At 37.7% G+C, this 60948-nt stretch overlaps 4 protein-coding genes across 5 annotated transcripts; 2 read left to right on the top strand and 2 right to left on the bottom strand.

Annotated features, from left to right (window-relative positions):
- The first annotated feature begins 304 nt into the window (after positions 1-304).
- LOC133857324 (ubiquitin carboxyl-terminal hydrolase 4) lies at positions 305-9092 on the top strand. Its single transcript, XM_062292544.1, has 6 exons — positions 305-655; positions 2813-2929; positions 3382-3480; positions 5899-6087; positions 6412-6593; positions 8380-9092. The coding sequence occupies exons 1-6, from the start codon at positions 539-541 to the stop codon at positions 8783-8785; spliced, it is 1110 nt and encodes a 369-aa protein (XP_062148528.1). The 5' UTR covers positions 305-538; the 3' UTR covers positions 8786-9092.
- A 1580-nt stretch (positions 9093-10672) lies between these two features.
- On the bottom strand, positions 10673-23541 carry LOC133856643 (calmodulin-binding transcription activator 3). Of its 2 annotated transcripts, XM_062291704.1 has the most exons (14): positions 23374-23541; positions 23114-23265; positions 22106-22225; positions 20672-20787; positions 20414-20502; positions 18626-18668; positions 17790-17997; positions 17507-17620; positions 17073-17383; positions 15626-16180; positions 14767-15464; positions 13795-14374; positions 13323-13646; positions 10673-10950 (listed from the first exon to the last, which is right to left on the bottom strand). In XM_062291704.1, the coding sequence occupies exons 2-14, from the start codon at positions 23151-23153 to the stop codon at positions 10840-10842; spliced, it is 3309 nt and encodes a 1102-aa protein (XP_062147688.1). In that variant the 5' UTR covers positions 23154-23265; positions 23374-23541; the 3' UTR covers positions 10673-10839. The 2 variants fall into 2 exon arrangements, with proteins under 2 accessions (XP_062147688.1, XP_062147687.1); XM_062291703.1 differs by having other exon boundaries at positions 23114-23541.
- A 13840-nt stretch (positions 23542-37381) lies between these two features.
- Positions 37382-50356, top strand: LOC133857002 (cyclin-dependent kinase C-1-like). The gene is made up of 12 exons (XM_062292090.1): positions 37382-37636; positions 42456-42537; positions 42688-42778; positions 42885-42914; positions 43064-43173; positions 43273-43345; positions 43447-43567; positions 43706-43823; positions 47786-47925; positions 48038-48095; positions 49087-49157; positions 49460-50356. The coding sequence occupies exons 1-12, from the start codon at positions 37527-37529 to the stop codon at positions 50001-50003; spliced, it is 1548 nt and encodes a 515-aa protein (XP_062148074.1). The 5' UTR covers positions 37382-37526; the 3' UTR covers positions 50004-50356.
- A 3013-nt stretch (positions 50357-53369) lies between these two features.
- LOC133857367 (probable mitochondrial adenine nucleotide transporter BTL3) lies at positions 53370-58590 on the bottom strand. The gene is made up of 4 exons (XM_062292613.1): positions 57797-58590; positions 56818-57121; positions 54768-55232; positions 53370-53841 (listed from the first exon to the last, which is right to left on the bottom strand). Exons 1-4 carry the CDS (start codon positions 58246-58248, stop codon positions 53767-53769), a joined length of 1296 nt encoding a protein of 431 aa, XP_062148597.1. The 5' UTR covers positions 58249-58590; the 3' UTR covers positions 53370-53766.
- Between the last annotated feature and the right edge of the window lie 2358 nt (positions 58591-60948).

Below are 60948 nucleotides of genomic sequence, written 5' to 3'. Positions count from 1 at the left end.
TCTTTTGATATTTTTTTATTGCTTTATTATTCACATGGTTTAATCTTGACCTAAATCCATGAAATTGCAAGCCCAATGCAGTTGACCTGCACTAAACACTAGTTAGAGTTAGGTTTGACACTAGAAAGAACATCCGTCTTAAGTTTTTGCTAGGCCTGAAAATTTATTACAACTAACCTCGGCCAGTTTTTACAGATCGGCGCGCCACGTGAATTGTGATGTGGAGCGCCAGCAGCTTATTTTATCCTAAGTATTTTTTTTTTTTTTTAATAATCTTGTATTTATTAAATTTTCCTTCTTCATTTTCTTCGTCTTTCTCTCTTCCCCTCTCGAACGAAACCCTCATTTCCCATTCCACTCCCAAAGAAACAAAATATCCCCCCTAAACCGTCCGAACGAACTTCTCAAACAAACCCTAAAGATTCCAACACATAACAAACTCAGAGCGAGTCTTGGATGGAGCGCAAATCGAATCGCTGAGTTGAACCGGGTTGAAGATCTGAGTCTCCAAAGTCCAAGCGGTGTTTGACGCGCGCTAATGGGTGCCGCGGGCTCCAAGCTGGAGAAGGCTCTCGGCGACCAGTTCCCGGAAGGCGAGCGCTACTTCGGCCTCGAGAATTTCGGCAACACTTGCTATTGTAACAGCGTCTTGCAGGTTCGCTTCCATTGAATCCAATTTCTTAATTTGTGTGTTAATTTTGGCATTAGGGTTTAATTTCCGATGGAATATATAGCTGTTTATTTTTGAATTTTTGTTTGGTAGGTGTTGATTGTGGTAAAGAGAGCGTGATTGTTTAGACTTGTGGGGGTTGGTAGAATATGATAACCATATTTTTAGAATTGATTTAGTTTGTTTTGGAAATTTTAAGCTGTATGGTTGCTCTTGGTTGCTTATTCGTGCAGATTGTGAGTGTAAAATTTGGTTGTGGCTGTGTAGCTGTAAGTGGTTAGCTAGTCTAGCAAGTGCTCGGTTTGTTGAACTGGTCATGATAGGCACTAGTACCATTTGTAATATTGAGGGTCTGGGTCTGAATATGCGAGGTCACTCCGGCAAGTTATAAAGAACGGAGAGAAAAGGAACTCTGAAGTTGTTTCAATTTGCACGACTTTCGTATCAAAATTTTTAAATAAGTTTTTTCTTCTTATGCATTGCTATATTGTTCATATGTGATGCTGAGCATTGGCTTGAAATGTGCTTTAGGCACCCGTGCACATTGTCAGGTTGCTTGAGGAAATACAGATGAAAGTCATTTGGGCCTCTGCCCTGCACCTTTGGCACCTATGTGGAATCTTCAATAGTGGACTTGCGCGTGCACGCTCTTGTTAGCCATATCTAGTGGCACTTTATAGTTTGATAATCACATCATAAATATTGTTACTAATGTAATGTTCTATAAAACAAACACAGCTCTGTTTCTTAATTAATTTTTGGATACAGCATGTATTACATGAATAACGAAGGTTTGTTAAATATGGTTATAGGTAGTTACTGTTTTATCATATAATCCAAAAATGAAAATCAACCAACTTTTGCACTGGCCAGAAACCTACCTCAACCCTACTTTCTCCAGGCTTGGGTTTGGTTGTGTACTAAATTTAGGACACAAAGCAGTGACAAGAGAGTTGAATTGAGTAGACTATTTTATTATATGATATATTCTAAATCATATCTAAATTGGTGTAGTATGGTATATGTATTTGGCATGTATTCATTTTCATTTTTTCGATAATCTAAACTATTTTCTCAAGTTAAACTAATTTATGCCAGGCACAATTTTAAATTTCATGATAGCTCTGCAGTTGCTAGATGGAGACTACACTTTTACCCCTTAAAACTTGCACCCAAATTGCAATTACTCCCTTTTTTTTTTTATAAGTAAAATATATTGAAAAGGCGCAAAGGGGCGCAACCCAAAGTACACAGGACGTATACAAGAAGCCCCTAATTTAAAGAAAAGTTGCAATTGATCCCCCAAACTACCTAGCCCTTTCACTTAGCCCGTTCTGTTAGGATTTTCTGTTAAAGTCAAAATAAATTTTAAAAAATGACAATAGTACCCCTGCATCACGTAAAAAAATTAGAACAAAAAACCACCCTGAGAGGAGACCCATGACCTACCCATGGGTCTACAAGACCGGAGAAGGGTTTTTTTTTTTTTTTAATCTAAGGGCATAATTGTATTTTTCATGTAAATGATACATGTATAATGGACATGTTACCCATTTTTCGTCGGATTTAACAAAGAATTCTAATGGAGGGGGCTAAGTGAAAGGGTTAGGTAGTTTGGGTGGTCAATTGCAACTTTTAAAAGTTTGGGGGGATTGAGTGTTTGCCGGGGGTAAATGTAGTTTCTCCCTTTAATTTTTTATACTCTATGTTTTCTACACCCCACATATTTGTCATGTATGCATGTTCTTTACAATAACTTGACTCCATATACTCGACTATTGTCTCCATTTGAGATTTGCATAGTTTTGTACTTTTGTTTTCTAAGTTATCAAAAATTTCTATCAGTTTTCCAAATCAATATCCCCAGTAATATTTCTATCAATGTGTCTGTCTACATATTCCCGTTTTGGGACTCTCTTTTTATGCTCTGCAAGGATTAGAGCCCATCAGCTTTCACGTAGATATGCCTTATGTAATTGTAGTTATCCAGGAGGGCCAACAGAGAACATGAATTGTGTCATATAGACTTGGTGAAGAGTATCTATTGACACATTATTAATGATGGGTAGACAGAATTGTGATTATGTTTGATAGTCATTTTCCGAAGTCATCTTCTTTTTCTGTTTTCTTTTTTTCATGCAGGCTCTTTATTTTTGTGTCCCATTTCGTGAACAACTTCTAGAGTATTATGCAAACAACAAAAATATTGGGGACGCCGAAGAGAATCTGTTAACATGCTTGGCAGACCTATTTACACAGGTAAATATCTATCCCTCATTATATATACATACACAACACACACATACATATAGTAAGGTACAGTTTTTGGGATTGTTTAAGGTACACACACAAACACATGCGCACGTATATATTTATATTTCTTAAGCAATAAATATTTGTTTCTTGAGAATGGTGCAAGAAAAGTCTGCAATATGTATTGTTTGAAAAAGTTGGTAGCAGAACAAGTACTAGCTAGCTTCTTTATGACATGATATGATTGAAATCTTTAGTGGCCTGGCTCAGTCAAAATAGTAATCATACTTAAAAATGCTAGCTACAAATCAATTATCAAAAAAAATAAAAATAAATTATGTTAGCTACAAATCTTGCAATTCTCCCTTCCATTGTTCTATTTATTGTGGAAAATATATATGCTTTTTTACTTTTCAGCGATGATAGTGCAGCCAACCATTCATTGTTCCTTTGTGTAGATAAGTTCGCAGAAGAAGAAAACAGGTGTCATTGCTCCAAAGCGCTTCGTACAAAGATTGAAGAAACAAAATGAGCTTTTCCGTAGCTATATGCACCAGGTATGTATCTAATACTATAACTGTAAAGCAAAATGATCTTAACTGGGGAAAGTGACATTTATAATTTTTTTTTTCAAAATATAAGAAATCCAACTTACAGAAAACATAATAATAATAATAACACAGGAAATTGATATTATTTTGCAACTAACCAACAATGAAAGAAATAATCATAGACAAATTCAAAGAGCTCTGTCCCCATGCATTGTTAAAATTGGTACTGTTAGTCTAGTTGCTCCGGGGGACTGTTTTTGATAGGTTTTTGGTAATTTTAATTGCATTGCTTGATTTAACAAGGTTTTTCGTTGAAAGAAATGGAAGGATGACAGAGAATTAGACCCATTTACACATGTTTGCCCATACTCATGCACATGCACACACTACACAGTTTACTAGATCTAAGTGTTTGAGTATTTAGCAATGCCAAATTTTAGAAGTTGCTGGAGATAGTTTTTTTTTTTTTTTTTTTTTAAATGTAATCAAAATATTATTAAAAAGCACAAGAGGCGCAACCCAGGTATGCAGGAAGTGTACAAGAGATACACATAGCTAGAAAAGGAAAAAGGTGAAGAAAATCATGAAAACTAAGCAAATTAAGATAGTTTAAAGTAGTTGTTCAGTTGTAAAGAGTTTTGAAAAAAAATTTCTTTAGTTCCTCCATTGTCTTCTCGCAGTCTTCAAAACTTCTATAATTTCATTCACTCCAAAGACACTACAAAAAGCAGGTTAAAACCATCTTCCACACTACTACACTTTTAAGTTGCACAACCCTCTCCAACAAAGCAAAAATGTCTACTACTCTTTTAGGCATAACCCAAGCTAACTTAACATGATTGAAAATAGTACTCCATAAGGTACTAGCAATCTCACAATGGAGTAAAAGATGATCCACACACTCCTTACTCCTCTTACACATACATCGTCAATCAATCACAATGACATGTCACTTACTTAGGTTATCGATGGTGAGAATCTTCCGTAGGGCGGCTGACCAAGAAAAAAACGCTGCTCTCATGGGAACCTTATTCTACCAAATACTCTTCCAAAGGAAGGGGGTGCTATCATGAGGAACAATGATGTTATAGAAAAATCTAACGTCAAACATCCATCTCTTGGAAGGGGTCTAGTGAAACTTGTCTTCACCTCCCCGTCTTAATTTAAAGGAGTACATCAAATTGAAAAAAGAAGCAAACACCCTTTGCTCCCACTGTCGCTTAGTTTTGTCGATTTCTTTGTTCGTTTTTCTTTTTCTAGTTAGGTGTTTCCTTTTGTATACATCCGGTGTACTTAAGGGCGCCGTATGCTTTCAATAAGATTAGATTTACTTATCATAGAAAAAGAAAAAAGAAGCAAACACATCCGTCTTCCAATCATGAGCCTCTTTGATAAAGCTTATATTCCACTAATGGGAATCATTAGATAACTCCCAAGTAATATGCCACAGAAGCATCCTTAATGCAAGTAAACTGTACAAATTTGGGAAAGCTTTCTTAAAGGCCTCATCCCCAAAAATCATACTAGATCCCCACACATGTGATGCCAAAACATAATCTTGGAGCCGCCTCTCACCTCAAATTTGGTATGACTAGAAAACTCCCCCAGTCCCTCCTGATATTTTTCCATAACCTCATCCCATACGACCCATGTGCCTTATTAGCACACCAACCACTCCATGAGTTGCCATATTTAGAATCCACTACGACTCTCCACAAGGCTTCTCTCTCATGCAAATAGCGCCATGGCCACTTCCCCATAAGAGCCCAATTGAACAAAAGCAATCTATTTATGAGAAGATGGAATACCATAACGGACAAGATCCATACCTTGACCTTTGGAAGGAGGAATACCATTTGGCTACAAAGGCTGGTATATGCTACGTACTTTAAGCTTTGGAAACCGAGAGACTAGTTGAAGTGGTTATGAATGATTGTGTAAATCCAAACCATCTCATAACCTTAATAATGGTGGAAACTTTTTGTCAAACATTACAATTGGCAGCCAATGTGCAGAAGCATGATTGTAGTAGGTGTTGCATGTTGGCGCATACTTTTATTGTAATGCAACTTTCTGTTTTCCAGATACTCAAACTCTGTGGTTATATATTGGCATTGGGGCTTCCATACATGTTTATCTTATGTAAAGGATTGAGAATGTGATTATGCATAGACATCTTCGGATAATGCCTTACTAAATGGGGCAATAGGTAGTATTCTAGATTGTGAATGTTCCTTTTCTCTTTTGATATCAGTGTCTCATTTCTTCGTTTTGCTAATTTCTCTCCAAGACTTCAACGGTTCAAATATGATGTTAATTGTACCTTGGTTGTATTTTTTCTATTTTCTCTGGTTTAATATAATGATAATAAGATTAATTATTTATCTTCTATATATACAATATAAACATATTTCCTTTTTGTAGGATGCCCATGAATTTTTGAATTTTTTGCTGAATGAACTTGTTGACATACTGGAGAAAGAGGGCCAAGCTGCAAAAAGTGACCCTGAAACTTCATCGCCTTCTGATAAAGCTGCAAATGGGCCAAAGAATACTCTTGCCAATGGTCATCTAAAAGACCCTTTAGTAACCTGGGTGCACAAAAATTTTCAGGTGACTTTGCTCTGCCATTTCCTATGTTGCTCGCATTTCCTTTGTATCAAGTCATATGATTGATTGCTGGCCATGATTCATGGTGGTTTGGGAATTGGTCTAATTGTTGATATCCATTCACTCTTTCCCTATGACATTCTTATCATAACGAACTCCCCCCTCCCACAAAAAGAAAATGGAGGTCATCCTTGTGTTTCTGCTGATGTGTCGAGTAGCAGCATATTAGTTCCCCTTAATAAGATGTTGAGCAATGATGGTATAGATAATTTTTTATATGCTGCCCTTTGTAAGGATTCTCATAATTTTTATGGCTATTCGAGTCAGGGAATACTCACCAATGAAACGAAGTGCCTGCGATGTGAGACAGTGACAGCAAGGGATGAAACATTTTTAGACTTGAGCCTTGATATTGAACAGAATAGTTCAATTACAAGCTGTTTGAAAAACTTCAGCTCCACCGAGACATTGAATGCGGAGGACAAATTTTTCTGTGACAAATGCTGTAGGTAGGTAGCCTCTATTCACTTTAATATGGCATTGTCTGTCTTGGTTTTTCTCTCATTACTTGCCTTCTTATTAGTTGTATGATGTTAGATTTGAGTGCATGTTTCTCAGAGTAATTTGGATGAAGCAGTTTTATCAGAGACTATTGTCTGCTTTGGCTTCTATTTTGCTCAGCTTGACACCAAGTGCTTGCCTTAGGTTTTTGCTTGGTGATGATAGTTAAAGTGATAATATGTGCATCCCTTGCTGAAGCACTCGAAAATTGAATAGCCATCAACACTGACAAGTTCTATTTTTTTTTTTGCATTCTATGTTATGAGCAAATTAATAGATTTGTATTGACTGGTTATTTAGCATAAAATTTATGTTTGTTTCTTTGCCTGTAAAAGGATCATGTTGAATCCTCTTCGGATCCATTCAACCCTGTCTCGCTCTCTCTCTCACAGAAAAAACCCTTAGGTCTCCCTCCCAGTGTAAACCGTCTTGAGGGAGGGAGGGAGGACCCTCCCTCCCTCCTCCTCTTCTGGTCCCTTCCTCCTTGTGCTTTTCTTTTTTAGTCTTTTAGTTTGGGGTTTCTCTTCTTCTTGGGTGTAGTTCGACGGTGGTTGGGTTTTTCCGGTGCTCTCGCGTCCCGCCAGAGGACTGCCGGCCTACTCCAGTCTTTTTCGTTGTTTTGTTGATGGCCGTCGCGCCGTTGTGTATGGTTGATGGGTTCTTTTGCTCCTTGGGTAGTAGATCTACATTGCTTGGGTCCTCACCCACGTGCTCGTGCTTCTCTGGAGGGTTCTCCGTCGTGGTCCGGCTTTTCCCCGCCGCCGTTGCAGCTGCGGGTGACTGCCACACGCCGGAGCCGGAGTGCGTGGCCGTGGGCGTTTTCTGAAGCTTGGGTGTTAGATCTGCGGAGTTTGGGTCCTCTTCACCGCGCACGCGCACCTCCGGCGGCTTCACCGGCGCTTTCCGCGTCTTTTGTGGGTTTTCCGGCGGTTTCTCTTCGGCGCTGGCGCGCGTGGGTCCACGCGCCACCGTGTCTGTGGGTTTTTTTTTTTTTTTTTCTGGGTTGGGTTTTTTTGGGGGCTTTTTCTGTAGCTGGGTTTTGGGTTTCATTAGGGTTTTGTTGTTATTTGGGTGTTTAATGGGGGCTTTTACTGTTTTGGGTTTTGGGGGCTCTCGAGGGTTTTGGGGTTTATGAGGGTCTTGTTGGGTTCTGCTTTATGGGCTAACTGGGCTCTTCCTTTGTATACTCCCTGTGTACTAAGGGGCGCCTTACGCTTTTTTAATGAAGTTCCGATTACTTATCAAAAAAAAGGATCATGTTGAAGTAATTCATTTAGTGACGCAATAATCTGTTGATAACAACTTTCAATCAGATTGAGAGGTTCAAGATCTTTTACGAGTCTCTCCCCACTATCACTACAAAGCTTTTTCTCTCTTCTAATTATGAAACCCATCGTCCACTTGCTTCTTAAAGTGCATGAAAGTTTTTATGTATAGGAAGATTGTTGACATGATATGGTGTGATGGCACTCTCTGATGACTTCATTCTTTATTGTTTTGTGCATTCAAATTTCATGTCTATGAGTGCAGCCACCCCCCAGTTCCTCTTGGCTTAATTATTTACTGTATTGAGTAATACTTGAGAGACATTTTATACCGTATGGGCTTTTATAAATGCTGTAGGAAAAACGAGATCAGCCAAAAGAGCTAAGTGTAACAATTTACTTTGATTTAATAAAGTTTATTTTCTCTTTTGTATGATAACTGAAAGCTGACCTCATTCTCGCATGCCAGTTTGCAAGAAGCACAGAAGAGGATGAAGATAAAGAAGCCACCTCACATTTTAGTCATCCATCTAAAGCGTTTCAAATATATTGAGCAGCTGGGTCGCTACAAGAAGCTATCATACCGGGTTGTCTTCCCGCTTGAGCTGAAGCTGAGCAACACAATGGAAGATGCAGATTCTGAGTATTCCCTGTTTGCAGTAGTTGTCCATGTTGGAAGTGGGCCCAACCATGGCCACTATGTCTGCCTTGTGAAAAGCCATAACCATTGGTTATTTTTTGATGACGAAAATGTTGAGATGATTGATGAGTCTTTTGTGCAGACATTCTTTGGGTCAGCGCAGGAATATTCAAGTAATACGGATCATGGGTACATTTTATTCTATGAGAGCCTGGGCTGCAGTAACAAGAGCTGAGAAGAGGGGCTTTTGCATTTACTTGGTTAGATATTTTAATTACTTGGACTCATTTTTCTTCTGTTTCTTATGTCTTTTTTTTTTCTTTCTTATTTCTTCTTTTTCCCTTTCTCAACCTATGGAAAGGAGATGTCAAATGTCAATGAGATGTTATGGGTTGTGAAAAATGTATACTTAGGGTGCTTGCCATGTACAGTGGAAGTTGGAAGCACACTCTCCTTTTGGTTTTTCACAATAAGAAGAAAAAGAGCAGTGTATATGGATGGTGTGTGTGACAGAATTTCACAGAGAAAGAATGTATTCTTCATGATTGAGAATGTTTAGTTAAACATCAGAAATGCAATGCATATGGTAGGAACTGCTCATGACGGTTCTTGAACAGTGTAAACTTCATTTGCCTTTTCTAAGCTGGCAATTATTAGTAGTAACATTTGATCATGACAATAATTACCTTCCAAAAAACAGAAGAAAAGAAAAAACTAGAATGATATATGGTTTTGTGCCTTTGATTTTGCTTATCTTCTGTACGGTCGTTTCCCAGTTCTTTGCCAGAGTAGGTAGTGGCATTCCCATTTAAAATGGTGCGGCTTACCGGAACAAGTTCTAGAGAAGTTGCACTCTGTTAATCTGCTGCTATCAGGATTAGTAAATCGGGTTTTTAGGATTTTGTTGCTTGGCTGTAGTTGTAATTGACGGATAGGGATCCTCGATGGGGCCCTCCTACAAGAGCAGGGGCTCGGGCAATCTAACCACCTGTTTGGGCAAGTAGGTCCCATGGGCATGGAGGGCTTCTCTTTCTCTTGCGCACATTGGCGATCCGTAATTGACATCTAAGCTGAGGTTGTTCTAATGGGCTACGTCAGTTTGTGTATGTACTATGAATAATAATTTCTTTACAACTCTTACGTAACCCATTTTTACGTTGTGTGGGTCCTATAGTACATAATAATGATTTCTTTACAACTCTCACATAACTCCCTTTCACATTGTGTGGGTTTTACATGTAAGACCCATATGCGTGAGACCTATACAATGTGAGAGGGGTTGTGTGGAAATCACTCCCCATGTACTATAATGGCCATAACATTTTTTTATTTTTATTTTTTTCAACGGCAGACTCGGAAAGTGAAATAAATAAATAAATCACCAACGACAAAAGAAATTGCAAGACATTTCTCCAAAATAACCGGTTCGTTAAGATGAAAACTCAAGGTAAAAAGAATAAGTTTTAAACATGTGGTCGAATACATGCTTTATGGCGAGATGAAGAACTTCCCAAGTGGGGAACGGGAAGAATGGCAATCTGTTAGATCTGACAGTTTTAGTTGAGATTCAAGCTGTCGTTTGTAATATGAAATCGCCCAGCACTAATCATAGGATCCCTTTTTGAAACAGGTGAATACTGCTGCAAAAATTTGGGAGGCCATAACGGGCAATTTCGAAATGGTTTGTCATTTAGTATGGTTTTCGAAAGAGAGACTCGTTCACCTGTACTGTGTTTTTTGTAGAGCTACGCAGCACAAACGGCGGTGATTGCTTTCGGCAGCTCATAACGTGATACAAGCTTCAAGTAGAACTCAACTTTACAAACCGACTTATTACAAGGGAAAGCTGCCAGTTGAGATTTATCTGTTCTTCTACTTCTACACTGTTGGGGTTTGAGTACTGCTCTGCAATTGTTGTCTCCTTCAAGGATGTTTTTGTTTTCGTTTCCCATTGCACTTTGCTTTCTGGTTTTGGATAATATTTCTATTCAACCCAAAACAAAGGAAAAATCTTTTCAAAAATCAAAAAGTGAAAAATCAAACCAAAAATATGTTGATTATTCTAATCAATTTATAATGTTTATCTGTTGTGGTGCCTTCATGTTAACAGTGACAAGGGCAATAAGTCAAAGATAGCAAATCTGATTTATATGAATAAGGTTGGTTAGATGATTGGTAGGGTTTTTCATTTACAGAGAATTTTTAGCAAATCCTAGCAATGCATTGACAACAATATCAGTCCTACAATAGATTTTTTACAAGCGAAGAGAATGAACCAGAGGCTCACTTCTATTTTGCTGAAGGCATGTCCGTGTCTTCATCCAACAATGCTTCAAGATTTCTCAGGTCATTATCGAAATCACCTGTTTCCTCTGAACCGTTTACAATCCTATCATCAACCTGCAGGATCAACAGAAGTGAGACAGAAAGACTTTCAACATATCAACCCAATGAGATGAAGTGTATTGCAGAATGCTAACAAACTCCATCCTAATTAGAGATCTGTTGAAGATGAGATCCCAAGTTGACAGCATTTCTACCACTACGTGCAAAGGGAAAGATTGCTTTCGTGCCCCGCCCCCAAGATAAAGTGTTGATGCACATAATATTTGGAGATTCTAGGTTATCCGTTCCAGGCAAGGGTTCAAACTAGCCCATCCATCCTAGGTTGTTTTGTTCAATAAATGAGAACTAATCAAACCAAAAGATCATGAACAGGAGGCATTGTAAATCTGCAGCGCTGAAAGCCCCCATGGGCTGCTAAAATGAGTTGGTCCAGAGTTATTTACACTGAAAGGAGCATAAATTATATTCCCAAAGGAACCATAAATTACCATCTGCAAAAGATACTGTTACATGAAAGCGAGAGAAAAAAGATGGAAAAAAGAAAGAAAGGGGGAAATTAAAAGCAAAATTGCCATCGTCTATAAGTAAGTTCATGCCTATCTCTTGCTGCAATGTTATATATAAATGCATAACCAAAATTCTAGCAAACAGACTGCTTCCTTTTTTGGATGAGATCATAAGTCCTAACCAAACTGCATTAATTCCAAATAGAAGTATTGCAAAGAATGTTTTGTTGGCTCAATAAGTGGTGAAAGATTATCACAAAAAGGAGGGTAAATAAAGATGTACCATCAAGGCAGATTTAACGAAGGCATGACTCAGTGGGTTGGGAGTTTATACTGCAATGTCTATCAAGTGTAGGAGCTCCTATGAAATATGTCAGATGGATTCGTGAATGTATAACTTATCCAAGATTCTCTATTGCTTTGAATGGTACTCTTATTGGATACTTTGAAGGGAAAAGGGGTTTAAGACAAAAAGGGTCCTGATATCACCATATCTCTGTGATAGCAATAGAAAGACTGTCGAGGTTGATAGAAAAGGCGACAGAATGCATTGCCAACTGAAAATTGTTAGATCAATAGAACAAAAGTTCAATCGATTCTTATGGAATGGCAATGAAGATTGTTCAGCTAAAGCAACGTTTCTTGGGATTTGATGTGTTCCCAAAAAATGGAGTATTGGGGTTGAAAAGAATAGAAGAATGGAATGGGCAGCAATTATGAAGCATATTTGGAACCTGTTCACAAATGCAGGTTCTCTTTGGGTAGCATGGGTTAAGGTGAACTTACTTGAAGGGAGATGTTTTTGGCAACTAAAAAATGCCACAGAATTGTACATGGAGTTGGAAAAAGATACTTAAGCTGAGGGATATAGCTAAGAGGATCTTCAAATGCTCGGTGGGAAATGGAAAAAACATTCATTTATGGCTGGATTGGTGGCACCCTGATGGTATCCTTTATGAACAATATGGATATAGGGTAGTATATGATGCTCGAAGTAAGATTGAAGCAAAATTATCAAGTGTAATAAAGGGAAAGGAGTGGGAGTGGCAAGCAGCCAAATCAGAAGATTTAGTTAGTATACAAAGCAAGTTGCCAATGGTGAAAATAGGAAAAAGGTGATAAGCCTATATGGGTGATTTCGAAAAAAAGTTGTTATACCAGTGTAGAAACATGGGATTCAATTCGGTCTAAGAAGCCAAAAGTGGATTGGTAGAAACTGATTTGGTTTCCACTTGCAATTCCCAAACAAGCATTTGTATTGTGGCTGGCTATTAGAAATTGTTAACCACAAGAGATAGAATGATGAATTGAGGCTATAAAGGAGAGGTCAAATGTGTGTTCTGCAGAAGCATTATTGAGTGCAAAGATCATTTATTCTTTGAATGTGGATTCAGTAAAGGAATTTGGAGAGAAACAATGAAGAAATGTTTAGTACTTGATCCTCCTATATAATGGGAGGAAATTATGAGTCAAGGAATAAGAAAATGGAGGAACAAAAGCTTAAGAGCTAATGCTTGTAAGCTGGCTTGGAGTGCAGCAGTATACAACATATGGTGGCAGAGAAATGATTTAATGAGAATCAACCTGGAGCAGAGGAGAAAGTGCTTCAGATTGAAAAGAGTTACATTTGTTGATATAAAATTGATACTCATTCATTTAAAAAAAAAAAAACGCTTCAAAATGTTGTATGGGAAGTGATGAATAGAATCATGGGGAAGGGGAAATTTAAAAAGAATGATGAGAATGTAGAGATTTGTAGCAACTGGGGTATAACTCAAAGTATACTGTATTAATAGGTAGGTAGTTTGTTTTGTTATAGCATTTGTTGTTCCAGCCTGTTTGCTGGAGAGTGTGGTAAAACTTTGTTTCATTTTTAATAGTAATTCATTCATCCAAAAAATGAAAAGCGAAATCTGGTACCTTGGTTTCCTGTATCTCAGCCACAACATTCAGCAGCCTACGATATTGATCTCTCGCCTCTGGATACTGAACCATAGACTTCACCCTAGCAAGGGCTTTTTGCAACCTCTCCTCTGTTTGCTTTCTGCCCTCTTTCAGGAAATCATAGTCATCCTCCTTTGAAGACGTATCTTCCATTCTACGGCTCTCAGAAAGTGCTTCTGATTTAAACCCCCGCAAACCACTTCCTTTTCGTCTCCAACGCAAAATAACTTTCTCCAAAATTCCAACTGACCAGGTTATCTTTTTATAGTTCTTCCTGACCTGGTGGCCTCTTACATGGGCCTTTTGCCATGAAAGCTAATAGTTAATATTGCGTTTGATTTCTCAATTTAGGGGAAAACCATGAACAACAAATACAATGAAGAATAGACACCAAAAGTAAAGCAGGAGCCATAAAACCAAGCAGAGAAAAGCAACAATAGCAATGCACCTGAATTTTCACAATTCGCTGCCGGATTATCAGAAAGTCTTTTCTACCCTTCCAACTGCGGAACTTATTTTGTATCCGTGTTGCAGCAGCATGCACAGGCAGATCATGTTGTACTGATTTGTGTGTCTTAACAGCAAGAAAAGAAAGAGCTTGTTCTTCTGACATTCCAAATGCATCATCACCATACTCTTTTAACTGCTTTTTTTGGAAGGACTGCATCCTGTAGACTTGATGAATACGAGCAGCAGCTTGAGTGGCATTACAGACAGCAGCTAGTGAATCCTTCAGTGATAATCCATCTGGTAAATCCCCATCGCTGATTGGAGTTGCGCTTCGTTCTGAAACTGTTTGTACTGCTTTTGCTCCAGAGATCTCTGCAGCATCACCTTCCTTGGTGTCCAACTTAAGAGATGAAAGGTGGGCACTCAAAGCAGATTCTGCAAGATAACCAGCAATTCCTTTATGTCCATTGGCAGAAGCTAGGTCAGCAGGTGTTCTGCCTGAAGGATACTTGGGACATGGATCAGTCACTACACCAGGAGCTGCACCGAGAGAGACAAGGGAAGCAACCGTGCGCTCTCTGGTAAAGCAAGTTCAAACAAGAAGTTAACTCGGAAGGAGAAGAAAAAGAAAAAGTTCATAATGAGTATTAGCGTTTGATGAAAAATTCGAAAGGACTACCACTTGCTGTTCAGGTTTATCCATGCCTGGTAAGGTATACTATAACTTAAATCATATGTTTATCAAATTCAATTTCCCTCTCTATGTACAGAGAAGGATTTCATAGCATAGGTAGTTTTCTCATTATATCTTCACATATGATACAAGATCTTTTCCCCATTTCTCTCATATGAGATTCAGACTAGAATGTCGTGTCCTGTACAGCGAAAGGTGGAGGCAGAAAGAATAGATGGGAGTACCAAAAGGCAGATATTACCACAAAGAAACAAGCAAGAAACTTTAAGTGCTCACCTGCCACAAAATGCCGCCCAATGAAGTGCAGTCCATCCATTCACATCACGGAAATTGACACTTACACCTGCAAGTTTTGTGGGTTGTAGGGCCCAATCATAGCCAAGAGCAGCTGCAAAATGCAGTACACCTTGGCCACCCTTATCCAATACAGAAGGACCTTTTCCACCTTCTGCTGCTTTCTGCAGGAGCCATATATGCAACTTCTCCTTCAGTAGCTTTTCAAGCAGCTTCTCCTGTACTTTTTCAGGAGAATAATCCTTCTCAGAAGCAAGCTTTAACATTTCATGCCATTCATCACTGTCCTCTTTTAGCAATGAACTGATTTTATTGCTTAATTGGGATTCCTCACTCAGACTGATGTAATCAGAATTTGGAGTGCAGGCAGAGCTCAGACACAAAAGTTTTCCAAATCGCATTTGAAGAATTTCACTTCTGTTGCCACTATAATTATCCATAATATTCACATCTTTAACAGGTTTGAATCGGTATTCAAATTCTCGCACTTCACTACATGCTAACCTATTGGAACGTGTCACATAAAAAGGAACCTTTGCAGCCTTATGAATGGGAGTATGACATCGTAGTACACCATCAGCAATAACCTCAGCAGGAACTTCCACTTCCCCAAACATACATGACCACTCACAATTTTCTGCTTCTTGTTGATTCTTCAAGAACCTCCCCATAATCAGGACCTGTATAAGTTGTAGGATAAACGAGAAAAAATTAAATATCACCAGACCAGAAAATTGATAAAAAGACAGGATTTGTATATTAGCGTATAGCAAACAGATGACACATTTGAAAGCTTAGTTGATATAACTGCAGCCCAGAAGGAAGATCAAATCCAAGGTACCTTAATTTCAGAGCCTTCGTATGCCCAATTTGGTGAGAAATCAATAATGCTGAAAAGCTGGTCCTGGGATAGAGAGGGACCAAGAGTATAATTATCCAAGTGCACCTGAGGAGAAATACTAGATTCATCAACCGTACTTTCACCTTCAACACTATCCCAATAAGCCTCAGAACTGGACTGCATATGTGACTCATTTACGTCTCCAAGTTCCTTACTCATCCATCTGTTGAAACTGTCAAGCTTCTTCAGACCTTCTTCTGCTAGAGAGCCATCTAACAGAGGTTTTTTTGTAAAAGTGTTGTTCGTTTTTGCCGCTAGGGTCACCTTGCTCTCTTGACCTGAATCCAGATAATAACCGTGTTCTGCATTTGAAAGCTGTCCTTGAAGGTTATCTTGCATAGGAAAGTTTTCTTGCCGATCAGAATGTGCTAAGCACGGCTCCAGACAATTGAGTACATTGACCTGATTAACATCTTGTTCATGAAGCCTAGAAATGACACCATACACTGATTCCATATGCACATCCCGATCCAAGGGCCACTTGCCTTCAGAAGTCTGTTTGTAAGGCAAAGTAAAGCCTGGACACAATTAATAGGACTCGACAAAAAAACAGCAGCTAATGGAGTTAATGGCCCTACAACTCTTAAACCAGCATATAAACTATAAAGAATTGTGTACTCTGTTAGTTAAAATGCAACTACTGCACATACAACAACAATTTCAGGAATTTAAGTTACATGTGAAACTTTCACATCTGCAACCACAACATCATTATTAACTAATAGCAGCTACACTATTGTTACAGTTTATATATAATATGACACGAACACATTGCAAAGACTTCAAGATTGTAGATTTTAATGTAATCAACCATCATATGCTTAATTAACATGGGAAGTATGAGTACCGAATGATCCAATGTGCAGGTGCCAAGCTTTGATATGCAGCATCATCCACACCGTGATCAATTTCATCATTCGAAATGTGATAAACAAATCCAAAAAATGCACCAACATTGAAAACAAAGAAAGATAATGCAACTTTATGTCTAGATGGCAAGGTGGCATCAAATTTTATTTTTTTATTTTTTGGAGGGAGGGGGTTTGGCTAAGTGAGGTCTTCATCACCACAATTTACAACCAGAAGATGGGAAAGTTTCTCTTGAACTGGTTCATTGCTTCCATACAATATTTATAGAGGAACAAATCAGAATTACTTGCATCCACAGCATATTTGTTGTCGTCAATTGGAAGTAAATGGCATCATTTTATATCTCTATTTGAAACTCTGTAGTTCAGCTTGTAACATAAAAAGCAACAAAGATTTTCCAAATTTACTGTAACCCTCAAAACAACCACTATGAAGTGTTTATGATTTCAAAAGCATTTTAGCAAAATATACATTTGATGCCAATGATATATTCGACAAATTGTAAATAACTCTGTACCTTCCACCCTTCTTGGACCTGTGGGTGACCCCCAAACTCCTGCCTGTCACCAAAGTTGCTGGTGAAAAGCTGCCCCAGTTTCTGGTTTTCTTCTTTTCCAAGGACTCCAATGGTATTTGGTTGTTTTTCCAGAAATGATGGCTGAAGAGGCACAGTTTGACTGCCAGAAGTACCATTTTCAAAGACATCCTCCCAAGACGCAAAATCGAGGTCTTTTAATCCAGTATTATTACTCTCTTTCACTTTATCTGCTTGAGTGAGTGAAACAAAATCTACCCCAGAAATGGCTGAAGATTTTCCTTGATAATCATCTGTTAATAGTTAAAGAGTATTACAATGAAGTTGGTATGCCACGTCAGAAAACAATCAGTATCAAGATTCACTGATATAATCGATGATGAAAATAGACAAATAAAACAAAGTAAACAACTTACTTGAAACTGATGCAGGAAAATGAGGATCAGTGAGTCCAGCATTAATCTTCTCTACCATGGGCTGTTGTGATTCGAGGAAAGAGTGGTGTGCAAATCTTGTTTGGTGATTATATGCTGCGTATATCACGTTAAGTTGCACGAATATAATTAAAGAAAATTTAGAACAGGCTGACAATGAACATTCAAGACATACATCATCCTCAAATCCGTATAAAATCTTCTCTATGAAGTAACATCAGCAGTTTAGAATCAATCATAAACTAAGGCAGGTATAACAATCTACCTGATTCAGCGTCTTCATATTCTGATGCCTGAGCACTGCTGAGGCTTGTTGTATCTGTAGTTTGTGAAGGCACTTGGGAATAATTTGGATGAAAACTAGAAGACGAAGAGCTATCAATCTCAGAATTCGGAAATAAATCTTCAGTTTCATGGGAATAGGGAATAGCTTCTTCAGTCTCTCTAAAGCGGTTCAAATTTGTCCTATTGCCCTGATGAAGTTGGAAAATATAGAAAGAATAAAAACCCAAAGTACAGAGATTTAAAAGACAAATAAAAATCTAATACAGCATAGAAATAATCAAGAGACTAAAATCAGCTTCAGAATGGAAAATTTTATAAGAAGCATCAGGGCTGAACTTCAGAAAAACGAGCATAAAACACCAACAATAGCAAATATGACAAAAACTACATCAGCATCCAATATCACGACACTAAAACCATGAATCTAAGAATGGAATGCATGACTTAGGTATCAAGTCCAGTACTAACTCCATCTATTGTAACTTGGTTGTGAGAAGTACTTCTAAGTGCAAATCTTAAATTCAAGTCCTTGGTTTTTACCATGACAAAGACCAAGTCCAAGGCTTCAAAAACTACTTTGTATTACCTAAGAACCTCATATCATTGAAAAGCTAAGGCTTTACAAGAGTCACTAGTAATGAAAGTTAGAATACGACCATAAACTCAAAAATACCACAATGACCACCACAAATCAAAGCAGCTATGTAATGGAAATTACAATATATTTCTATTAGAAAGAAGGATCCACTATTCTTACGGTTTATCCATCTATAACTAGTTGTGCAAACATTAGAGAGTAAAAGGATAAAGCGTTACCTTTACTTCCCGATAATGGACAAGAACTATGTGTGAGAGATGCCTACAGTAGTGGTGAATTAGGTAAGCAACAGAAGAAAAACCCCAAACCACAAGAATAGAAACTGTAAGAAACAAAATTGGAAATTATTTCAGCAAGTCTTATGGTGTTTTGAACCAATAAGAATAACAACTGCACAAGGTTCATAACTAGAACTGAAGAATTTTTTTTTTTTTTTTTTTTTTTTTTTTATAAGTAATCAACAAATATCATTAAAAGTGTAAGGCACCCCTAAGTACATATGAAGTATACAAAAAGAAACACCTAACTATGGGAAGCAAAAAGAACAAGAAAATCACTACAACTAATCATCAAATGAGACACATAAGCAGCTATCAACAGATACAAAGTTTTGAAGAATAAGGATTTATCTCCTCCAAAGTCCTCTCCCAGTGTTCAAAACTTCTGTCATTCATTTCCTTCTATAAACACCATAAAAGGCATGTAGACGCCATCTTCCACACAGCAGCACACTACGGACTGCTCGAGGTCCACCACCACCAACCAGAACTGAAGATATTGCTAACTCATCACATAGCCTTAAGTTGAAGGAGCACTAATATAAATCATTGTTGGGGGGAAAAGAAAAAAGCTAGAGCAAACTAAAAAGAAATAGTACCATGGAGCGGCATGGTAGAGAGTATCTTCTCTGGAGGCTACAATAGATGAGGGGAAAGCCAAAAGGAAAAACAGAAAACAAAAATAAAAATCATCAACGATCTTCTTCTTTCCGTTGTTTCAGTGAAAAAATTAAGCTCAATATATATTGTAGGATTTCTCGAGTTTAGTTCTTTTTCTTTTTTTGAAGTGTTGGGAACAGAGCTGTCCTTTCTTCTTCTTCTTCTTTTTCTTTTTTCTTTTTTTTGGGAGCAAAGAGGATTTCTAGCATGGTGACCTTGCTGTTTTTGCATTTATCCTGTTTCGGCTTCCAGAGTTTTTTATTTCCCCTTGAACGCAAAGTAGAATCCAACTTGCTGCTTGAAGCATGACTTCCGGTGAATTAGAAGGTGTTTAAGGGACAGCTATGGTCCTAGGATGTCCATCAGAAATTTATGGTTGACTTTGGTAGTATTTGGATAACTTCAATTATTTAAGGAATTTACACAAATTTCCCTGATTCCCAGGCTAATTTATTATGAAGTAATAATTGATTTCTACTTTCTCATTCACATCAAACATGAAAATAGGGGGGGGGGGGGGGGGGGGGGGGGAGGAAATAGAACTTTACCATAGAAGCAGGTCTAGTGCATCGGCTTGTTCTTTATGTGGACGTGTGTGGTGTGAGAGAGAGGCACAGCAGGGAACCTTAAATTTTTTTTCATTGAACAATCAATTCATTGCAAGGCCAGAAAAAGAACAAGAAAAAATGAATCAACTCATTGGAAGTCAAAATTAGAAGAAAAAAAATCTCAAAATCAGATGCAACAACAAATGTTCCAAAAAAAATTAAAATGAAATGTCAGTCTCCATGCTTAATAGTAGACTTTAAACATATCCCAAAGATTATGAAACTAAAACAGAGAAACGTGTACTAGGGTTGTGCCCCTCTGCACTTTCTATGAAACTGAATTACTTATTAAAAAAAATCTTTAATTACCCTTCAAATAACAGAACATAGAAGATTAATATTTACATCTAATTTTTCATGATGAACAAGGATATACACATAGGGAACATATATTGCAAATTGATCAAATTTAAACAAAATCTTCAGTAAACAACATGCAAATAATTCTTTACACACTCACTCTTCAAGCATCCAATAACTGCGTCTTTGAAAATTTTCATTTTCTTCACCATGGGCATAGTAGCAGTGCAACACATCAATGCTTCCAGCCTGAAAGGTAGTATAGATTTCTTTACACAGTTAATTAGAAAGCAGAAAGAATCTTTTAACATATATCTCTCCCTAAATGAGAATGAAACAAAGAACCATATGATTCAGTGAACAGCACACAGCAGCATGATTTAAATGTCTTTAATCAAGCATCATGCCCGATGCCTACCTTGAGCCTCTCGTGAGCTTCCTTCACTGTCTTTCCATCCTTTTTCTTCCTCCAGTTATGGCCATCTTTTCTGAAGTATCTCAGCACCTTCCGATCAAAAAGAAAAAGTGAACCACCTGAAATTGGAAATACATGTCAGGTGAAGATATGTTTAGAAGTATATACTTCTGAAAAATTAAGGGAAAAAAAAAAAGTTCAAGGAGTGCCTCATTTTCAGAGTAGATGATGCTTTAAAATGTACCTACAACTACAAGAAATTTTGTTATTTATTAGCTAACATAAAGGACATGCTCTTCTAGCTCTCTAAAACATCAGTTACAGATGACAGAGGAAACTAAGTTCATCCAGAGAAAAGAAGAAAAAAAGAGGAGAATAAATTGTATGGATAAGTAAGAAGAGAAATGTTTCTAAATTCAACAATAGGGCATTCTTAACACTTAAAGGTGAAACAAATCAATAATGTACTGCAATGCTTTGAAAGCTGAACAGGCAAAGGGAGAAACAAAGTCCAGAGGATTGAATGAGAACTCAGAAATTGATATCATATTTATCAGAATTAATTTAAAAAATAATTTTCCGCTTTTAGTTGTTCAGCGATAGGTGCCACCTAGCTTAGGAGTTAAAACCCACAGTAACATACTTCAGGCCTGGGTCGGAAACCAGCATTCATCGTATTGGGTATTTGGAAGACTACGGGTTATACATATAATAATAGGTGGGAATCTAATGTAGACGTGAATAGAGTTTCTCAATTTTAACTATTATAGGCAATGGGAGAGAATTGGATATAGTAAGTAGCAGAATAATGAAAAAATAGGCATCATATGTAAGAAGTCTGCAGCAGATTGGTCCAGATAACCAGTAACAATTTGGTGATAAAAGGTATACTATACATGATACCCATGAAGAATGACACCAAACAACTGATTAGCCTCACAAGTGTTGATGAGTTATCATCAATTAAACCAGTTGCAAAAGAAACTTGATCTCAGTGTTTTTTTTTTTTTTTTTTTATAAGTGAACCTTGATCCAGCTATACAGGGAGGGGGCTTCAAAAGAAAAAACAAGTCCTAGACTCCCAAAATCATGAATAGATCAAAGGAAAAGGAGGTTAAAGGTTATGTATAAGAGTAATGCTATTTACTATACTGCTATACAGCTGCCATGTAAGTGTTGATCCAATAGTTCATTTTCACTGCCACATCAACAAGTTGTATGGCAATTGTGTAGCAGTCCACTAAATAACATTACTCTATATAAAATCTCTCTCTAGGAATCTCTTCCCCACCCCCAACCAAAAAACAAAAACAAAAAGTTTGTCTAGAAAACTGAGTCAAGAACATCATTGAGATTGCTGCTGTTAACTGGTAGAAGTAACTTCTAACAACTATTGTGCATGATGTCAAACAAAAGCAATGAAGGAAGGAGTCGTACTTGCTGGCATAGTTGGAGGTTGTGGGGCAATACGAAACTTTTGATAATTTCGAAGAATTTCACAAATTTCAGCTGGGCGTAGCCATCGATGTTGTGCTTCTATGAGTATTTGCTCAATATCTGCATTACACCAAATCACATTCACATAAGATCTGTACGATTAATTTGATCCTTGGAAAACATCACAAGTACGGCCAACTTCAAACTAACAAGTATACAGAATAATTGTACACAAAATAGTACTTAAAACGTCAAATTTATGCAAATTAGTTTACACCAAATGCCATATGTTGGGTGTATGCTTGTCCATGCAAAAGCAGGCATTTTAAGAGAGCGACTGAAAATGGGTTTTGAATCCAAGCTTGGCTATGGGCATGCACCAATGCATTATATATGCCCGTATACATTTATAGATAGTTTTGAGTAGATAAATTAATGTTCCATCTTCTCCTCCAAATTTAACCTTTGAGCTACAAAGAAGAGCCCTCAATTATGATACAAGTTTCTGATCAAAACGCTGTCATCAGCAGAGTTCCTACTTAGTGTCTTCTACAACCCAAGAAGGGCTAAAAAGTGTAAGATTATCTCTAAAGTCTAAACTCATATAGCACGATTTTAAGCGTTGCCCTAACATCGATGAATAGTGCTCCGTTGTTACAATGTCTAGAAAGTGAAAACATTCACAGAAACAACCCCCAAAAAATTTCAACTCATTCAAAACCCAGCACATAATTAAGTATCACCCATAAATAGTTAACAGTAGAGATTCACTAAGAGCTACTAAATAAATACCAAATCCAAAGTTCCCCCAAACACAAAATATTACAAACATTTCCTACTGAATATCATAAAGCGCGCAAACCCCATGGAAATTATACATAATATATAACCTAAAAGGGAGAGAGAGAGAGAGAGAGAGAGAGAGAGAGAGAGAGAGAGAGAGAGAGAGAGAAAACTTTTAACACCCACGATTCCACTTGAATCAAAATTCTTTAACAAAAACCTCACCTAGTTGGTCACCAAGACCGTAGCGCCTGCTCTCCGCCATGAACTCGTTCTGGGTTACTCACTCCAACTCAGTACTCAACCCAGTCACCACAAACAATAGTACAATTGACAGAAGGTTTTTTGATCTGAAAAGTGGTGGCCTAGAAAAGCACCTATGAAAACAGAGGAATAGTGATCAAGAAGGAGGGTAGATTGCCACGAAAAACACAAAATCTGAGATTTTTGTGAGAGTCAATGATTATATAAGAGAAGTGAGAGACTTTAGAGGCTACAAGGAGGAAGCTACGGCGGAAACAGAGGTGGCAGCCCAAGTGGAATTGAGCCTGTGACGATTCACAAACAAGTTCATGCCATCACTGAAGCTCATGAAAAATAGTAGAAAGAGAAAAGAATGTCAAAGACTTTCCAGTCCGTTTTGACGCAAAACCCTGAATTGCCGGGTAACATGAAGAAAAGAAAATCTCGTCTTACGTCATTTTTATCTCAGCAATTGACTAATCAAGACTTCTGAATATTGAAAAATAATTTTTTAAAAAAATAGAAATTCAGTAAAATAAATAGTGATTAATGTTATTTCCACGTAATTTGTGCAAATAAATCTTTACTTTAAAGTAATACTAATAAGCAGTGAAGGCCTCAGAACAATAGCCAATTTATTTGAATGTGTAAACAGTGATTTTTCTTAGACATTTTCTTTTTCTCGATTCTACCCTTCAACTTTCTTCATTAGATCCAAAACAGGCAGGGTATTTTTGTCTTTCAACATTTGTTGGATTTTCAAAATTACTATTTTATCCCTGCTATCCTTCAGCTGGTAAAAAAATGTGCTGGGCATTTTTGTCTTTTAGAATGAAATTACCTTTTTACCCTCTAATTTTGTACATAGTTGAGTTTTTTTTACGGATGTTTTGGACTTTTGATTCCTGCATTAGTATTACGTTTTTACCCCTTTACATCATTTGACTTCAAACAAAATTATGGGCTTTTTGGTCTTTTGATTATAAATTATTGTACTGCCCTTTTCGTTGTTACAACGGGTTGCTTTCAGCCGGGGCCTTTTTGTCTTTTCAATTTTTCCCCTGCTTGCGCTTTGACTGTTTTGCCCTTTTTGGTTTTCATATGGATCAAATTTTTTCCTGGTTTTTTAGACATTTCGTCCCTCTTTTCTTTTTCTTCCAACATCTTCTTCTTTTTGAGTAATGATAGGCAGGGGCCATCTTGCCGGCCCCTGCCCGGCCCTTTCCTACGTGGAAAGGGCCTTTTGCCTTTTAATATATATATATATATATATATTTAAAAAAAAAAAACGAAAATTGAATTTTGAAACCTGATTTAGGTCCATTCTATACCCATTTCTTCCCCAAACCATTTTCCCCCCAAATTTTTCCCTTCCTCTCTCTCTCTCTCTCCATCTCCTCTCCTCTCCTCTCCTCAACCCCACCGTGAGCCAGCCGCCGTGGACCACTCCACTGTGCGTTCTCCATCTCCGGCCAAAACCCACCACCATGCGTTCTCCATCTCCGGTTCGGCTTTAACGACCCAACCACCGTACCTCCACGAGCAGCCCGAGCCGAACCACCACCACCACTACTACCGCCGACGAGCCCATCCACCGTAAGGTTTTCTTAGTTTCTTTTTTTAGGGTTTAGGATTTGATTTTCTCTCCAGATCTGGTTTTTTTAGTTGTTTTGGGTGAGATTTGGCTGATTCTTGGTCATTATTCGGTGCCCTAGATCTTGAAAAGCCAATACCCAAAAGCTTGAGCTTCTAGATCCTTGGGTTTGATTTTCAAAATTCAATTTTCGTTTTTTTTTAAAAAAAATATATATATATATATATATATATATATATATATATTAAAAGGCAAAAGGCCCTTTCCACGTAGGAAAGGGCCCCCTTTTTTGTTTTTCGATGGAAGCCATACTGAAGGACGATTTTCCTACCTAATGCATCCGCAAATCCCGCAGGTCTGCTGTTTTCTTCAGAGGAAGTCCGCAAGAGAAAGGACACCAACCATATCGCCAAAGGACGATTCCTTCTACCAAACGCATCATCAAATCGTGCGTTTTGTTTCCCTCTGCACATTTTCTTTCACCAAGACTTGCAACAGTTCAAAGCGCTCTGGCTTTGGTTCTTGGAAGCGATTAAGGCGATGTCGGTCAATAGTTCTCTGCTTGTTTTTTTATTGAAATGGTTTATATGGGTCTTCAATTTGTTGAACTATTGTAAGGATGGGACACCCCTTTCCTTTCTGCTTTGGTTTGACGCACAGAGAAATCAAAAGGGAGTGGCGTCGCTGCAAAGAAAAATAAGAGAGAAAGACCTGCACAGTAAGGGAGAACAAGAGAGAAACACAGCTGCCGTTAGAAAGGATCATATCCAATGCTACCCGATTAGCATATCTATGCTCTGATTGGATCTTCCCGGAGGTGCGTTTCCTCCTATCGACTTATCTCGTTTCATTTTCTTCGGTAGAATTTGCTTTTGTTACCTTTTTGTGTTGTTTATATAGATCTGTGCCATTTCGGTTATGGCTCTCTTTCAATTTTATCATTGGGTATCCGTTCTCTTTGCTTTTGGATTCTCCAAAACACTCTCTGTAAAGAGAATGTTGTTTATATATGCAGAGTGTGGATTCTTGTGTTGTTTCCTTCTTAATATTGGCCCTTTTTTTTCTGACACGAAACCTCACGTGAATGTGGGAACCATTGGGCATATCGATCATGGGAAGACTACACTGATGCAGCTATAACCAAGGTTTGGTTGTTGCCTATTAATTTGTTTGCTTCTGTCTGTGTTATATTTTTTTTCCCCAGTTTTTATTTGGGTTACTTGGTGTTTTTCCTAGGTGACTAATATGTGGACTACAATAGTGAATTGTGTATGTATGAAATACAAAATGCTTTGCTAACCAAGTTTTTGAAATTTTCATTTGATGCTTTTCTAGGTGCTAGCAGACGAAGGGAAAGCCAAGGCCGTTGCCTCCGATGATATTGACCAGGCCCTATAAGAGAAAAAGAGAGGAATTACAATTGCAACGGTTGGATACCGTTTTCTTATTTTGTCCATGCATACTTTTAATGTTACGTCATTCCATCTTGCTTCTTTTGACAAATTCAGATCTTGCTTGTTTAACAAATTCATTTTCTCAAAATATCTTTTCAGCTTACATTAGGAGTAATATTTTGCAAGCAAATGTGGAGTATGAAACTGCTAAATGACATTATGCATGTGTAGATTGTCCAGGACATGCAGATTATGTGTAAGGTAAGCTGTACAATTTATTTAATTTCGTCAGGAAGGAAGTATGTCAAACCCATTTGAGTTTGGCAGCATTACCATGACTTGAACAATCTATAGGAGTGTTGTAGGAAATAGATAAACCCTTCCCGAAACCAACTCACTTACGTTATATCATAATCTACATATGCTTAATCTTGTTGAATGAACTTATATATACTTATATGAGTGTTTGGTTTAGACATGTTAACTTCCCTTTATGACCATGTAAATAAATCGCAGATTGGTTTGAATATGCAGACATAAATTAGGTGAAAATGAAAAATTAGTTCAATTAGTTTCAAATATGACCTCTCATTATTTTTTACTTGCATCTCTGTGATGTCATTCACTTTGAACGTAGCTAATTAACTTATTTTACCTTATACATCCAATTCATTTGTTTCTATGGGATTTCTGCAATAGTTGTATTTGAAGTTTAAATAATTGCATATTCTCTTGGCCTTATGCACTCACTCATGATTTGCAGAACATGATTACGGGTGCAACACTAATGGATGGGGGTATTCTTGTTGTATCTGCCCCTGATGGCCACATGCCACGAACCAATGAACATATTCTACTTGCGCGTCAGGTGGATATCCTACTATTTGGGCTTGTAAATTTTATACATCGTACTTGTTGTTTGAACTTTTGGGATTGGAGTGAAGTATATAAGGATATTTGAATGCATGTGTGGAGGTTGGTGTGCCATCACTTGTGTATTTTCTACTGTTGGTCCATTTCTTTTTTCGATTAAGATTAATAGTGAGAACGACTCGCCTTGTAACCTCCCTTTCCCATTTGAACATTCGGTTGGCTCGTTGGTTTGTTGCCAGTGGACCTGGCTTCGAAAATGGGCCCGTTAGCGACTGTGGAAGCTGATGAAACATTTGTTTGTTTACATTGTAAAAACAAAGATGTTGCACAACCACGGTATACACAATCTACTTGCAAATACCTTTTCTTTAACTTATAAATATGAAATAGTTAGATTTAATACTTTTAACATCAATGTCCCTGAATTTTTTCTTCTATGTTTCATCGTTTGATTTTATATGTCGAGTGGAAGTGGAATTACAAGATGAAAGTGATTCACTTGTCGCATCTTTGTTTGGGGATATTAAGGCACTTCCCGATATTCAGCAACATCCCATATTCACTGCAGATATTCCACAAGTCAACGTACACCATGCACCAACTCATCACAACAACCACATAAGGCAAGAATCCTCTTGTCAAGACAAGCACAGGGTGGACACATGCAAGAAGGGAAAGGATGCGAACATCAAGGCATAACCAAGGAAAGCAGCTCATCAAGGAAATATACAACCGTTACACAAGGAATTACTTATGTAATTTCTATTTAATACACCCACAATCTGTGGGATTACAGTGTAACAAATCGGTAATGCTTTGTGTATATATAGGACTAGTACTGACTGTATTCATCATCAAGAAATATAAAATATTTTCAAACACATATTTGTTTGTTATTATGTGGTATTTGAGCCATTTTAAGACTCACGTCTTTTTTTTTCTTTTTTCTTTTTTTCTCTTTTCAATCCTGCTTCAATGGCCACCACATCATCTCTCAGTTCCACAAATGCCGACCCTGCTGCACCCCCCACTACCCCTCCCTCATCCACACTCAATTTCTCACCTGCCTCCATTTTCAATAACCTTCCCCACCGTGTTACTGCTCAACTCACCCGTGACAACTATCTAACCTGGCAATGACAGATGGTCACCTACCTCAAAAGCCAAAATGCATTCGATTTTGTTGAAGGGACTGTCCTTCCACCACCACAAACAATCCCCAACCCCACTCTCTCTGAAGATTCCCCTACCACCGTAGCCAACCCAGCCTATCTCACATGGCTCCAACAAGACCAAATGGTCCTCAGCACTCTTGTGTCTACCATCTCTGAGAGTCTTATCTCTCAAGTTATTGGCTATTCCACATCTAGTGAAGTCTGGAATGCCTTTGAACGCCTGCACGCTTCCCAGGCCTGAGCCCGCATTATGCAGGTACATTACCAACTAGCAACACTCAAACATGAAGGCTCCTCAGTTTTTGAATATTATCATAAATTCAAAACTCTAGCTGATACATTATCTGCTGCCGGCCAACTTTTCAATGATTTTGAGTTGGTCTCTTTCTTTCTTGCTAGTTTAGGATCAGAATTTGATCATTTTGTGACATTTGTCACCACCCGTGTGGACCCTATGTCCATTGAAGAGTTATATGGACATCTCTTAACCCACGAAAAGCGTCTGAAGCATAACTCCACCTCTACCGAAGGAGTCATCCCCTCTACTCACATAGCCACTGGTCGTCCCTTTTCTCATAAGAATAAGGGACCCTACTGCAGTTCAACAAGTGGTTCCACGTGTGGCCCTTCTCACAATAGGGGCTACAATAATCAAAATAGATCTCATGTACCTAGAGGATGTTTTGTCCATGGTCGAGGAACTTCTTCCTCTCAGTCTGCCACCAATCTACCATCAAGGCCTGTTTGACAAGTCTGCAACAAACCTGGACATTCTACTCTCACATGCTATCACAGGTTTGACTACTCATTTCAGCATGAAAATTCCTCTAACATGCAGACTTTCACCACTTCAGCATGCCCACCTACCAAGTGACATCAACTGGTACCCAGACACCGGTGCTACCAATCATGTGACAGTAGATTTAGCTAACCTCAACCTCCAATTTGATCACTACACAGGCGCAGATCAGTTGCATGTTGGCAATGGACAAGGGCTACCTATAAACCACATTGGTACCTTTAAATTATCTTTTCCTCATACCACCTTCCTTCTCAAACATCTTCTGCATGTACCTGGATTAAGAAAAACCTCTTGTCAGTTTCTCAATTTACCTGTGATAATAATGTCTATTTTGAGTTTCACCCGTTTTTCTTTCTTATCAGGGATCGTCTCACAGGCACCACTCTTCTTCAAGGCCAGAGTAAAGACGACTTCTACACGTTCCCCCCTTGTCCTCCCCCACCTCAATTAGCTTTCGTGGGTGAACATGCTCCCTTGGACCGATGGCATTACAGACTCGGTCATTCTTCTTTGCGTGTTGTCAAGCACATTGTTCGTGCTCATCATCTTGCTATCCTTAAGAATAAAGATAATAAAAGTTCTACTATTTGGACTGCATGTCGTATGGGCAAAAATCATGAACTTCCCTTTCATTTCTCCCCTTCTGTCTCCACTATCCCCCTAGAATTAATATTTACTGATATATGGGGACCTTTCCCTTTTTCTTCAAATAATGGCAACCGGTATTATGTTTGTTTTATTAATGACTTTAGCAAGTTCATATGGCTCTTCCCAATTGCTGTTAAATCTGAAGTTGTCTCTAAATTCCTACAATTCCAACGCCATGTGGAAAACTTCTTTGGACGTAAAATCAAATCTATACAGTCAGACTGGGGAGGAGAATTTCGGGCTCTCAATCCAATTCTCTCCAAACAAGGCATATCCCACAGAATTTCATGCCCACACACTCACCAATAGCAAGGCTTGGTTGAGAGGAAGCACCGCCACTTAGTTGAAATTGGTCTTTCTCTCCTTGCCTCAGCCTTCATGCCCTTAAAATTCTGGGTTGTAGTTTTTCTAACAGCCTCCTTTTTAATCAATCGCCTTCCTTCCCCTGTCACCAACAACAAATCACCCTTTGAACTACTCTTTCACAAAACCCTGGACTACAACTTCTTAAAAGTTTTTGGTTGTGCTTGTTGGCCCCATCTTTGGCCATATACCGAACACAAACTCGCTTTTCGGTGCCAACTTTGTGTATTCTTGGGATACATTTCCAACCATAAAGGCTACCGTTGCCTTCACATTCCAACAAACCGCATCTATATCTCTCGAAACGTAATTTTTGAGGAGTTTAAATTCCCCTTCCATGAGCCCCTGGTGTCCACCGAAACTCCTATCCAACAGCCTATCCTATTACCCTCCACTCTACAACTGCCCAACAAGTTCCCCATGCATCCTACGAGTCCACCACCTGTTCCTCCCATTCCACTTGTCCTCCACCAAGCCCCTGCGACATCCCCTGCCTCTCCACGTTCACTTAGCCCAACCCCCAACCCCCTAGCCCCAGTCACCTACGGTAGCCCATTGTCCCATTGCCAAACAATTGGAGCATCTTGCAGGCTCCGCTTCATTGCTAGTTGCCACGCACCCCATGCAGACACGATCCAAAGCCAACGTCCATAAGCCATGCCACTTCACGGGATGGGGCAGTTCCTTATCCCCCACCCAAAGCTCTTCTCACTGAAATAGATGTCTCTCATGAGGAACCAACTACATTCACGGATGCCAATAAATCAGTAGCATGGCAGGCTGCTATGGCATTTGAATTCAACGTCTTACTGCAGAATGGGACGTGGACACTTGTCCCCAAGAAACCACATATGAATCTTGTTGGGTGTAAATGGATTTACAAACTGAAACGCAAGTCTGATGGCAGTATCGATTGCCACAAGGCCTGCTTGGTTGCCAAAGGGTTCCACCAGCAACCCAAGATTGATTATGGGGACACCTTCAATCCGGCAGTCAAACCCACCACTATCTGCATAGTTCTCTCTCTTGCAGTTTCATCTAACTGGACCATCAAACAGTTGGACGTTACAAATGCTTTTTTACATGGTTTTTTTGTAGGAAGATGTTTATATGGTCCAGCCACAAGGATTTGTTCATCCAGCTTTTCCTAATCAGGTCTGTCACCTCAAAAAATCTCTATATGGACTGAAACAAGCCCTTCGGGCATGGTTCTCCTGCCTCAGCAACTGCCTCATTGAGCTTGGCTTTCAGGGCTCCCGATCAAATACTTCACTTTTCATCTATGGTCATGGCGCCTCCACCATCATCATCCTCATCTATGTTGATGATATCTTGGTTATAAGTCCTGATTTCACCCTTATTGCTTGCCTGGTATCCAAACTGCAGGGTGACATCCCAATTAAAGACCTTGACAACATCAACTACTTTCTAGGCGTAGAGGTTCTGCATGCTCCACAAGGTCTCTTCCTCTCTCAACGCCGCTATATTTTGGACCTACTCAAGAAATCCAACATGCTGGGCGCCAAGACAGTGACTTCTCCAATGTCATCCTCCAAGCCCCTGTCCCGGTTCGATGGAGAGGCCATCCATGATCCTTCTCTCTATAGGAGTATTGTTGGCTCTTTACAATATCTCTCTCTCACTCGGCCTGACATATCATTTGCAGTTAACAAGGTATGTCAATTTCTCCAACATCCAACTATTCCTCATTGGACAACAAATAAGAGGATATTCCTATACTTGAAACACACCATCTTCCATGGTCTCCTCTTAAGGCGTCACTCCCCTGCCCAGCTCTATGTTTATTCTGATACGGATTGGGCAGGTTGCCCCGATGACCGCCGCTCAACTGATGGCTATTGTATATTTCTTGACAACAATCTGATTTCATGGAGCTCTAGAAAACAAGCCACTATCTCCCGCTCAAGTACTAAGGTAGAATACTGGTCTCTTGCCAACACCACAACTGAGCTTCAATGGCTTCAATCCCTTCTCAAATAACTCTGTGTCTTTTTACCTACACCACCTACCTTATGGTGTGACAATCTCAGGGCTACCTACCTCACAACCAATCCTATGCTCCATGCCCGCACCAAGCATATCGAGATCAATTTCCATTTGTCCGTGACAAAGTCGCATCCAAAAATCTGGTGGTCCAGTTCATTTCAACCAAAGATCAAAAGGTAAACATCTTCAACAAACCACTGGTCTCTACTCGCTTCACTCTCATCCGTGACAATTTCAGCATCATGCCAATTTCGCTTCAATTGAGGGGGCATATTAAGGCACTTCCCGATATTCAACAACATCCCATATTCACTGCAAATATTCCACAAGTCAACATACACCATGCACCAACTCATCACAACAATCACATAAGACAAGAATCCTCTTGTCAAGGCAAGCATATCGTGGACACATGCAAGAAGGGAAAGAATGCGAACATTAAGGCACAACCAAGGTAAGTAGTTCAGCAAGGAAATATGCAACCGTTACACAAGGAGTGACTCATGTAGTTTCTATTTAATACACCCACAATATATGGGATTACAATGTAACAAATCGGTAATGCTTTGTGTATATATAGGACTAGTACCGATTGTATTCATCATCAAGAAATATAGAATATTTTCAAACACATATTTGTTCATCATTATAGGGGAAGATGCAGAAAAGTTCATGGAATGCTATGCAACAAAATTAATGTTATACAGTTGTGAGGTATGAAAAAAAAAAGTTAAAAATTTATTGTAGCTCAAAATATCTTTGTTATTCAATTCTATATTGAATATATTTATATTTCTAACAAAATTAAAATAACAGTATAACAAGGCTCAATCTAGACTATATGTTTCCTTATTTCCATTCCTAAGTGTTTAATTTCAGCTAAATAAATACTTTGTATTTATCTGAATATTTGGTTCAATTTAATCAAACCATACCTTTTTTTTGGGGGGAAGTTATCACTTTTGTTTTGTTTGTTTAAAAATATTTGCTATTGTCTTTACACTTGGGGTTGTGTACTTATTATGGATTATGTTTTGGGTTATATTTGGTTCCTAACTCGATGGTGAAGAAGAAAAAAAAATTATGTTAAATGAGAGTGAATATCAATATATTCACAAAAATGTTTGGCATCTATGGATATATCAAAATGCTAAAGAAATACTTTTTGAAGCATGTGATTTTGCTATGCAATATATATGTCTTGGTTCAATTTCTACTTGGATGACCTTCATAGTATCAGTGCAATTGCTATATTGATTTTCCTCAATTTGATTTGAAACTTTGCTTCTTTTCACCAAATATTTGGTCTATGCTTTATAAAACTCTTTTTTTTTTTTTTTTTTTTTTATTCTCTTTCTTTCTTTGGAGATATGAGATTATCTGTTTTCTTTTTTATTGGTAGCTAGATCATAATGTTCTTTACATATTGTTGTTATGATGCATTGTGAAATAGTAAATATCAATTCGTGCTTTAAGTACCTTGAATTTTGTGGGCTTTTCAAAAGCATGCTCTATATAGAGGAGTTTGGTTATGAACCTTATCATAAGTGTTCTTTGTTGCTGCCATGTATTTTTCATCATTCCTTTGTTGCATAGTAAACATGAATTGAACTCTATCAAGTGCATCATCTTTTATGTACATTACATATGCATTTCCATAATGTGTTATACCTCAATTTTTTTGTCAACATATATCTTAGATTTTGTGAGCATTATAAATGATGTTGGCTTCCATTTTCTTCAACAATTTGTTTTTGCACTATTTTCCCTTCAAACCTCTCACACTTTTATTGTTTTACAAATAAGATGGCATAACTAACATACAAAGCCTTGTGAGGCTTTCTTTAGAAGAATAATTTTTAATTCGGCTAAAGGCTACAACAATTGACAGGCATGGAGGAGCATGTCAAAAATTCAATATTGCAACCGTTCAAAAGCTGCTAGCCGAGGATGAATCAATTCCTGCAACCCAATAAGACGCAACTTCATCTACCTCTTTCACCAACAACTAAATTGCAAAGTGGTGATGTATTTTGAAACAGATTTTAATATTAAGCAACCATACAAAATGAAGACACAAATGCATTTTTGAAAATTCAAACTCATGATGGAAATCTTATGCTAATTGTAGTTGCTAATAGTTTGGTTTGATTAAGTTAGTGGCATGCTTGGATAGTGGCATGCTTTTTGTAGTGTTTATGTATCTGCTATTAAAATTATTGAAATATAAATTTTTTGCTATGTTATGGTGATAGTTCCTATAGCATTCTTGTAAAGTTTTTGCTGTTCATGGCAACATGATTTATTATAAAAATCATAGCTTTTCAATGTACATATGTATTGTAATGAAAAAACTTTTATTTGGAATTACAATTTTATGTGCCTATAAGTTGGTTGACACAAACACAATGGAAATCAATATCATACATGATTTTCAATACCTTTGATTTAAAGTTAAAACAAATGTGTGCTATCGAAATTAACTCTCATTTTCTTTTGGTATATCATATTTACTAAATTTTATAGTTTTACTTTATTTGTTTCAAAAATTCAATATATACTTGTTCAATAATCTAGATGCTAAATCTATTCTACAATATTTTATATATATATTACTTAAATTGTAATGTTAACAATTATAGTGATACATAACACTGGAAACCAAGCACGTGCATTGCACGTGCCATCCCAACTAGTTATCCTTATAGTTCTCGTTGACAAATTTATGAGGTGTGTTCTCTTGGCTTTTTTTCATTCATTTATTTTTTAAAATTATCATTAGATATGGAGGGTCTATAGGGATTTCACTCTAATGATAATTTTGAAAAATAGAAAGACGAGAGAATGAAAAAAAAATAAAAAAAATTGAATTATTTCTCTAAATTTATATAAATAATTTGTGTTATAATACATATTTTCCATTTTAAGTTATACTCAAATCTTGAAAATTTGATTGCCATATTTATATTTACTCAGTTACCCTATAAAAAAACACATTTGTATTTGTATTATAAACAAACCAAGCCAATGAGAATATAATATAGTAGGCAATCACAGTGATTAATGTAGGTGTCTAACACTGAACCACCTCAAAATTTTATCTCTTTTCTTTCCATATTTTATATTTCCCACAGATTTTTACAATTTGGATGTAATTTCTTTTATGACAAGAAGAATCATGTATATAATATCAATCCAAAAAATACAATTCATAATTATTACAAAATTTATACGTGTAATGTTTCTTGCTAGAGTAATATTATATGTTACACCTTCATCTCACCTCTATCTTATTGAATTGATGTGACAGTGCATGTCCACTAACTTTTAGATAACTCTTTGCAAAAACAAAATTCAATGATTTATAGGCACTGCCATTGTGCCACATTAGCCTAGTGAGATGATGTGTAATGTATAACATTAATTTTCTGGTTATATCATTACTTAGAGGCGAAACTATGGTTTTTTGCCGTTCCAATAACCGCCCATGTGGGCTTATTCCTTTTGGTGTTTCAGGCCCATGTTGGCACCCTTTTGGTTTTTGGCCCATTGCCGACCCTTTTTTTTCTTCATATTTTGGTATGTTGTCAACCCTTTTGGATTTTGGCCATAGTCAGCCCCTTTGGATTTTGGCGTAAGTCGGCCGTACATTCCAAAGCCAGCAATGCTACCACCTATTGTCGTCACTGGCCGCTCGCCAATCTCTGTCTCCTTTGGCAGCGTCCACCGTTAGTCTTCACCATTGGCGTCTATTTATCAGCCACCGTCTACAGCCCGCTCACGCCTTCCGTTGCTGCCATCGTCTCCCAAAAAAAAAAAAATCCATTGTTTATGTTTCCGAACTTAAGCTTACAAGATTTTCCACATTGAGTTTGAAGAGGGATGTTATAATATATTCTGATATTTATATGATTGGTTTATATTTCATAGTATAGGTCTATTTATATTTCCTTGTATAAGTCAATTTAAGTTTTCTTGTACAAGTCAATTTATGTTTACTTGTATAGATCGACTTATTCAATTATAAATAGAGAACTATGTATTGTCAACAATCAAGTTAATAAGACACAATGAAGCCCTAGGGTCCATTTAGAGTGTTGGATGCATGTGTCTAACACTGAACCACCCGTAATTTTTTGTTTATTGTTTCTCTATTTTTGCTTACGCTAATTCCCATAATTTAGGTTTACCCACATGGAAGCCTTGGTACCATGTGGACCATCATTTTAGTTTGTAATGAAAATTATTTCGTAATTACATTGAGAAATTTGTTTTCAATATTGTTACATAACAAGAGTGTCAATTAGATGGAATTATATTCGAGTGTATATCGTGCCTTTTAATTCAACGATAGATCAAGTGCCTGTAAATCCTTGTCACTAATTATAACAAATTACAGCATGCCTCTCATCAAGCTTTATAGTTTATACTTAAGCATGTTAACAACCCCAAAATTTATCATCTCCCACGACCTATAGGGGTGGCTGAGCCACCCCTAATGGGTCAAATGGGAGTGGCCAAAACCACTCCCAAATCCTCTAGGGTGGCTCCCCATTTGGTCAAGGGGGTGGTCAATCAAACCCTATTTTGCTGGAATGGGAGTGGCCGAAACCACCCCCAAACACTTTAGAGTAGCTTGGCCATCCCCATTTGGCCAAGGGGGTGGTCGATCCACCCTTATCTGGCTGGAATGGGGCAGGCCACCTTCAAATGGCCAATGAGGTGGCTGATGGCCACCTTTTTTCTTTTTCTTTTTTCTAAATAAATAAAATAAGAGCATTTTGGGAATTGACATGTATATATGGGGCAAATTTTGAATTTTTGTACCAAAAAATGCATAAGCGGCGCACGTGAGCCATTTTTCGTCAAATAAGACGGAAATGGCTAACAGAGTGCTTGCATTGAGAATTTTGAAAATTTTGTTGGGACACATTACAACTTTTTAAACATTGGAGGCAAAAGTGAAAAAAATGTTCAAACTTTGGGAGGTAAATTGTATTTTCCCTTTTTTATTTTTAATCTTGGATAGATTTATAATTTAGGTTAGATTATCACATACATTATTGGTGTTGATGTGTTTAAGTGGCTAGATAATTTTTAATCTTGGATAATTTTTTATTTTTTAGTTTTGCCTCCCAATTTTTTTTTTATTTTCAATTTGGCCCCCCATATTAATAATGCTAGGTCCACCATTGGGTTCATTATAAAAAAAGTTGTTAGAATTGTATAAAAGTTGTACAATAATTATTTCTCTTTTTATTATTAATGTTATTAAAAAAGTATATAAAAAACACATATTTTTATTAATATAATTAAAATACATATGCGAAAGATATGCTATTAAAAAAATTATCGTAAGAAACATATATATATTACACTTTGGTTCGGTAGAAATTGTTGTCCCGTGAGGAAAGCGTAATCCGATTAAGAGACCATTGAAGTGAGGGGAAAAAATATAAAAGAAAGCAGAGTCGAAGCCGCTTGTAGTTTTCCCCCAACAGAAAGAAGAGCAAAAGCACAGAGAGTGAGAGAGAGAGAGATGTCAGTAGCAGGACCGGGGCAGCTGAACGTGGAGGAATACCCATCTTGGGGGTCACGAAGCGTCGACTGCTTCGAGAAGTTGGAGCAGATCGGCGAAGGCACTTATGGGTCAGTCCTCTCCCACACATAATTCTCTTCTTATTTGTTTATTTACTTCTAGTTCTCTGCCTCGGGACAAAATCTTTTGCCTTTTTGTTTTTCTAGTAGGGTTCGTGGCTATCGCTAATTTTTTAATTTTTTTTTTGGGTGAGGTAGTTTTAGATTTTTTATTCGTGCTTTCGCGTTTATTGGTTTTTGAATTGAGATGCTGTATGTATCAGAAACTAAATATGGGTGACTGATTTGTTGGGGTTTATCATATTGTTTGAAGCAATCTTTATTGAGAAAAAAAATTGTGGGTTTGGCTTTCTTATGAAGAAGAATTTGTTGTTGTCGTCTTTGTTTTTGTTGTTTGTTTTCGCTGTTTCTTTCTTTTTATCGTTTATTGGGACAGGATGAGAAAAAGGAAAGGAAAAGAAAAATGCTTGAAATTCTACTCCTTTGCTTTTATCATACCGTTTCTTTTCTTTTAGCCCAAATAGCTTCCTTTTTGAATGTACTGAGGTTCTATTTGTTTCATTCGGTTGATTATGAATTTTTTATTTTCTAGTGACTCAATGAGGTTTGAACTATCGAAATGATTGCCAAATGGTGCTTGTGCTATCTCTCTTGATTCGAACCATTTATTGTAGCTTATCGTGTTTCACTATGTGAAAAGATGGGCTGAGGTTGTTGATTTTTATTTATATTCTCCTTCTAGTTTATCCTTAATGAATGTAACTAGAAGTTTTTGTCAAGACCTTTGCTTCCTTTCGTATTTTTCAAGTATATAATGACGATAATGTAAACTTAAAACACAACTAGGGTAAAATACCTTAGCACTTGATGCTTGGGGATTGTTATTAACATAATATTTATAGAGTTGTACAATGTGCTGTGTATATGGCATGGTATAAAGATACATGTTAAGTAAGGTAAGAATAATTCTATCCTAGTAAAGTATTGATGGCAATGTAGCTGTTAGAGTGTACATAAAGAACAGGGTGAGAGTTTATGGGAAGATATGCTAGCTGTAGGTTTGATATGGCGATGGAATCCGGATCTGTTCCTGTTGAGGAATGCTCCCTTGAATCACGGCTGTTTGCTCTAGGGTTGAGTCTGTACTGGCGGCTAGGGTTTGTATGCTGTTCGTCGGTGAGGTGGATGTGGTAGTGTCGGCGGAGGAGGAGCCGGATACTCGTGTATCCTTAACAGATAAATACTGTATAGGCAAGGAAAACTTGTGTGGTTTTGTGTTTCCGTGTTTTACAGTATGCAAGGGTTTTATGAACGTAAAAGTTTAGTAAATATAAAGTAGTTTAGATGGTGTCACATGTTTGGCGCACAACAATGACCACTCTGGCAACAATTGATTACATTACTTTTTGAGATTCTCTTTGGTTGTAAGTTGAAGAAGACATGAATAGAGTTAGAAACAATATATGACGATAACATATTTTTTTTTATGTGAAAAGGGATTGATGTTAAGTAAGAGCATTCACATCCGGCTCATTAAATTTATTATCTATTTTAGCTAAAAAATCACATTTCTCTATTTTAGCTACCAATTTTTTCAAAGCACCTACATCCGGTTCAATATTTTATCTATCTACTTTCATTATTCTATTTAAATATTCATTTTCAAGGATTTCTATAGTCATTCCTTAAAAAAGGCAAGCGTGCTCAAAAAAATTTGTTGAGTGAAAGGTGAGCACTGTTCACGCTCACCAAATGTTTCAGCAATTTGGTGTGCCGGTCTGCCGGATGCAGATTATTTTAGACCCATTTTAGCATTTTGGCTAGCCAGATGAGAGTGCTCTTTAGGAGTTGTGATGAGATACCATGAGTTGCATATTTGTGCTCATAAGAATTGAAGCCTTTATGTAATCTACCATAAAATGCAGCAGGGTCTATCTTTTTTTTTTTTTTTTTGATAAGTAAATGAAATTTTATAAAAAGCTTAAGGCGCCCCTCTAAGTACACTGGAAGTATACACAAGGAAACACCTAAGAAGACAAAGAAAAACGAACCAAAAAATCAGAGAAACTAATAGACACGGGTAACAAAAAAGCCTCCGTCCAAAGATACAACGTAAGAAAAAACGAAGCAACAATATCCTCCATGGAATTCTCCAAGTCTTCAAAACACCTAATATTTCTCTCATTCCAAACACACCAAAGAATGCAAATAGGCACCATCTTCCAAACTACAGCACTCCTTGACCTACCTATCTTTCTTGTAAGGCTATTATATAAGTTTCACATCTTTTTAAGTTTTTATATTATCTTTACGCATGGGGCGAAAATGCGGGTGGATAATAACCGCCCACATCTGCCATCTGCGCCTAACCGTTATGGCGCTATCTATATATGCGGATGCGGTTATCAAAACCCATTATCCACATATGTGGATACGGATAACGGTTTTAGGGTATGCAGATGCGGTTAATAACTGCATCAGCAGTCCCTTTATATATAATATATATAATATATATTTAATTAAATTCACTAAAACGAGGTTGTTTTGAATTTGGTAAGTTTAGAACCTTTAGGTTATGTTATGTTTTTTTTCCCTATATTCTCAAAGTCATACCTCACTACATTTAGTTTTTTTTTTTTTTTTTTGGGTAATCCAAATTCTAATTACTCTTTGAGACAATGACCTTTATAGTTGATAATCGTGAATTACTTAACAAGTGAATTCTTAATTTATTTAAGCTGGCAAGGGGACCCTTTGTCTCCTCTTTTGTTTGTATTTGTTATGGAGGCGCTGAGTCGCATGTTTACTGCGGCAGTGAGTGGGGGTGTGTTGGATGGTTTCAGAGTGGGTGGTGCTTCTTTTTCCCATCTTTTGTTCGCTGATGATACATTGATTTTCTGTGATGCTAGCTCCGCCAAGATTCGGGCTTTGCGAGTTCTCTTGCTCTTATTCGAGGCTGTGTCGGGGCTTAAGGTTAATTTGGCAAAATCCAGCATTATTCCAGTGGGAAATGTCGATAATGTGGGTAGGTTAGCCGACATTTTAGAGTGTGAAGTTGCTTATTTGCCTGTGAAGTATTTGGGTCTTCCATTGGGGGCTCCTTACAAGTCTACTCGTATTTGGGATGGTGTTATTGAGAAGGTTGAAAGACGGTTGGCTAGTTGGAAAAGGTTATACCTTTCTAAGGGAGGGCGAGTGACCCTTATCAAGAGTACGCTTTCCAACTTACCTACGTACTATATGTCTCTGTTCCCTATTCCGGTGAGTGTTGCTTCTCGCATTGAGAAGTTGCAGCGCGATTTTCTGTGGGGTGGCATGGGTGAAGATTTTAAGTACCATTTGGTGAGTTGGGAGAAGGTTTGTACTCCAATTTCGTACGGGGGGCTTGGCATTAGGAAGCTGGTTCAGTTTAATCGCGCATTGTTAGGTAAATGGTTATGGCGATATGGTATGGAAAGGGATGCTTGGTGGAGAGTCGCGGTGGACTCCAAGTATGGAAGTTTGTGGGGTGGGTGGTGCTCCAGAGAGGTTGCTGGGGCGTTTGGAGTAGGGTTGTGGAAGTTTATAAGGAAAGGTTGGGAGAACTTCTCCAAACTCCTTAGATTTGAGGTGGGGGATGGGAGTAGGATCAGATTTTGGCATGACTTGTGGTGTGGAGATTCGATTCTGAAAGAAGTGTTCCCTGATCTCTTTGGCATTGCTCGGGTGAAGGATGCGTCAGTGGCGGATAATTTGGAGAATTTGGGCGGGTCCGTTCAATGGAACGTGAGTTTTTTTAGAGAGGCTCATGATTGGGAAGTAGATGTTTTTGCCTCTTTCTTCCAGTGGCTGGGCTCTACCAAGGTAAATATGGAGAGGGCAGATTGTCTTATATGGGTCCCATCCAAGAAAGGTGTGTTCAGGGTGAAGTCATTTTTTGGTTCTATGATGTGTGCTGGAGGTACTCGGTTCCCATGGAAGTGTGTGTGGCGGTCTCAGGCTCCCCCGAGGGCAGCTTTCTTCACTTGGTCTGCAGCTCTAGGCAGAATTTTGACCTTGGACAATCTTAGGAAGAGGAACTTAATTATTGTGAATAGATGCTGTCTTTGCAAGCGGGATGGGGAATCAGTGGACCATATTCTTCTGCATTGCGATCTGGCCTCAGCTCTATGGAACAACATTTTTTCACGCTTTGGTATCGCGTGGGTCATGCCTAGAAGTGTGCTTGACTTAGTGGCTTGTTGGTGGAAGTCGGGGAGATCTGGGAGTGCTACTTCTTGGAAGATGGTGCCTATTTGCCTTTTTTGGTGTATTTGGAGAGAAAGAAATCTTAGGTGTTTTGAGAATTTAGAAAGCTCCCTAGAGGAGGTGTTAGAGTTGTTTCTCCATACTTTGTATGTTTGGTCGATGGCTTATTTGTACCCTCTATCTATCAGCTTTGCTGAATTCCTCACTTCTTTTTCGCTTTCTAGTTAGGTGTTTCCTGTTGTATACTTCTAGTGTACGTAGGGGCGCCTTACGCTTTCAATAAAACTATCATTACTTATCAAAAAAAAATTTATTTAAGCTTGCATATGGTAATAACCGCATTTATTTAATATTGCATATAGATTTAGATAGTAATCCAAAACGCCTATTACCTCATATGCGGATAGCGGATAATAACTGCATTAACCGCGCAGATGCAGGTAGTAATTGCATGATGTGGATGTGGATGTGGATATTGATAATAACCGCATCCGCATTTTAATCCCTATTTACGCACTAGTGGATGACATTTCTTAAGCCTTATATGGATTTTGCTGAACTATAAATTAATTCAGTTATTTAGATTGTTTGCTGGCTGATTTTTTTTTTTTTTTTTTTCCTGTGGTTATTTGTGCTTTTGCAGTCAAGTTTATATGGCTAGAGAAATCAGAACTGGAGAAATTGTTGCTTTGAAAAAGATACGCATGGACAATGAAAAAGAAGGGGTAATTTTTCTTTTCATTTACTATGTGTTCTTATTTATGGCGGATTAAAGCAGTCATTACCAAACAACATATGGGTTTGTGCGCACTGATGCATATAAATTTACTTTTCTTTTGAATAACTTGTCTGGCATGTTTTCTTTATTTATGCAGTTTCCTATAACAGCCATTCGGGAAATTAAAATTCTGAAGAAGCTTCATCATGAAAATGTTATTAAGCTGAAAGAGATCGTGACATCTCCAGGTACTTTTTTTTTCCTTGATTTGAAGACATCCATCTTCTATAGATGGTTAACAACAATATTGAATTATTTTGCTCATACCTTCTGTATTTTGTTGTTGTTTGTAAGGTCCTGAGACAGACGAGCAAGGAAATCAAGGTGAGAGCTGTTGTATGCTTTCAAGATTAGTTGGTTCCATTTGTTATTTTTGCTTGCCTGTTATCCCTGTTGTTTCCCTATGGTTGTACGTGAGGTTTTAAAGTGTCCTGGTACCTAAATTCATGAGTTATATGTTTTGGGAACTACAGATGGTAATAAGTTTAAGGGAGGCATCTACATGGTTTTTGAGTACATGGACCATGACTTGACTGGCCTTGCTGATCGTCCTGGGCTGAGATTTACGGTTCCCCAGATCAAGGTATTGTGCGTTTGAAAATTGTAGGGGTGTTTTTATGTTTTGTGATCAAACATCAATGCCTAACAATTTATTGATTTTTTTTATTATAAAAAAAATCAGTGTTATATGAAGCAGTTATTGACTGGGCTTCATTACTGTCATGTTAATCAAGTGCTTCATCGGGACATCAAAGGTGATTCTTTATGTGTTATTATTTAAGAAATAAGGTTTTATTGGAACTTGTTGTTAATGTTTTGTGATTGGCTTTAAGTTTGAGTAATTCCTTTCTTGCAGGTTCTAATCTTTTGATAGATAATGAGGGAAATTTGAAGCTAGCAGACTTTGGTCTTGCACGATCATTTTCTACTGACCACACTGGGAATCTTACAAATCGTGTTATTACTTTGTGGTACAGGTAAATGTTTACTTCACTTGGTGCATGATAGATTATATTTTAATCAATGGCTGTGATTCTCCCTGCACCGAGCCTTTGATCTTTTCAAGAATATCCCCATTTCCATTTAGTGGATTCAGATTGGCATGATTTGGACAGGCCACCAGAGTTGCTACTAGGAGCCACGAAGTATGGCCCAGCTGTTGACATGTGGTCCGTTGGTTGTATCTTTGCTGAGCTTTTGAATGGAAAACCAATCTTACCTGGGAAAAATGAGGTTAGATATGTTCGCTGGTTTTTTTGGTGTGATAATTACTACGAGAATGATGCTGCATAAGCAGGTTCGTTCTGGTTTTGTGTGTGGTGGTGGTGTAAAATGGTAGTGAATATGGCTGCTTTGGAATTCAGTTTTTGAATGCCACAACCTGCTCTTTTTTTTTTCAATTGGAATTTAGTTTATTTTTCCTTTTTTCTTGATTAGTGTATTCTTGAAGGGAGGGAGGGAGGGGTTATTAGGTTTTGCTTTTAACTGCTATCATCCATATCCCTCCCAGAGGAACTTTAATAATTCATGGATGGCCCTTTATGTTTAGAATTTTTTAGGTGTAGCAATGTTGGACATATTTAGGCGGCTATTGGTGAAGTGGTAACGAAAATGGTTAGGTTATTAGGGAGGGAGGAACTTTAATAATTCATGGATGGCCCTTTATGTTTAGAATTTTTTATTTCCTATGGGGTGGTGTTGGTGATGAATTCAAAATTCATTTGGTTAATTGGCGTACGATTTTCTCTTCAAAAGCTTCGGGAGGGTTGGGAGTGAGAAGTTTGGTTAGATTCAACAAAGCATTGATGGGTAAATGGTTATGGAGATTCGCTATGGAGAGAGATGCTTTTTGGAGAAAGGTGGTGGAGGTCAAATATGGTAGTTCGAGGGGTGGTTGGTGTTCTAAGGAGGTTGGGGGTTCTTATGGGTTTGGTGTGTGGAAAAGCATTAGGAGGGGATGGGATGACTTCGCTGCGCATGTGAAATATGAGATTGGGGATGGCTCGAAAGTCTTGTTTTGGCATGATGTTTGGTGTGGGGATATTCCTTTGAAGATCCTCTTTCCTGAGTTGTTTCTTATTGCTACAAGAAAGGATGCTTGGGTGGAGGATATTATGCAGAGACAAAATGGCACCATCTCATGGAATATTTTGTTTGCTCGTCCGGTTCATGATTGGGAGGTCGATGCGGTTAGTAGGTTCTTTGGGATTTTGTACAACTTCAAAGTTAGTAGCGAGGGAGAGGATAAGTTGTATTGGGTGCCAGCTCGTAAGAAATCCTTTGAGGTAAAGTCCTATTATCATTTGTTGTCGAGTCATTCTCAGTTCTCCTTCCCATGGAAAAGTATTTGGAAAGTTAATGTTCCCCCGAGAGTGGCTTTCTTTGTTTGGACGGCAACTCTAGGGAAATCTTTAACTCTGGATAATCTTCGTAAGAGAAACTTTATCGTAATGGATTGGTGCTATATGTGTAAATCCGCTGGAGAATCCATCGATCATTTATTTCTGCATTGTATGATGGCTTCTGAATTATGGAGGGTTCTCTTGCAACTGTTTGGGGTGGAATGGGTAATGCCGAAGTCGGTGAAAGATATGTTGGGGAGTTGGAGGGGCCAGAAGGGTAATCGGACCTCGTTACAGATTTGGCGCATGGCTCCGCTGTGTTTGATGTGGTGCATCTGGAGGGAACGGAATGCTCGCTGCTTTGAAGATTGTGAGACGGGTTTGTCAAATTTGAAGAGAAAGATGTTGCAATTGTTGTATATGTGGAGGGATAGAATTAAGACTATACATGATTGTTCCTATTTTGATTTCTTAGACAATTGTTCTCTTTCCCCTGTTCCTTAGGGGTTCCTTGTATACATCCTGTGTACTTTGGGTTGCGCCCCTTTGCGCCTTTTCAATAAATTTTACTTATCAAAAAAAAATGTTTAGAATTTTTTAGGTGTAGCAATGTTGGACATATTTAGGCGGCTATTGGTGAAGTGGTAACGAAAATGGTTAGGTTATTAGGGAGGGAGGAACTTTAATAATTCATGGATGGCCCTTTATATTTAGAATTTTTTAGGTGTAGCAATGTTGGACATATTTAGGCGGCTGTTGGTGAAGTGGTAACGAAAATGGTAAGTTTGGGCGAATTTTCCATATGGAAATATAGAGTTGAAGCACATGATTTATATGTAAAAGTGTAATTGCTGTATTTTTTTCTGTCAAAAGAGTGTCCACTCCTTAAAAATAGATTCTAGACAACTGATATTTTTTCATTTCTTTTCATTTTCCTAATCACGCTTAGCTTGAAGGCTTTGAGTTTTCTATCTTGCTTTGGTGGATTCCTGGATGGTAGCATACTTTCCGAAATGGCATGCTTTTTTAGCATAAGGGTTTCAACTGCATGCTTATTTTGGATAGTTACTGTCAAAATTGGACTGCTCTACAATAGTATTGTTGAAATTGATCTACCAAGTGAGAGCCACTGTTTACATTCTTCAGAATTTTGACACAGCTTGTGAAAAGTATATTACCATAGCTTGGGTGTGGGCAGCTTGTTATAGTGGTTTTTGACCCAAATATCACATATTTAAAGAACTGTGAATTAGAAGACAGTACAATATTGGGAAAGGGAGGTTTTTTCTTTTTGGTAAGTAGAACGAGGAAGGTTGTCTCAAGGAATAAAGTATGTGTTCTGTGGAAACACACAGCTTTTGAAATTCCAAAAAGAAATTTTATGAAGAACTTTGTTATGAAGGAGTTTGAAAACTATTTGAACGGCATGCTTCAACCAAGCTCTAGATTAGGGAAGTCGCTATGACGCTATATGCATGAGAAAGAGGCTTTGTGGAGGGTGGTAGTGGATCTTAAATATGGTAGCTTGTGGGGTGGGTGGTGTTCTAATGATGTTCATGGGTCGTATGAGGTGGGTATATGGAAAAACATCAGGAGGGGTTGGGTGATGCCTCCAAGATTAGATTTTGGCATGACGTGGTGTGGGTATCAAACCCTTAAGGTAGTTTTTTCCGGAGTTATTTAGAATTGCTCAATTTAAAGACACTTTTGTGGCTGATCATTTGGAGTTGTTAGTGATGTATTAGTAGAATGTTAATTTTATCCTAGTGGTGCATGATTGGGAGGCGGATTTATTTACCTCGTTCTTTAATCTGTTGGACTCCTTAAGATTGAGACAAGGGGTGAAGACAAGCTTTGTGGGTCCCTTCCAAGAAAGGGCCGTTTGATGTCAAATCGTTCTACAATGTCCTAATTCCCCACAATAGTACTCCTTTCCCTTGGAGAAGTATTTGGGAATAAGGTTGTTTTGAGAGGCGTTCTTTGCTTGGATGATAGCGTTGGAGAAGATCCTCACTACGGATAACTTAAGGAAGCAACATATCATGGTGGTAGATTGGTGTTGCATTTGCAAGAAGAGTAGGAAATCCGTTGATCATCTCTTTACTCCATTGTGAGACTGCTTGTACAATGGATAATACTATTTTCAGCCTCTTTGGGTTAGATTGAGTCGTACCTAGAAGAGTCGTAGACCTCTTCACTTGTTAGAGAGTGCAGTTTGACAGTTTTCATTGTGCAACTGTGTGGAAATGGTTTGAGCCTGCTTAATGTGGTGTATTTGGAGAGAAAGAAATAAATCGCAGTTTTGAAGACTTTGAGAGGACGGTGGTGGAATTAAAGGTGTTCTTTCTCGATACCCTCTACCTGGACGAATGCCATTGATTACTTCCATTTTTTCTAGCTTTCATGATTTTCTAGATATTTTTTCTTTTTCTGGTTAGGCGTTTGAATTCGTCCTATGTAGTTGGGTTGTTAAATGAACTTCATTTACTTGTCAAAAAAATAAGAGTAGCTTTGCCTTTGTGGTGTCTAGTGTCATAATATTTTTCGCACAGCTGGTCCAAGCCTGGACAAAGGGGCAAGGGTTACATAACGTGAGAAGCCAAGTACTCAATTTTCGGTTGACAATGACTTGATTATAACTAAGCTTGAAATTTTTGGTTTTGAAACTGGAGAGTAGCAAAGTACTGAAAATTTTGAGAAACCTTCAGGAAATCATTGACCTTAGATGAGATTAAATGATTGTGCATACTATTGCACATCTCTATCAAAATATCTGAATGATGATAACTTTGATCTGAAATAAACTTCTTTTGATGTTACATATTGAAGATAATCTCTTCACTTTTATTGTAGCCTGAGCAATTGAACAAGATATTTGAACTTTGTGGATCGCCTGATGAGATCAACTGGCCTGGTGTTTCAAAGATGCCTTGGTATAATAATTTCAAGCCATCAAGGCCCATGAAGAGACGTATCAGAGAGGTTTTTAGACAGTAAGTAAACAAAGATATATTTTTTCCATAATCATGGAAAAGATTAGACAGCTACAACATACTTGAGTACTTATTTACTAAGTCTAATTTATGTAATTTACTTGATTTGCAGTTTTGACCGTCATGCTCTAGATTTGCTGGACAGCATGTTAACTCTTAATCCAGAAAAGGTACTAATGAACATCTAGATTTGTTTCTTTCCTGATTACAACAGATCCTTGCCTCATTATGGTTACCAATTAGGTTTTTACCATGTATTGGGGTTGCGCCCCTCTCCACTTTTCAATGATATGAATTACTTATAAAAAAAAAGTATTCAATTTTCAATATAGTTGTCATTTGCTTCAAATTCTCATTTTGGAACTTGAATCCTTTCTGTACTATGGATTTGTACTTGATTCACTATCTGAAGCTTTGAATTTGTTGTAACATATAAGGTTAGACTGCCTTTGTAGCAAGGTGGAACAAGCTTGCTGGTGGTGGGTTCAAGTCCCATTGGGTGCGTGTAACTTACCAATCCAAAAAAAAAACATATATGGTTTTAGACTGCTTCAACACATCATAAGGACTGTGTCAATCAAAAGCTATGGGAACATTACCAACTGAAAATCAAGCTGTTGGCCACTTCATTTCTTCTTTAGGGCTAGCTCACAAGAACTAGACCTACCAGTCGTTCTTTGTATTTGATTCAGGGGTTGAACATGCTTGCCACCATTGTTTCTAGCCTCACTCGCAATGACTAGGTAGTATAGCAAATTTAGAGATTGAATTGTTATTTAAACAAAAGTAGAATCAAAGGATCTGTGCCATTGTTTTTTTTATATGTTGGCTGGATAGGTGATGCTAAAAGAAGAAAACAAAAGTGCAAAACAATATACACATGGTAATAACCCCCCCATCACCCTCTAAAGGTGAAGCATACAACAAAAAGACAGAAAATTATGAATCATAGACTAGAGTAAAAATCTCAGTACCAATAGCCGAGTCACTATTGTTCATTTTCACCCAAAGTTCGCTTCCTTGTTATCCCTCTATTCACCCAAAGGAAGCGACCTTTCTAACGTCCTAAACAATGTTCTGCATCATCTCACTATTACTTTTGTTGTCCTTGTAAGCTTCCCCTGCATTTCCTTTTCTATTACTAATCTCTTGTTTATGTAGAGAATATCTGCCCAGGATGCACTAGTTGCAGAGTATTTCTGGAATGATCCTTTACCTTGCGATCCCAAGAGGTATGATTCCCTGCTTCAAATTTTTGTACCCCCTCATAGGAGTTCTAAGGTTAATTTGCACATTTCATTCAAATAAAGAAAAATGGAGGTAACATCTCCCCGAAGGTAAATACCCATTTGTGGTGTACCAGTTTTTGCAAACAACTTCCAGTTATCTTTTCTCATGCTTACATAGACATGTCCCTTTCTGCTTGAACTCCCTTAAAAATTTGGATATTCTAACTGATTTCTGCTTATCAAACACACGTAGGTTCTCTTAGTTTTATAATATGTTGAAACCATGCTTTCTTTGGATCATGTAGCCTGCCCAAGTATGAATCATCACACGAGTTCCAGACAAAGAAAAAAAGGCAGCAGCAACGACAAAATGAAGAAACAGCAAAGAGGCAGAAACTGCAACACCCTCAGCAGCATACCCGTCTGCCTCCCATTCAACATAGTGGGCAAGCTCATACTACTCATTGGCATGGGCCTAATCATCCTGTAAACAATACGCAGCCTCCGGTGTCTGCTGGACCTAGTCATCACCAATACGGAAGGCCTCGCGGTCCTCCTGGAGGTCCGAATAGGTACCCTGCAAGTGCAAACCAGAGTGGGGGGTATAACCAAAATCGTGGGGCCCAAGTCGGAACCTACAGTGGTGGGCCATATCCACCGCAAGGGCGGGGAGGACCACCATATGCTGGGAGTGGTATGCCTGCTCCAGGTCAAAGAGGAGCTACTAGTGGTTATGGAGTTGGCCCTCCAAGTTACTCCCAAAGTGGTCAGTTTGGCGGCTCCGCCGGTGGTAGAGCTCCAAACCCTTTGGGCGGTAATCGAAATCAACAGTATGGTTGGCAGCAATGATAATTGAGAACCAATACTTTGATTGAATAATTATGATGTGGAAGAGAAACAGAGAAATGGGAGTGAATATGGCCTCGGCTTATAATGTAATTGGAATTATGCAAATCAGACCCCTTGGAAACGGTGTCTACACGTTTCAGTCATTATTTCCCAGGCTTAAATGCTGTATACACTATTTTTCTAGGGAGCTTTTTCTGTGCCCTTGTTTCATTTATGGCATGAAGTTGTAATGCCTGTGAGAGAAGTTGAAAATTAAATTTGTACGACTTCATTGCTCAATTAGTGTTTCTCATATTCTGCCATTGGGCTTTCCCACGTGTAATCTATGGTTTCTCTATTTCTTTGACCTTCAATTATGGATCTTTTTCTTTATAATATAGTCAACTTGCAGTTTTCTGCAAAACTTATATTCTTGAAAGAAAAAAAAGGTGAAGCAATCTATATCATGCACAGGTATGTTTTTGCATATGATCCATACTGGATTGTTCTAGGATGGGATATGGGGGATAAATTTGCCCCATTTGTTACACCATAAGGGAGGTACATTCTCAAGCAAGAAATGGGTGACTATACAACGCATATGTTTAGGGGTGAAAATGTGGATGTTATCACTTTTAGGTATTCGTATTCGCATAATGCGATTATTATCCGCATCTGCATGGTTATTAAATGTGATTATTATCTATTACCTGCACATGAGGTAATGAGCATTTTAAACCTTGAAATTGTAATTCCTATCTTTAGTAAATGCAAAAAGGCATTATTCATAGTTGAATGCTATTATTCATATCACACTTACTAATCATTGTCATGAAATTGCTATCTCATGAAATGGGGAGGAAACCAACTTTTGAAGAAATTATTTTTGGAAGGGTAGCATTTCTCTTATATAACATACATGATAGAAATATATGGACAGTGATATTATTACCTTTGGTAAGCATCGGTGATTGTGACCTGCCAACTTGGAGTATTTCTGAGAAGGGTGTTTTCAACTGTGAGGATACTTGGGAAGTGATTAGACGTAGACATAGACAAGTTCAGTGGTGGAAGCTCATTTGGTTTTCGTTGGCAATCCCTAGACAAGCTTTCTTTATGTGGTTGGCAGTACGCGATAGCCTCACCACTGGGGAGAGTTTGCTAAAGTGGGTTTTTGAAGGTAATGCTCTCTGTGGAATTTTTTTTTTTTTTTGGTAGAAGTTGCATTGAAGGTAGGAATCACTTATATTTTGAGTGTGGTTTCTCTAAACGAGTCCGGTTGGAAAATTTTGAGAAGTGTTTAATTGGTGATCCCCCGACTCAGTGGGAAGATATTGTTGATAGAGGAGTGAAAGTTTGGAAATGTAGGGGTTTGAAAGCTGTGCTGTTCAGATTGTGTTTGAGTGCTACTGTGTACAATTTATGGCAGGAGAGAAATAATATTAGACATGGCAGTCATTTGCAAACACAGAGGAGAAACTAATTCAAAAAATCAATTGGGAAGTTCGGATGAGAATGAGGATCTTGTCTACAGGACAATTCCTGCGCAGTAAAGAAAATGAGGCTCTATTGGGTTCTGTCGGACAAATTGTTTGGAGGGTGATGCAGTCTCTCTGTTCTGGATTGTAGATGCAGAGGACTGTTTGTAGCAGCAATTTCATGCTCTGTTTCAGTTGCAGATTTTTGCAGTAGCAGTTGCAGTGTTTGCTGCATGCAATGTTCTGGTTTTGTTTTGTTTTCTGCAATTGTTTGGTTTAGTAGGTGTATATGTTTTTTTTCTTGTTTTCGTAGATATTGTGTAGTAGTTTGTTTATAGGGGGTTGTTGATAGTTCCTGGAGTTTCTAGGGGTATTCTTTGTTTGGTTTAATGGAATTCTCATTCATCCAAAAAAGCAAAAAGAAATATCTATGCAACAAAACAAAATTTTAATTATGAAGTGAAATGGAGACGATCCTATTGTCTATTTCAAATCATATACAATCTCGTTCGAACGAAATGCTTCAGATTCATAAGTTTTAAAGTTTTAAACTATAAAATCCTAACGTTCTTTTGATCAAGAGTAATGTTACACATCATCCCCTTGCCCTCTCAAATTTATTGTGGCTCTTAAAATCACCATTGAATTTATGATAGATCATTATTGAATTTTGATCCAATGGTGATTTTAAGAGCCACATCAATTTTGGGAGGATGAAAGGTGGACAAGAAGAAGATGTGTAGCATTACTCATTGATCAAATGCTTACGAGCCTCAACGTGGTTAATCAATTTACTGTATTTACACCATAGCTTATCTTTATTTTTTATTATTTATTCCTAATTTCTATTTTTTGTAGTATTTTCTTACATGGGTTGCTACATATATGGCACTTATTGGGAAGGTTTAAGTTCTAGAGACGGTCTAAAGTCGCTTTCATGTAGTGGTTGTGGTTGGTCTACGCGTTGTAATTCTCATTTAATCCGCTGTCTTTTATAGAAGGAAAAAAAATGCTTGGTCTTTAAGCTCTCATCTTTTATCAAATTAATTAAGGTTTAAAACTTATTAAATCACTCCTTAATGTTCGCAATGTTATCAAATGAGTCCCTCTATACCACCTCATGTTAACTTTTAATGGTGATGAGTGACATGTGACCATCAGACCACTTCATGTTAAATAAAAAATAAATATGTTTTCAAGTAATCTAGTCAACCAACTCACATTAGACATACACCAAATTGAATGCACCGTGCGGCCACCCCCTCCTACAATAGATGAGGGTAGCCACACCCACAACAAAGGAGTGGTGGCATGCCCACCTCTTTCACATCGGAGGTTTTTTAAAAATACTCATCATCGTTAAAGAATTACCGGAAATAAGAGTTATTTGATAATGATGCGAACCTTAAGAAAATATTTGATAAATTATAAACCTTAAGAAATTGATTTGATAAAAGTCGAAACTTGAAGAACCGCTTAAACATTTTTCCCTTCATAAAATATAGGAAAAATGAAATTCTTTCAGAGAATATAGAGGAAATTAATTATAAATCTAGAATTGATACGCTATACATATCTCACTTCAAAGGTGAAAGTGATTCTTCACAGTTTTGATCCGGTTATTCATGGTTGATGATAAGTTTTGGAACCTATAACTTGGTTAACAACTTAACAGGTGAGGTTCAAACGTCTCCTCCACAAGGATGTAAATTTTCAGAAGTTATTTAATCCAATTTAGTCGTTCTTATCCAATAAAGGGTGAAAAAAATAGAAGTAAAAAAATATATATATATTAAAAAAATTGAACAAAAGTATCTGCTTGATAAATAAATAAAATATGAATAATAGAAGTATCTATATGATAACAGAGAGAAATTCATAGAGATAGCGATCCGAAAGCACATGAGGCTATTTTGATTACCCTAAATATGATATCACTGTTGGTATTACATAATGTCAATAAAGATGACAAACTACCTTGCCATTACAAAAAATTTGAAAAGTTCAATCAAAATTTGAAATAAAGAGAATCTTCAAATAAAGAATGGAGGGTAAAATTATGGTTTAACAGATCACTAAGACATTCACCAGCATCCTTTCCTTCTTATTCCTTTATAAATAATTTTTTTCAGTTGTTCTACTTGTAGATATCAAATGTAACATGAGAATTTTAAAAGAAATATACTTTTTTTTTTTATAAGTAATGAATTTTAAAAGAAATATACTTGAGCAGAAGGACAACTGAAAACATCAACTGCTCCATTTAATCAAAGTATAGCGCTCTCCAATGGACTTGAGAAGGCTGTCTATGTGGACTCTACCTTGAGAACTATCTTCATGAACTCATACACAAAATAACTTATGGCAGCTGATGGTAAAACCTGAAAATCAAAGACAAATGTAAAATCATGTTAGAACTTGAAAGAATAAATCGACTTCATCATGTACTCCACAAGCTTACGGTGGAATCAAACTTTATCATGTTATGCAAACGTTAGAATTGAAGTCAGATACATAATTTTCTCATCCACAAAGCAGCCAAGAGAAAAAAAGAGAAGGAAAATAATGAAGGTCTATATCTAATGGGCATAAATAGAGAAATTGTATTGACCTCTCAAGGTTATGATACTGGTAGAGATTTCCAATTCCAGGTTAGGTACGAGGTAAGGATTTCTAATTCAAAGGTAGGCAGTAGATACCATTTTAAAATCTAGGGCAGGTGGCCTCAGTGGTCTTTATATTGGAGGTAGGGATCACAGTTTTTTTATTATTTCAGAGGAATACAAATTTCATAACCCTCATAACGTTGAAGTGTCTGACTAAAGTGATAGTGAGGAGTGAAAGGAGAGAACAAGGGCGTAGACTATAGTTTTTTTTTTTAATGACAAGGAACCCTTCCAAGGTAGGGCCACTTTGTGTGCCTATCCCTGTTAAATAAACCTCATACCCTTGCATTTTGCCAAATCCCAGAGGTCAATGTAACTTGCCTGACAAAAAATGAAAATATAAAAATTGAAAGGAAGATTTGAAAAGCAGGTGGGAAGGGGATCATAAAATTCTCACCATCCTAAACTTCATATTTCAATAGCTCTTATTACTGGCAGACATATTGCCAGTTGTGTGCCATATACTGATTGCTAATGTGTAAAACAAGGAACAAGAAATTAAAACCCAGGCATCTACTTCAACTTTATGGTCTACTAAAGCATTCATCCATCAAGCAATCATTTTAAGGACATCCAGTTACTCAACAAACCGGAAACCTAACCTTTAAGCAATAAAAGTTTACCAAAGATCTAAACTGTACCTGCAATAAGCTGGGAACTAATCCTGCATAGAGAGCAGGAACACCTCCTTGCTCAACAATCTTGATGCAAGTTGCCAGTGCACTCAACCTTGATTCCCGCACTTGCATTTGGAGCTGCCTCCTCACAACTTCAAATGGATATGTAGCAGCTTCAGCACAAGCACCAGCAATCGCCCCATACAATAATGTTCTGCCCGGACCCAATTCCAGCTGTTCCAAAGCATTCAGTTCCTCACCTTGTTTCATGTTTTGGATTCTTCTTCTCCCTTCTGGCGAATGCAGATATGCTGATTTCAACATATCATAAACACCATAGAACACCGCACCCGAAGGGGCCATGCTTACGATGGAGGGTACTAAGCCCTTGTAAAGAGAAAAGAATCCTTCTGTTTGGATCATGTGGCGGAAAGTACCGATAACACCACCCAAGGCTTCACCACCAGGTGCTACCATCTTTGTCCTGATCTGAAATATTTCAAATTTTAGGACGTAATGCATGGATTATTTTTTTCCGAAAGGAATTTGTATACAACATTATGGAATGCAAACAAAAATAGATGTCCAAATATATTACAAGGTTTTGCTACAAATGGTCATACAATATCCAACTTAACCAATATTCGTGAAAGCACAAGTGGCATAAGTCAATGTACCCCAGTCATGGGCTAAGGTTATTCCCCTGGCAAGCAAAAGTATTCCACTAAGAGCATCCCCATCCGATTATCTATTTTTTCTCTATACCATTTAAATATTTCTTTCTTTATTACTTTTTATTCTTTCTTTACTTCTTTTCTTAGGATTGTATTTTTTAGATGGTCACTGTTTTCAAACGGTCATATTTTTCAAATGAGTGTTCTTCTTTGGAGAGAGAGAGAAATGAAAAGAGGAAGGAGAAAAATCTAAAAGAGAGCAAGAGAGAGAGAGAGAGAGAGAGAGAGAGAGAGAGAGAGAGAGAGAGAGAGTAATAAAAAAATTATGCATTGGTGAATAGTGTCAACCCAAATGTAGAGTGACACTGTTTACCAATGCATGAAAAATGCATTTTGCGTTTTTGTTTGTTTGTTTGTATAATCCAATGGAGAGGGGTTATGGAGGAATGGTTAGCTATTTTAGCTAAAAAGGCAAAATGGATAAGCCTTTGGGGATGCTCTAAGACTAGAGAAGGAAGGGAGCTGCAGTGTTCCCTCCAGCCCCTTCTTTTCATTTACATACCTAATGATTTTAGTCAGTTCGTTTCATATCAAGTCCTATGGACAAAAGCAGAAGGGTCTAGGAGCCCAACAGTAAGGAGATATCAATAAAAGGTGCAGTGCCTTGCTTGGACTTTTAGCCATATGTTACAATACAGTACCCAATAAACTACGTTAGACAGAAACATATCTATGGTACTTCTGATTCTTGCCCTAGGTTGGATACCCTCGCCCTTCAGTCAAACGAGTGATTGTGGTTACAAAACAACAAAGGTGCAAAAGTCCAGGACTCCATCTTGGGATAAGAGAGCAGTAAAGGCATAACATAGGGTTTCATATTTTCAGCTCTCAACACAATCGTATATCAGTCTTAAGCATCAAAGTATGAGATGCATATAGAAAATTTTTGAATGCATAAAACAGTCTTATAGATACTTGGTAAGAGAAGGTGAGTAGAAGAACAAACCCCATTAGCAAGACATTATCAAGTAAATTAGTTAACCTTTTTTTGCCTAAATTGCATCAACAAGGGGGATAAAGGTTCACAAGTAAATGCTGTAGCTACGGAGACCCTCCAGGTGGGACCCATCAAATAGTGGGTCACCTCCCTCTCTACAAACCACATGAACTAGACAAGTACAATGAAATTTACTTATGTCAATCCTCTTTTTGTAAGGTAGAAGGGGGAGGGAATATGTTAGTCCTGTCTAACCTACATGAATTCTCATCATAGAAACATATAAATACTTCACCAAAAAGATATCTCAAAACTGTGTATAATTTTTTAATGTTTTTATTAACTGTAAAAGTTTCAAACTTTCACCAGGCAAAAAGGAAAGAAAGTGTTAGCTGTCACATACAGTGTCCATCGGTATGCAGAGCAAGGTAGCAGTGATTCCAGATGCAGCACCAGCAATGAACCTCTCAAAATTCGTGGTTTCCTCATTCCCCGTCAATTTCATCAGTTGATTTCTGTATGTATCATATGCATAGAAATTGATAGCCTTAAAGGGCGCAGTGCGAAGAATATTGACAAAATTTCCTTTCCAAAAACCTTTCAGCCCTTGAGTGGCTGCAATTGTCTTGATGAGCTCAAAAAGGTTCTTCTGCTCACCACGAACTATATATTCCAGCTTTAATCTCTCAAGTGGGGCAACAAAGGTTCTGATTCAGCATCATACAAAGTGCAGACAAAATTTAAATCAACTCAATTGTTATGCAAAAGCAAATAAAAAAAATAAGGAACATCTACTGGACACCAAAAAGTTTATGGTGTATTTATTAGCAAAACATAAGATTGCAGGCTCCAATTTATTATCTTTCCTTCAAAATTTTAGATTTCTTGTTCTTGGTGGTATGTGTGATCCAGTGTTTTCGTATTAAATTATCCTGGTGTTCTAAGCTGATGTGGCCTACTTTTATTGAAGGGCACAAAAGACCTGGTTTATGTCAGGTTCCTATAGAAGTTATTCTCTATGTGTGAACTCTCATGTTGAGTGAATGGATTGTTAAGGCATCGTACAGTTGCTAAGTCCACATTGGTTATATACTAAGTGGAAGTGGAATTTACCTATTTTTGGGTATAATGTAGATGTGACGGGCGCTTCTTTGGTTAGTGAGAAAACTAATCCAAGTTTACAGGCTAACAACAGAAACCATAGTAGGGCATAACATTCAGTTAGAGAAGAGCACTGAACACACACAGAAAGCATTCATATGAATCATATGCCAACAAGCTTTTATTTACATTCCTGTTCACTAGTGTAATTTACCGCCACAAGTTCACAACCAAACACCAGTAGCATTCAAAAAATAAATAAATAAAAACAAAAGGCAAACCTTGAGACCATAGCAGAAACAGCTCCAGCCCAGAGATGCTTGGTCACGTTCATAGCATACGGTCCCCCAGCCTTGACATTCCGTACCTTCTCTTCCTCCTTAAACACCGCCGCCGCCGCCGCCTCCTCCTCCTCTTCCTCCATACTCTTATTCCCGTTTTGCCCCAGCACTTCCCCAGATTCCCGAACGTACCCACTGTCCCCATGATCGCCCCGCTTTATCGACAAGCTCACCGACAAAAACGCGCCGCCGACTCTCTTTCCTCGCCGTGGAGCCTCAAGTCTAAGGCTCCGAGAACCCGAACCCGAACCCGAAAAACTCTCCGGGGAGATCAACCTGACAAACGAAGCAGGAACATTGAGGTGGTCGAGGAACAAGCCTCCGAGGAGGGGCAACGAATCGGACGGATCGGATTCGATCAGGCGGGTGAGCCAGCGGTCCGGGCCGTGCATTGCGAAGCGGTGAGAGTGGTGGTGTGAGAGAGGGAGGCTTCGGGAGCTGCGTGGGTTGGTGGAAATGGGGTTTGGATTTCACCAACATTTATTAGAGTTTCCAAGGGGCAGTAGTTGATGAACAAAAGGTAGGAATAGGAATGGGAATAGTTACAGGAATAGCAGGAGAAGCTTGAATAGCACGAGGGAATGGAATGAGATTTGGGAAAGGAAAGCGACAGCAGGAATTGGAACTAGACTGATGGCGATTGCCTTCCAACTCCTCCATCGCCGCACGCTCGCATTCCGTTTTTCGTCGTCTTCGAGTTGGTGAGTGACCGTCTTGATTCGGACTTGGGCGTCACTGTTTTCTTTCGACAAAAAAAAAGTGAGAAGTCAACCATTTGTCTTTTGACTTATAAAAAAGAAAAAGTTATATATGAAAAAAACCTCAACTAACAACCCATTTTAAATTAGTCCTTTAAATTTTTAACTAGTCTAAAATAACTCATCAAACTATTACCATATTTCAAAAAGGCTACTTTTTTCAATAATATCGTTATCTCTTAAAAAATAATAATAATAATAATAATTTAAAAAACTACTTTTTTTAAAAAAAGAAAAAAAAAAACAAGGGGTGGATTAAAAAAAACAATTATTTTTCTCGGATAAATACAAAATCAATTCTTATAATTAGCTTAAATTATAAATAACTTCCTGTAGTATATAAATAATTAAGAGGCCATTAAGGTAAGTTAAAATAGCAATTTAGTTTCTACAGTCAAAACACTTGACATATTTTTTAATTTCTATGTTAGCATCAATAAAATAATGATATATGTCACTCTTAGTAAAAAAAAAAGAGGAATGCTAGAGCATCTCCTTGTGTTCTCCTGAAATGGCATAGATGTAATTTTTTTGATTAAAAAATTACATCTATGCCATTATTCAAGGAGAACACCAGGAGATATTCTAGGATTTCTCAAAAAAAAAAAAATGAAAAAATACAAAATTAGTTTGTGTGGTTTACCTGATTTATAATTAACTCTCTGTAGTATCAAAATGAACTCAGAGGTTTCTAAGGTATGTCAAAAATATAAATCACTCACTTTAGTCAAATTCCATTAAAAAAATTAACAAATTTCGTTTGGTGCCACGTATGCGCCAATAAAATGGCAACACGTGTCACTCTTAATAAATAAGTAAAACAATATTTAATTTAAAATATTTTTATTTTTTATTTAAAAAAAATAGAAAGAAAAAAAAATAAAAAATAAAAGAAAAGGAAAAGGGTGGTTGCCAGTTAGGCGGCCACCCTCGAAGGTGGTCAGGGGTGGCTCGCAAGCTACCCCCAAAGCATTTTTTCTATTTTTTTAATTAAAAAATAATAATTTCTAAAGCTTTAAAATTTTTAAACTTTTTAGATTTTTTTTTTAAAATAATAATAATAATAATTTTTTATTTTTGCTTTTTAGAGAATAAGGGTATTATCGAAAAAAGTGACATTTTTGGAACAGGGTGATAGTTTGATAGGTCACTTTAACATACTTGAAAATTTAGTGGGCTATTATAAAATCGATTTTTTTTTTTTTTTTGAAGTTAAAGATCCCTTTCAATAGATTGAAACGAGACCAAATTCGTTTAATGTTCAGGGTTACAAAAGAATTCCTAATAAACTAAGTCAGAGGCACAGGGTTAAAGTATCCTTCACCCAGGCAAGGTCAAACTTAGACCACTATAACAAATCACAGCTGCTATAAAATAACCTAGACAACAGAAGATACCTTTACGTATACATAAGCCTCTACAAGATCGAGGAGAAGTCACACATTCTGTGTTATACATTAGCTTTTACAGACCAAGTTTGATCGACAAATACAGAGCAATTGCCTTACAATACAACAAACGCAACAGGGAACAAACAACAAATTCGAAACAAAACTGGCCACGCCATCAAACCGACCAGAAGAAACTGGAACCAACACCCGGCAAACACGCCCCCACGAGCACGCCCGAAAGAAACCCCTGTACACAAAGAAATTCCACTCTTGCAAGGGAACGATTTCCCAAAGAAGATAACCGTCACCCGAGCCAATGGTCCAAACCTACAAGACTATCGAAAAAACAAACAAGGGCATCAACAGACAAAACCGCCGGAGTGGAAAAAACGCCAGGTCCGACACCGGTGTCCACCAATAAACTCGAAATCCAAGATGTAAACCCCTTCCCGTTAACAAAGCCCCTAAAGCACACCCGAAAAAAACGCCTTGTACACAAAAAGAAACCCCTTTAACAAGAAAATGGTAAATCAGAGAAGAAAAACCATCCTCCGAACCACCAATCCGTCACCGGCGAATCCAATTAGACCAATAGGGCATCTTCAGTCAGTGCCGTCGATGTGGAAAAACTCCAAAAGTCAAACCCAAAATTAGCACCGGTGGCCACGAAACAAGTCCCCAACGACATCCGTTAACCTCAACAAACCAACACTACAACACTACAACAACCTTCTCAAACTAGAAAAAGGCCAAGAAAAACAAACCATTTCTCTTCTAAGGTGCCAACGACGCCCAAAGAGAGAAAACTTTTATTGAGAAAATAAAACCTAAACAAACAAACGGGGGAGGAGGGAAACGCTTCCCTCCTCCAAAACACGCTCCACAAAAAGATGATTCCCTCATAGGCCAAAAAATCACGAAATCGCCATAGCAAAATCGATTG

Source organism: Alnus glutinosa, chromosome 14 (genome assembly GCF_958979055.1).
Source record: "Alnus glutinosa chromosome 14, dhAlnGlut1.1, whole genome shotgun sequence".
Lineage (NCBI taxonomy): Eukaryota > Viridiplantae > Streptophyta > Magnoliopsida > Fagales > Betulaceae > Alnus > Alnus glutinosa.
The sequence above is the reverse complement of the archived record's forward strand: the minus strand, read 5'-3'. Positions and strand labels throughout refer to the sequence as shown.

Bases quoted from the DNA above. Each gene is read 5' to 3' on its own strand.
- LOC133856643 (XM_062291703.1), bottom strand. From the start codon at position 23,153: ATGGCGGAGAGCAGGCGCTACGGTCTTGGTGACCAACTAG. The intron at 17,998-18,625 runs GTAACGCTTTAT...CAACTTCATCAG, and splicing joins TCCATTATCGGGAAGTAAAG to GGCAATAGGACAAATTTGAA. The intron at 14,375-14,766 runs GTGAGCACTTAA...TTGCTTTACCAG, and splicing joins TGGGCGGCATTTTGTGGCAG to AGAGCGCACGGTTGCTTCCC.
- LOC133857002 (XM_062292090.1), top strand. From the start codon at position 37,527: ATGTCAGTAGCAGGACCGGGGCAGCTGAACGTGGAGGAATACCCATCT. The intron at 47,926-48,037 runs GTAAGTAAACAA...CTTGATTTGCAG, and splicing joins ATCAGAGAGGTTTTTAGACA to TTTTGACCGTCATGCTCTAG. The intron at 49,158-49,459 runs GTATGATTCCCT...TGGATCATGTAG, and splicing joins TTACCTTGCGATCCCAAGAG to CCTGCCCAAGTATGAATCAT.
- LOC133857367 (XM_062292613.1), bottom strand. From the start codon at position 58,248: ATGCACGGCCCGGACCGCTGGCTCACCCGCCTGATCGAATCCGATCCG. The intron at 57,122-57,796 runs GTTTGCCTTTTG...ATGCTGAATCAG, and splicing joins GTTTCTGCTATGGTCTCAAG to AACCTTTGTTGCCCCACTTG. The intron at 53,842-54,767 runs GTACAGTTTAGA...TTTGATTTTCAG, and splicing joins TAGTTCCCAGCTTATTGCAG to GTTTTACCATCAGCTGCCAT.
- LOC133857324 (XM_062292544.1), top strand. From the start codon at position 539: ATGGGTGCCGCGGGCTCCAAGCTGGAGAAGGCTCTCGGCGACCAGTTC. The intron at 3,481-5,898 runs GTATGTATCTAA...TCCTTTTTGTAG, and splicing joins TCCGTAGCTATATGCACCAG to GATGCCCATGAATTTTTGAA. The intron at 6,088-6,411 runs GTGACTTTGCTC...TATTCGAGTCAG, and splicing joins GGGTGCACAAAAATTTTCAG to GGAATACTCACCAATGAAAC.